The 68,735-nt window shown below is 60.0% G+C and overlaps 1 protein-coding gene across 1 annotated transcript; it reads right to left on the bottom strand.

The window, feature by feature from the left end:
• Window positions 1-14,704: 14,704 nt before the first annotated feature.
• Window positions 14,705-50,645, bottom strand: Ntsr1 (neurotensin receptor 1). The gene is made up of 4 exons (XM_046433539.2): window positions 49,410-50,645; window positions 19,276-19,477; window positions 18,043-18,133; window positions 14,705-17,056 (listed from the first exon to the last, which is right to left on the bottom strand). The coding sequence occupies exons 1-4, from the start codon at window positions 50,121-50,123 to the stop codon at window positions 16,807-16,809; spliced, it is 1,257 nt and encodes a 418-aa protein (XP_046289495.1). The 5' UTR covers window positions 50,124-50,645; the 3' UTR covers window positions 14,705-16,806.
• Between the last annotated feature and the right edge of the window lie 18,090 nt (window positions 50,646-68,735).

The raw sequence follows: 68,735 nt of genomic DNA, 5'->3' as shown, positions 1-68,735 counted from the left end.
CCCCTCGCTGAGACCCCGCACCACACTCTTCTAGGAGGTGGACTGGAGGGAGCTGACCTGGCCTGAAAGCTCTCTGCCTGCTCCAGGGGAAGGAAGCCCCTGGGCCTTTGCCCTCCTCCTCTGGAAGACTCCGGGGGTGGCCCCCATGGGCTCCTGGGGCTTGAGCTGGCTCTGACTCATCTGTGAACCGAGTGGCTTCTCACAGGGCCTCTGGGATCAAGGAGAGCAGGGACCAGGCTCAGCCTTGAGTCTGTCCCCAGGTCTTTCTCCAGGGTTCATCCCCACCCTTGGTTGTGGGTGGGAGCGCTGGGTATCTTGCCCTGGGGTCCTTGGTCCACAGAGGCCCATCTTGGCTTCCAGGGTCCCTGCTGACCCTCGGCCTCTGCCTGGAAGGCATTTTCAGGGTCCACCCCTCTGGCCCCAGCCTGGAGGAAAGTCACATGGGCCTGGAGGCTCGCTGTTTCCTTGCTGGGCTGGACTTCGGGAGCCATGGCCGGAACCGGAGGAGACCAGGACGCTGTGCCCCTACAGCCCTTTTAAGAGGCAGGCACCCATTCACACCCGTTCCCTCTGCCCCCCGAGATGCTGCCAGGACCCAGAAGAGGGACCCAGGCCTAGGAAGGCAACGACACAGCCCGGGGACCGTGTGGGGCAGCCTGACTGCAAGGCCTCCCTTTCCAGGCCCCCACCCCTAGGGTGGGTCACAGAGCCTGGGCCTCTGACGGATGCCCTGTGGCACTCTGCAGACCCACCGGGCCCTTGGTGGCTCTGTCCCCCAGGCACTTTGGCCACTGTCTGATGGGTGAGAGCAAGAGAGCCCGGCCCCTCGGGGAAACTGGAGCAAGGCGTCTCTCATTCTCCCTGCGGCAGGGGCTGAGGCCGGGCCTTACCTGGAGTTGCACCTGGGCTGCATCCCCTCTCCTCGTCCAGTGCTCTCTCCCGAAAGCCTGTCCTTAATGAGCCTCTAGACCACAATGCCTGCTTCCGGAGACCCACTGTGCCACCCACAGGTGCCAGGCCACAGGTCCTCCATGTGGGGAAAGCCCCTGCACAGCCTCTGCAGAGGCCCGGCTCAGGGTTGGGAGGCGGCAGAGGCCTCAGCCTGTCAGGGAGGGTCATCCTTTGCGTAGGGGCTCCTGTTGGGGTCAGAGCCCCCTCCCACCCTGGGGCAGCAGTGGTGGTCATTTCTGAGTGAAGAGGGCTGCTCTTGGACCTGGGTCTCCTGCTCTCCTGATGCCCTGACTGCGTTACTCAGTCCTCTGGGCTCAGCTGCAGCTGGCAGCATGTCACATCAGTGTGCCCTCCAAGGCCACCGCCTCCCTGTCCAATGAGCTGTGGGCTTCCAGCCGGAGTCTGCCCTGGGGCCTCAGTCCCCCGGTGCAGCCAGGCCTGGTGGCACCTGGTCCTGAACACTGTGGCACTAGCTGTGCTTGGATACGTTGGGCAGGCAGGAGTGCCCTGGTCCCACAGAGGCACCTGCAGGGGCACATCGGGATCAGGAAGCCGTGGAGAGGACAGCAGGGGTGGGTGGCCCCTGTGCTTGGGACTGGGCCAGCTCCGCGACCTTTCAGATCATGTGTGATTTGCCTCCACCAAGTCCCAGCCACAGTGGCCAATGCTCCACCCCAGTCATTGAAAACCTTCAGGAAACTACTGTTGTTCGGAGCAACATATGTGAATTTATTTTTTGAATTGTGTGATTTACAAAATCCAAATACAGATCAAGTATTTCCAATGCAAATTTAGTGTCCAAATGGAGGGGTGCTGGAGCGTAAAATCCATGCTGGTGTCAAAGACGCAGCGGGGAAGCAGCACTTTCTCAACGTGATTCTAAGCTGAGGAGACAATATTTGGAGGGTAGTAGGATGATTAAGTGTTTATTAAAACGAGTCCCACCTGTTTGTTGGGCCCTTTGGAGGTGTTACTGGAGATGTCTGTCCCATGTGGTTGGACTGCACTCCTAGGACAGCCCCAGGAGGAGCGTCAGAGACACGAGGTGGGTGTGGCTGGGGGCAGTGGGCAACTCCACAGGGCCTGTGGGCCAGGTCGCTGGGCGGGTCCAGGTAAGTCTGGCTGGCTCCACAGGCTCCGTGGTGGGTCCTGGAGCTGCCGCATCCCCCTCCTGCACACGTACGAGGTCTCGCAGGAGGAAGTGCCACACAGAGGAGGACAGGTGGCCGTCCTTGGGTGTTTGTTGAGCTGGGGGGCCCTGCAGCGGGGCAGGCCGTGCTGCGGTTCAGCTCCTGCAGGGCCAGCGCTGGAAGAGAGGTGGAAGTCAGGGGCCCTAAGGTTTGTGTGTCCACTGAATCCTCCGAGTGGGCTGGGCAGGGCTGCAGATGTCTCCCCAGAGGCGCTTCTCAGTCACCGTGGAGGTGGCTGTGGGGGCCGAGGATCTCTGATGACGGTCACTGTCGGGTGGTGTGCGTAAGACCTGCTTCTCAACCTCCTGGCCCTGCGGCGTTGCTTCCCTGGTCCGCGCTGCGACTCCATCTTCCTTCTCCTTCCCCGACACTTCCTGCAGGGCTGGGAGGTGCCTGTTGGTTCCTCTGTGCTCCACAGTCCTGGCAGGTGCTGCCCTCGATGGGCACCCACTAGCGTGGGCGTGGAGATCCCTGAGCACATGCCGGTCAGGTGCCTGCATCATGAAGCCTCTTTGGAGCATGAACATGGGGACGTGAAGGGCTGAGGGTCACGTGCCCATTGCCCCCCCAATATCCCCCAGCTCCAAACTCTCCCAACCTGCTGCATAAACCCATGGCCCAGGCCAAGTTGTCCATGGGGTCAGCCGAGAGCCCGGGTCAGCTCCTGGGTTGTCCTCAAGATGCTGGCTCTCGGGTGTGGCCGATGCAGCCTGTGACTAGGAGCAGATGGGGCTGACTCCAGGCAAGGCCCAGAGCTGCGGAGGACAGTGTGGGCCGCCGTGGTCAGGGACATGGCTCATGGATGATGGCTCAAGCCAGGACAGCCACCAAGGACAGGCTTTCTTGCCTCACTGCGAATGCCGCCTGGGGCCTGGCCTGAGTGGTCAGCAGTGTCCCTTCCTGGGCGGGATGAGCTTCAGGTGCCTAATGCAGCAGCCCACTTCCTGCAGGGTGGTCATGCCTGTACCCTGGCAACGTCGTCCATTCACAGGCCTTTGACCCCTGTGCAGGGTCCCCAGGGCTGCCATGTAAAGTGCCACCAACTGGGGGTCTTAAATGACAGAACCATTCCTCACAGCTGGGGAGGCCAGAGGTTCCTAGCAAGGCAGGGTTGTTCCCTGGGGCTCTGGCCAAGCAGCCCCGGACCTCTCTCCCAGCGGGGGTCCTTGGTGCTCTGAGTGCCTCTGTCCTGCATAGCTTTCCCGTGTCATCTCCTCCTCCTGCTCCTCGTGCCCCTCCTCCTCCTGCTCCTCCTCCTCCTGCTCCTGGGGTCAGTGCCAGCGACTGAACCCAGGTGTGCTCTACCACTGAGACACATTACCAGGCCTTTTTAGATTTATTTTGAATCAGGGTCTCATTAAGTTGTTGAGGCTGGCGTCAAACTTTAGATCTTCCTGCCTCAGCCTCCCAAGTTGCTGGGATTGCAGGTGTGCGCCAGGGTGGCTGGCCCTCTTTTCTTCTAATAAGGAGACTTGTCGCTGGATGTAGGGTCCATCCTAATTAACAATGGTCTCATCTTGAGAATAAGTTTACCTCTGCAAAGGCTCTTCGCATACAAGGTCCCATTTCCAGGTTCAGTGGGGAAAGACTTGGTTATGTCTTTAGGGGCTACCATCGGCCCCGCTGCACTACGCATCATGAGGGCAGGGACCATGTTGCTTCATTCCTGATCCCCAGGACCTGGCGCCTAGCAGGTGCTCATCAATAGTTATTGAATGAATTACTTTAAAGGAAATAGGAGAGGAGGTGGTGGGGGATGTCTAAGCTCATCGACATGGAAGTGAGTGGAGTGCGTTTGAATATTCCCATAAAAAAGTCAAAATAAAACTGGGCGAGACAGGAGCAGTGGCACACGCCTGTCATTCCCGTGACTCAGGAGGCCAGCCCAGGTGACTTGATGAGACCCTGTCTCAAAATAAACCTAAAAGAGCTGGGATGTGGCTCAGTGGTAGAGTAACCCTGGGTTCAATCCCTGGTACTAAAGGACAGGAAGGGCAGGGCAGGGCAGGGATGGACGGTTAGAGTGGGCTCTCCCTGACCCCGAATCCCCCTCGCAGGGGGGTGCAGGGTGGAGGGGCCTGGCTCCGCCTGCTGAGGGGACAGACAGTCATGCTGCTGTTTCTCGAGACGCAGGCTGCAGGGTGTGGGGGACCTCAGGGCCTCTCAGTCCACCTGCTGCCTAATGTTGTCCCTGGCAGTGTCCTAACAACGAGGCTGCTTCCCTGCTTGACACCATTGGGACCGGGATCTCTGTACTGCACAAGACAGGCCATTTTGCTTTTAGAGCATCTAAATATTAGCAAATCATTTTAGCTCTGAATCTCAAGGACAGAGGCCTCTGCCGCTGTGCACCCCGAGGCCGGGGGCGCCCTGAGCTCCGTGCGAGGAGCTGTTGGCGAGAAGCGCGGCACGTGCCTGAGATCTGCTCGCAGGCTATATATACATTCGGCAGCTGCTCGGATGCCAGAGCGCTCTCGGCTGTTCTCCCATCTGTTAATGTAATTATCTCTGGGCAGGATGCGCGCAGACTTCGCCTCTACTATGTACTCTTTCATATTCAGATTTTTCCACGAGAATGACTGCTTCTACAATAAAAAAATGGGATTTTTCCATCTCCTGAATGTGTACACAGTGAATTGGACGGCGAGGTGAGGGGCTGGGGGATTGGAACCAGGGGAAGGGGCTGGGCGGCCCCACCTCCCTGATGGCCCCAGCCCCGGGGCCTGACGTGGCGAGGTGCAGAGGGTAGAACAATGCCACCCGAGTCCCTGTCCTGTGCCCAGTGCTGGCAGCCCGCAGGCCAAGCTGGTGGGGCAGCCGAGGGACCCTCAGACTCAGGCCACCTCCGGCAGTTGCTGCCCCTCTCTGGACAAGTGCCCTTGGTGTCCCCGCATCCTCCAGCTCTGGCGCCAGGATTTCAGGCAGCACAGTGCGGACGAGGGCAGGGATACCTGCATCGCACAAGTGCCCAGGGCTTCTCCAGAGCTGGGCGAGCTCCGGTCAGCACTGCCACCCAGGAGGCCCCGGGGCAGGGATCCTTACCGGCTCTGTCCAGTCCTCGGGCTCACTCTGGAGGTGGAGGGCACCTTCCGTCAGAAGAGTGCAGTCCTGAGAGTTATTCAAGGGAGCTGGCCAAGCTGCCTGGAGCCGCTGTCCTCGTGCCCATGGGATGTGACCCTCGCAATCCAGTCCATCTGGTTCCTGAAGCAGCTGGGCAGGCTGAGGCTAATGCAGGCCTGCTGCAGTGTCTGCGGCCACCACTCTAGGAGTGCTGGTGTCCCATGCCAGGGGCACCTCCCAGTGGCAGGAAGGGCTCACCTGAAGATTGGGGCTTCCTCTGAGCTCCTGGTGACCAACATAGCAAGAAGCATGTGGAATCTCCCACCGGCAATTTCAAAGGGGAGCTGTGGAGCCTCCTGCAGATGCTAACGGCTGTGGGCACAATTCTGCAGCGTGTGTGACACACCCACCTGTGGCCCAGAGACGCCAATCCCACAGTGGGCGCTGGTGTCAAGGGCACGCCGGTGCAGGGTGGGGGATGGCTCACTGCGTGCTGGAGAATCGAGGACTAGGAATCAGCCTGCATGTCCACCTTTGTGCACTGGCCTGTCCCCTGAGCTTCATCTGTGTCAGGGAGACGGGAGGCCATGCTGGGGCGCAGGTCCTGAGCTATCTCTAAGATGCGGGGCAGATGCAGAGTACGGAGGTGGAAGGAACCCGGGCCAACTCTGTAGGGGTCACGGGGACTCTGGACAGACTGAGCAGCGTGACCAGCAGGTGGACTGCTGGGGCTGAACAGAGGGACAGCAGACAGGCTTGAGCCCCTGGTTGTTCCTTCTTTACTCCCTGACTTTGACCCCCATTTATGATTGGCAGCTGGGTCCTGGTGTCCAATCCTAAAGGTCCAGCCAAGGGGCTGCTTCCGAGGACCACCCTGAGGCAAGGGCTTGAGTACAGTTGTTCTTTTGGGAGGTGACACTGGGAGGCACAGACAGCTGGGAGACGTGCTACCAAGCGGGGCACCCTGTGGGCACTGGGGCACATCCTGCTGGGCGGGGCCTGGGTTGTCCCTGCTGCTGGGACCGGGAGGGAGCTGGGTGTTGATCTTTGGCCCCTGGAGTTGGTTGGAGCTGCAACGGGGAAGCAGGAGTTCAGGGGCGACTTCCCTCCACCAATTTAATTTGGGGAGGTGGGTGCGCAGGTGCCCCTGGCTCTGGCAGCCCTGCTTCTCTGGCACAGGCCCTTTCCTGGGATCTTTGCTGGCGTCACCAGCTCTGGAGTGGCATGTGGGGTAGTGGTGGCCTTCGGGGGCACATGAGGTGGGAGTGGTGGGATGGGCGTCTGGTAAAGGGACCCACGTGGCTTCATTCAGCCAGCACTCGAGGGGGCAGAGCGTCTGTCTGACCTAGAAGCCAGCTGGCCCAGGAGCCCGTCGGGGCTTCACCTGGACTTCTTGGCTCCCAGGTGGGACTGGGAGGGCACAGGACTGACCTGGAGGCCACAGGTGCACGTGCCCCGGAGGTGTGGCTGGTGCTTCGAGGGCCTGGCCAGGCTGGTGGACTGCGGCTGACTTGCTCCTCTCCTTGTGGGTCCTGCACCAGGAGCACCCAGACCCGCCGCTGCCCTGGGGAGCTGTCTGTCCTCCCCTGCAGGACTGCGCCCAGAGGTTCTCTGCATGTTCCATGGGCTCCAGGCGGGACAGCTGACAGTAGCCCTGCCGTGTGCTCTGCCTGGACCTGGCAGGTGCCACAGCCTTTGAGCCTCAGCTTCCCGTCTGTAGCGTGGGGGAGTAACACAGAGTCCAGGTGAGGCTTAGGTGGGTGATGGACGCAGGACACCCGCATCCAGCGCTGGCCCTGCTCTCAGAGCGAGAGGGATTTGAGCAGAATTCATTGTGAGAGCCACTGGCAGAACTTCCCAGTGGGATCTGTGGCCACTGCTCCAGGGACGGGGCTCTCGCCAGGACAGCCTGTCATGTGCACACAGGGACACGATGGGCTCTGTCCCCTTCACCAGCTCTCTGGGTGCCTCTGTAATGCATGGCTGGAAGCAAATTGGGGGACATAGCCACCCCCAAATCTACTGGGGGAAAGTGTCCCCAACAGCTATCAGGTACAGCAAGCGCCCCCTGCCCAGAGCCCACCAATTCAGCTTTATCAAGAGGATGCGCTGGTGGCATCTGCATGTCCCAGATGTGTAGGAGGGAGACTGATTTGTCCTTCTCCAAGGCCAGCACAAAGCCTGGAGCCCTGGGGAGAGGGAGGGGAGGGACACACCCCAAAAGAGCCCCTCCATTTCTTTGTAGCCCCAGGGCGTACCCCTCCCCTTTGGCCCCTGAGGGAGAGCAGTAGCCCTTGGTTCCCTTCCTGTGGGCTGATGGACTTCAGCCAGGGCCTCTGTCTCAGGGCAGGTGTGGGAAACAGGCTCCTGTTGACAGGCCAGACCCCAGCACTGTGGCTTGTGCCCCAGGAGTCTCTGCCCTGGTCCTGCGAGCTGCATGCACCCAGGTGCTCAGTTCCTGTCTGGGTGGAGAGAAGGATCCCCATCTCTGCATCCCCTACCTGCTCCTCCCCCTACCCCTCTCTCTCCTCCTCTCCCCACTCTCTCTCTCCTCCTCCTCCTCCCCCTCCCCCTCTCTCCTCCTCTCCCCACTCTCTCTCTCCTCCTCCTCCTCCCCCTCCCCCTCTCTCCTCCACTCCCCACTCTCTCTCTCCTCCCTCCTCCTCCCCTCCCCCTCTCTCCTCCTCTCCCCACTCTCTCTCTCCTCCTCCTCCTCCCTGGTCCCCCTTCGCCTCCTCTTCCCCACTCTCTCTCTCCTCCTCCTCCTCCCCCTCCCCCTCTCTCCTCCTCTCCCCACTCTCTCTCTCCTCCTCCTCCTCCCCCTCTCTCCTCCTCTCCCCACTCTCTCTCTCCTCCTCCTCCTCCCCCTCCCCCTCTCTCCTCCTCTCCCCACTCTCTCTCTCTCCTCCTCCTCCTCCCCCTCCCCCTCTCTCCTCCTCCTCCTCCCCCTCTCTCCTCCTCTCCCCACTCTCTCTCTCCTCCTCCTCCTCCTCCTCCTCCCCCTCTCTCCTCCTCTCCCCCTCTCTCTCCTCCTCCTCCCCCTCCCCCTCTCTCCTCCTCTCCCCACTCTCTCTCCTCCTCCTCCTCCTCCCCCTCTCTCCTCCTCTTCCCCCTCCCTCTCCCCCTCCTCCTCCTCCTCCTCCCTCTCTCTCCTTCTCTTCCCCACTCTCTCTCTCCTCCCTCCTCCTCCCCTCCCCCTCTCTCCTCCTCTCCCCCTCTTCTCTCCTCCTCCTCCTCCCCCTCCCCCTCTCTCCTCCTCTCCCCCTCTCCCTCTCCTCCTCCTCCTCCCCCTCCCCCTCTCTCCTCCTCTCCCCACTCTCTCTCCTCCTCCTCCTCCTCCCCCTCCCTCCCTCTCCTCCTCTTCCCCACTCTCTCTCTCCTCCTCCTCCTCCCCTCCCCCTCTCTCCTCCTCTCCCCACTCTCTCTCTCCTCCTCCTCCTCCCCTTCCCCTCTCTCCTCCTCTCCCACTCTATCTCTCCTCCTCCTCCTCCCCCTCCCCCTCTCTCCTCCTCTTCCCCTCTCTCTCTCCTCCCTCCTCCTCCCCCTCCCTCTCTCTCCTCCTCTTCCCCCTCTCTCTCCTCCTCCTCCTCCTCCCCCCTCCCCTCTCTCCTCCTCTCCCCCTCTCCTCTCTCCTCCTCCTCCTCCCCTCCCTCTCTCCCCTCCTCTCCCCCCTCTCTCTCTCCTCCTCCTCCTCCCCTCCCTCTCTCTCCTCCTCTTCCCCATCTCCTCTCCTCCTCCTCCTCCCCTCCCCCTCTCTCCTCCTCTCCCCCTCTTCTCTCCTCCTCCTCCTCCCCTCCCTCTCTCTCCCCCCTCTCCCCACGCTCCCTCTCCCCCCCCTCCTCCCCCTCCCTCTCTCTCCTCCTCCCCCCACTCTCTCTCCTCCCTCCTCTTCCCCTCCCCCTCTCCCTCCTCTCCCCCTCTCTCTCTCCTCCTCCTCCTCCCCCTCCCCCTCTCTCCTCCTCTCCCCCTCTCTCCTCCTCCTCCTCCCCCTCCCCCTATCTCCTCCTCTCCCCACTCCTCTCTCCTCCTCCTCCTCCCCTCCCTCTCCTCCTCTTCCCCCTCTCTCTCCCTCCTCCTCCTCCCCTCCCCCTCTCTCCCTCCTCTCCCCCTCTCTCTCTCCTCCCTCCTCCTCCCCCTCCCTCTCTCTCCTCCTCTTCCCACTCTCTCTCTCCTCCCTCCTCCTCCCCCTCCCTCTCTCTCCTCCTCCTCCCCATCCTCTCTCCTCCTCCTCCTCCTCCCCCTCCCCTCTCCCTCCTCTCCCCACTCTCTCTCTCCTCCTCCTCCTCCCCTCCCTCTCTCCCTCCTCTTCCCCCTCTCTCTCTCCCCTCCTCCTCCCCTCCCTCTCCTCCTCTTCCCCCTCTCCTCTCTCCTCCTCCTCCTCCCCTCCCCCTCTCTCCTCCTCTCCCCCTCTCTCTCCTCCTCCTCCTCCCCTCCCTCTCCTCCTCTCCCCCCCCCTCTCTCCTCCTCCTCCTCCCCTCCCCCTCTCTCCTCCTCTCCCCCTCTCTCTCTCCTCCCTCCTCCTCCCCCTCCCTCTCTCCTCCTCTTCCCCCTCCTCTCTCCTCCTCCTCCTCCCCTCCCCCTCTCTCCTCCTCTCCCCCTCTTCTCTCCTCCTCCTCCTCCCCCTCCCCCTCTCTCCTCCTCTCCCCCTCTCTCTCTCCTCCTCCTCCTCCTCCTCCCCCTCCCCCTCTCTCCTCCTCTCCCCCTCTCTCTCTCCTCCCTCCTCCTCCCCTCCCCTCTCTCCTCCCTCCCCCTCCTCTCTCCTCCTCCTCCTCCCCTCCCCCTCTCTCCTCCTCTTCCCCCTCTCTCCTCCTCCCCTCCTCCCCTCCCCCTCTCTCCTCCTCTCCCCCTCCTCTCCTCCTCCTCCTCCCCCTCCCCCTCTCTCCTCCTCTTCCCCCTCCTCTCTCCTCCTCCTCCTCCCCTCCCCCTCTCTCCTCCTCTCCCCCTCTTCCTCCTCCTCCTCCTCCCCCTCCCCCTCTCTCCTCCTCTCCCCCTCTCCTCTCCTCCCCCCTCCTCCTCCCCCCTCCCCCTCTCTCCTCCTCTCCCCCTCCTCTCTCTCCTCCTCCTCCTCCTCCTCCCCCTCCCCCTCTCTCCTCCTCTCCCCCCTCCTCCTCTCCCCCTCCTCCCCCTCCCCCTCTCTCCTCCTCTCCCCCTCTCTCTCCCTCCTCCTCCTCCCCTCCCCTCTCCTCCTCCTCTCCCCCCTCTCTCTCTCCTCCTCCTCCCCCTCCCCCTCTCTCCTCCTCTCTCCCTCTCCTCTCCTCCTCCTCCTCCCCCTCCCCCTCTCTCCTCCTCTCCCCCTCTCTCTCTCCTCCTCCTCCTCCCCCTCCCCCTCTCTCCTCCTCTCCCCCTCTCTCTCTCCCCTCCTCCTCCCCCTCCCCCTCTCTCCTCCTCTCCCCCTCTCCCTCCTCCCTCTCCTCCCTTCCCCTTCTCCTCCTCTCCCCCTTCCTCTCTCCTCCTCCTCCTCCCCCCTCCCCCTTCTCCTCCTCTCCCCCTCTCTCGCCTCCTCCCCCTCCCCCCCCCCCCGTCCCCTCCTCTCCCCCCCCCCTCTCTCCTCCCTCCTCCTCCCCTCCCCCTCTCTCCCCTCTCTCTCCTCCTCCTCCTCCCCCTCCCCCTCTCTCCTCCCTCTCCCCCCTCTTCTCTCCTCCTCCCCTCCCCCTCTCTCCTCCTCTCCCCCTCTCTCTCTCCTCCTCCTCCTCCCCCTCCCCCTCTCTCCTCCTCTCCCCCCTCTCTCTCTCCTCCCCCCCCCCCCCTCCCCTCTCTCCTCCTCTCCCCCTCCTCTCTCCTCCCTCTCCTCCCTTCCCCTTCTCCTCCTCTCCCCCCTCCCTCTCCTCCTCCTCCTCCCCCTCCCCCTTCCTCCTCCTCTCCCCCTCTTCTCTCCTCCTCCTCCTCCCCCTCCCTCTCTCTCCCCTCTCCCCCTCTCTCTCTCCTCCTCCCCCTCCCCTCTCTCCTCCTCTCCCCCTCTTCTCTCCTCCTCCTCCTCCCCTCCCCCCGTCTCCTCCTCTCCCCCCTCTCGCCCTCCTCCGCCCCCTCCCCCCCCCCCTCTCTCCTCCTCCTCCCCCTCCTCTCTCCTCCCTCCTCCTCCCCTCCCCCTCTCTCCTCCCTCCCCCTCCTCTCTCCTCCCTCCTCCTCCCCTCCCTCTCTCTCCTCCTCTCCCCCTCTCTCTCTCCTCCTCCTCCTCCCCCTCTCTCCTCCTCTCCCCACTCTCTCTCTCCTCCTCCTCCTCCCCTCCCCCTCTCTCCTCCTCTCCCCACTCTCTCTCTCCTCCCTCCTCCTCCCCTCCCTCTCTCTCCTCCTCTCCCCACTCTCTCTCTCCTCCTCCTCCTCCCCTCCCCCTCTCTCCTCCTCTCCCCACTCTCTCTCTCCTCCTCCTCCTCCCCCTCCCCCTCTCTCCTCCTCTCTCCACTCTCTCTCTCCTCCTCCTCCTCCCCTCCCCCTCTCTCCTCCTCTCCCCCTCTCTCTCCTCCTCCTCCTCCCCTCCCCCTCTCTCCTCCTCTCTCCACTCTCTCTCTCCTCCTCCTCCTCCCCCTCCCCCTCTCTCCTCCTCTCCCCACTCTCTCTCTCCTCCTCCTCCTCCCCCTCCCCCTCTCTCCTCCTCTCCCCACTCTATCTCTCCTCCTCCTCCTCCCCTCCCCCTCTCTCCTCCTCTCCCCACTCTCTCTCTCCTCCCTGCTCCTCCCTGGTCCCCCTTCTCCTCCTCTTCCTCACTCTCTGCGTGTCCTCCCCTGCTCTCTCCCATCCACCCTCCATCTCCACCCATGCCTGAGTCTAGGCTGAGATCTGGTGTGTGGGCTCCTGTCCCCACGTGGCCACCACCTGTGGCTGGTTGGGAGGCCCTGGTCTCTTTCTCTCTGGCAGAGAGACTGAAACATGGTTGAATGTCAGCTGCCTGAGATGACCCTAGGAAGAGGGTGGTAGGGGCATGGAAGGGAGGAGGGCCCGTGAAGGGCAAGGCTGGTGCCCCACTGAGTGATCACCCTCAGGGAGAGGTGGCTGGCCGGGGATCTATTCCACTCTTTTCTGTAGAGGGGCATGAGTTCCCCTGGGGTCCTGTGTGTGCTAGAGCTGGGGGCTTCTTGCCTTCCTCGCCAGGAGCCGGCTCCAACTGCTGACTGGTGCTCAGCAGCTGTCGGGGAGGGCAGGGTGGCTGAGCGAGGTCCTGCCCCAGGCCCGAGTAGCCAAGGGCTTCTGGGCCTGGCCAGGCTGTCCTGGGCTCCCGTGGTTCTGCCAGCCACCTCACTAGCCGGGCCAGGCAGCCCAGGCAGCAGGGCCCTGTGGGTGAGAGGGCCGGCGTGTGCGTGCAGGTCACGTGCTCTTGGTGTGTGTGCCCTGGCGTGTGCATGCAAACGTGTGTCGCTCACCTGCATCCCACGTTTCTGTGTGTGTCCACATGAGATTGTGCACTAGTGTCACACGGGTGTGTGTTCGAGCGTAGCGAGTGCACAATCATCCTCTGCATGCTGTGCCTGTGTGTGCTGGGAGGCCCTGGGAGGGCAGGTGCTGGATGGCCTCCTGCCCACCTGGTGCTGTCTGCTGTCCACCCCGCTGGCCCCTGCCTCGCCTCCTGCCCCGCCTTGGCGGGCTCTCTCTGATGGGTGGTGTTCCTTTCATCAGTCCAGCCTGGACGTGGTTTCCATGGTGTTCTGGTAAGAACTGGGTTCAGATCATAATTGCAGGGAGCCGTGAGGGAGGGGAGGGGCTGTGTTATTTTTCCTTCCAGTGCGTTCAAGACGTATGTATAGGATTCTCTCCCAAGCCCATCCTGTTGCCTAGCAATGGTGTGAGCCTGCCCACTCCTCTGTCCAGGTCCTGGAACAGGGCTGAGTTCAGAAGACCTGCAGGGTGGGAGGGCTCGGCCAGGGCTCTCACCCTGGTGGGCTGGCCTGGAGGGTGGTCGGGGTCAGGGCTGCCTGCCCTTTGTCCCTCAACCTCCCTCTCATGACTGGCTGGAATTTTGCCGTGAGTCTCATTCCTCTGACACTCTGGTCAACGTGCCTCTGAGGTCAGTGTGGAGGCCAGCTCCCCAGGCCTCTGAGGGAGTGGGACTGAGGGTCTCTTCACAGAGCTCTGGAGCCTCACAGCTGCGGCTCTGCCTCTCAGGAAAGGGCCGGGCCCCCTTTAAGGACACTTGCCCCAGGAGCACCTGGCCGGGGAGTGGGTGTTGGATGAATGTGGGGGTGCTGGGGAGCTGAGGTGGTGCTCCCCACTGGGCCGAGTCCCAGGGCCCTAGGGCTGCTGACTGCATAGGCCGGGCTGCACTGGGAGGCTGACCTTCAGCAGGCTCCTGTGGTTCTGGTGCTGACCGGTCCCCTGACCACCAGGGACACTGGGTGGAGGAGTCCCGGAGGCCTGCAGTCTGGACGACTTCCTTGTTGCCCCACAGAAGGCAGCACTTGGTTGTGGACAAGGCCCTGCCTCTGTCTGTTGGCCTGGGGGACGTGAGTGTGTGTGAGTATGTGTGAGTGTGTGTGTGAACATGTATGAGCATGTGTATGAGCGTGTGCCTGTGTGTGAGCGTGTACGAGTGTGAATGAGCATGTTTGAGTGTGGCTACCTGTACCACTGGGGACTCATGCAGGTGGACAGTACCCATGCCCCTCTGTCCCTGGTGCACGGCCCACACTCAGGAGAAGCCACTCCTTCCTTGCTCCCTGGAGACTGGGATGGAGCAGAGACCTGGCAGGTCAAAAGTCGTGGGGGCTCCTGCGCTGGGCAGAGAACCTGGTGAGGGAAAGCAGACAGTGGACCGGCAGGGAGGCCAGGCAGGCGGTCAGCGCCAGGTCCTGGAGGCAGGGGAGCTGGCAGGTTTCTGTGGGCCTCCTGTCAGGGGTCTTCTGCTGTCGCTCTGGTCTGAGCACAGCCATTGGGCTGAGCTGCACTGCTCGTGGGGTCCGGCAGCCCCTCATTGCGGCCAGACCTTGCCCTTGCTCCTGTCTGTGCCAGACGTCTTATTTTAAGGAGAATCCTACTTGCTAAAACCCAGGGGTTTGTTATATTTCACACATTTCTTTTTGTGGTGTTGGGGATCAAGCCCAGAGCCTGCCAGGCAAAGGCTCTGTCCCTCACCTACACCCCCCAGACCCAGTAATTCTATTTTAAAACACGTAACCAGAGTTCTAGAAGGGACTTTGACTGTGCACGGGGAATTTCTGCAGAGAACAGTGGGAGGCTGCTCGGCGGCTGGGGAGGGGGCGGGGGGCTCTGTGCTCACCCTGGCAGGTCCCCAGCCGAGTCCTCAGCCCATGCATCTTGGTAAGAATGCCAAGCAGGGGCTGGGGAGATAGCTCAGTGGTAAAGTGCCTGCCTTGCATGCATGAGGTCCTGAGTTCAATCCCCATCACCAAATAAAAAATAAACAACAACAATAAAAATGATATTAAAAAAATTACCACTTGGTTTTTTTAAAAAAAAAAAAGAATGCCAAGCAGGGCTCTGCCAGAGCCATCGCCATGGGACCGAGTGAGTGAGAGAGGGGATGTGGGCGGAGGCCCTCAACAGAAAAGTCCAACTTGGGGTCCACAGGGTCCTTTATTGAGATATGGGGGCTTCTTCAACTGCAGAGTGGTGGGGTGGGGACATTCCGAGGGACACTGGAGTTACACAGTGGGTTTTGCCATCAACACTGGGCTCATGGGACTCTGGTCTCTGTGGGAGACATGCCCACAGCACTCAGGGCTGGGATCCCATCAGTGTCACGGGCGCGTGTGGCACTGCATGGACACGTGCCCACCCACGTTCAGCACTCAGGACTGAGATGATGACCTGGCCAGACACTGGTCACAGCCCAGACCCTCCATGCAGACCCGCCTCCAGTGCTCTGGTGGACTGGGCCTTATCTCAGGGGTGTGTCCCTCCTGTCTCCAGGACAGTCCCAGCAGTCTGAGGTGGGATGGTCAGGTCTGCTCCTGGACGGGAGTCTGAGGCTCAGAGGAGTCATGCCAACATCTGCAGTCCGGGAGGGGTCTCTGGGTGGACTGTGTGAGTGTGCTCAGATGTCTGGTGCCAGCGCCCAGCCTCACCCACCACTGCCTAGGGTGGTGCTGCCCTGACCCCAGAACCCCAGAGCGGGCAGGGCAGACCTTGTGGTGGGCACTGGGGTGAAGGAGCAGATGGGCCTGACTTGCCTAGGCCTGCCCTTGGTGACCTGAAAGGTCACGGGGCTTACAGCGGGATTCCGTGGGGTCCAAAGAGCACTCCAGTTGATAGCAGAGTGGCCTGAGCCGGGTGGCCACAGCGGGATCCCTGTGTCCCAAGACAGTGCTGCTTTGCAGCCTGTCTGCCCATCCACCTGTTCCCCTCCTGGGCAAGGGGACCCAAGACGGCAGAAGCTACTTTTAAACGGGCTCCGTCTTGCTTCCTGGCACTTTGCACCTGCTGGTCCAGGCAGCTCATCCTGGGATCTGTCTCAGGGCTCAGGAACCTTCTCGGCAGGGGGCCTGGGCAGGTTCTGTCCTGTTTGGAGACAGCTCCTAGGGACCAGGGAGGCGCCCGCTGGCAGGCTCTTCCAGGCGCCGGAGCCTGGGGCCAGGGCTGCTGCCTGGCGGCTGGTGACAAATGAACCGTGTCTCAGCCTCGGGCTGCTGGCCAGCAGGGTGCCTGGAGCGGGCTCCTGACCTGCAGCCAGCCCTGGGCACCTGGCACCTTACACAGGACATGGTCCCAGCAGCCCTGGCCTATGCCCTCCCACTGCTTAGGCCACCCCCTGCCCCCAAAGCCATCCCAGGCTGCTGCCTGCCGGTCCTCAGCCTGCTCGGGTTTGTCCGAGACTCGAGGCTCCGAGTGCGCTGAATGACCAGGACACCTGGGGAGAGGCAGACACCCCGATCTGCAATTCCCTCTGCACCTGTGGGGTCTCGGCCCCTCCTGCAGGATGTCCCTGCAGGGCCCCCAGGGAAAGGTCAGGCCAGCAGGAGGGGGGGAGGCCCTGGGCTGGAGAGTCCAGGCTGGCTCTTTATGGACGTATCAGTTGGAGCCTGAGCTTCTTCTGTGGTCACCAGGGTGAGGGCAAGTAGGAGGGGTCCCCTCACACCCAGCATGGTCCCCAGGCCTGAAGAAGAGTATCAGGGGCTGGTCTGACCCCACGGAAGGGTCTGGGTGTGAGGCCCAGGATGTGGCACTTACTGGACCTTGAAATGGACTCACCCTGAACCAGAGGCAGAGGGAGGCCAGGATGGAGCCCATGCCGGGCTGGGTGACCTCTCCTGGCAGTTCACCCCTGGGGTGGGCGGTGGCTGGGGTCCTGTGGTGAGACCTAGTGCGTGCACTGAAGCACCCTGGGGAGACACAGCCCAGCTGCCCAGGCCGGGCCCGGGGGCTCCTTTCATGTCCTTTCTGGCCATCCATTAACCTGGAGACAAAGAAGCTGCCCCCCCACTGAGCACTGGCTGTCCTGTGAAAGGCTGATTTTGGATCTGGGAGGTGAACAAAGTCTCCATCTGGCTTTTAAAGGCAGGGGATGAAGAAGCGGGGATGGGGTTGGGGAAAGAAGCCTCTGTGGTGAGGGTGCTGGGCCCAGGCCCAGGCGAGCTGGCCGCTGCCCGGGCCCTGGAGGCCCTGGGTGGGGCTGCCGCCTGCTCCCAGCCTCCTTAGGCCTCGAAGCTCCCGCTGGACCCTAGTACAGTGTCTCCCGGGTGGCGCTGCTGGAGTAGGCGTGGTTGCTGGACACACTGTTGGGCTTCCTGGAGAAGGTTGGCCCCTTCCTCCTGCGCCGCCATGTGGGACAGAGGCAGGCCAGGGTGGACAGGAAGATCTCACGGAAGTTGGCGGAGACCAGGTTGTAGAGGATGGGGTTGACGGTGGAGCTGACATAGAAGAGTGCGTTGGTCAGCATGAAGAAGTAGTGGTAGAAGTCGTAGAGGAACCTGGGGGTGAGAAGTGCTCAGATCCTGCCGCCCGCAGGCAAGGCGCGGCCAGCGCAGGTGTACTGTTCTGCTTGGATGCCTGGTAATAGACCTGGGTCTGGCTCCTGCACTCCTGCCTGGACCTGGCCTCTTCAGGAGGGGCTCCGTTTATCCTGGTCCTCACCTCTCCTGCAGCCCACCTGGACTGTCCTGTAGCCCAGCACCCAAGGCCTGGCTGACCCCCAGCCTAACTTGCAGCCTGGCCAGGACGGCTCACCTCAGCTCGCCTGCCCCCCAGGGCGTCTCGCTCCCCGCTGGGTGGGAGTTTCAGCAGCCTTTCCTGGGCCTGCCCTCTCCTCCCTGCTCTGTCCCACCCCAGGCATGCTGACCCAGGGGTGCCCATTAGGCTGAAGGACCTGTCACCAGCGGACCTGGCAGCCCTGACGTGCATGGGACAGTGTACACTGCAGCCATGGCGGTGGCCTCAGAAAGGCCTGCTGGTGGGTGTGTGGCTCAGGACCTCACCACCGCTGGGTGGGAGGCTCTGCACCTTAACTCTCCGAACACGTAGGGAGTATGCCACACACCTTCTCCTCCATCTGGAGCCCAGAACGCTGCTGCCTGCCAGATAGCGGGCACCTCGTGTGCCTCCGTGACCAGTCCCCTGGAGAACCCAGGTGTCGGGATGCCTGCAGGTTTCCCAGGTGACTGGCTTCTGGGGAGCTAAGTATGTCTGCCTCCCCCTGATTCCTGCTCCTGTGTCCACAGTTATTAGCTGTGCCAAGTCACAGCCACGAGTGTGACTCCATTGAGTCCCTGGGTCCAGCCCAGGTTGTGGTGGCCCAACAGCTGCCCCTTCAAACCTAATGTAAATGTGGCAGGATTCTTAGGGTCTGCTGCCCCTCTGCCTGACCGCCCTCCACAGCCTCTCCTGCCCAGCCCAGCCCTGCCCTGTGCTGCCCACTCCACCTGCCCTGGGGGTGCCCACTCGGGGCCCAAGCACTCACGGGGTCCACTGCTCATCAGAGATGTAGCAGAACATGAGGCGCCGCACGTGGTAAGGCAGCCAGCAGACCACAAAGGCGATGACCACAGCGCCTGAGGGACAGAGCGGGGCCTCAAAGAGATGCAGGAAGATGTCCCAAGCGCCCAGAGGGGGACATGTTCCTAAGCTGCCCGGGCTACCAGAGCGAGCTGTCGGCTCACCACGATCCCATCAAGTCCAGTCCTGACATTCATGAGGAATCTCAAAGGACCTTGAGGAGCAAGAACAGCCTTGCAAAAGAAGGACGAGATGGAGACCCTCGTGTTGACCGCAGAGCCCACCGCGGGCTACCTGCAGGGCACTGATGGGATCGCCACCAGTGACATCCCCAGGGTGGCTCTGCCTGGGCCGGGGTGCCCCTGGCTGCTCCAGCCAGGGCTCCTCTGATGGCAGCCCTCAGACCCCTTCTCAGGACCAGGTCCCCGTCACTCTGCTTCAGTGACCGGGAGACTGAGGTGGGGGCAGTGCCTTCCAGGGGACGTAGCGTTTGGAAAAGTCCTCTCCACAGGTGCTGCTTCTGGGCATAGCCTGGGCCCCCACGTGAGCCCTGCCCCAGCTCCTGGGCGGGAGGCTCTGGGCTGCGGGGCTGCAGGGCTGGCCTTCAGGTTCCCTGCCAGCAAGGCAGTGGCTGCGCTTGGGACTCAACAGGGCAAGTCCCCGGAGACCTGGCCACACTCCGGAACAAATCTGAGGGGCCGGGACCAGGAAGGAGCTGAGGTTTGGTTTTGGCAAACGGAAATGCGGTCCAGGCACCTGGAATGAGGGTCCTCCCTGACTCCTTCGCTTCACACCTGCAGTCACCCCGAGGTGCAGGAGCAGGATGCAGCCCGCCCTCCGCGCAGAACCCCCGACCCAGGGCCTCGGCACAGCTGTCCTCAGCTGAGCTGGGGGGACTCCCCGAGCTCCCGCCCCGGGGCCACGTCACTGGCTTTGATTCCTTCTTCCGGCTCATCGCTGTCTGAAAGTGCCGGGGCCCAGCTTGCATCCCCAGAGCCCCTGTCCCCAGCGCGCAGGGCTGGCCTCCACCTCTGCTGCCCTCTTGACTGTGAGCAAGAGGCCCCGCCCCACGGGCTGGGGGGGCGAGAAGGAGAGAAGGCAGGGAGAGCACCCGGCCGGGCGTCCGCCCTGGCTTCTGTCCCATGTCCCCCAGCCCTGCTCCACTCTGGGTCCCACCCCAGGGCCCACGGTCACCTACGTAGGACCCGGACGCCGTGCCGCAGGGCCTGGATCCTGCCGGGCTCGACGGACAGGCTGAAGGTGCTGTGCTGGGCGCCCACCGTGCTCACCCGGCCCTGCTCGGCGGCCTGGCGCACCATGATGGTCAGCTTGTTGGCGATGACGGTGTTCAGGACCGAGATGACCACCATGGGGAACACGAAGGACATGAAGGTGTTGATCTGCAGGGAGCAAGGGTGGGCGTCAGCCTGGGCAGGAGGCCAGCCGGGCCTGCAGTGGGAGGCGCTCCACCCACACAGGGCCAGGCGGCCTGGCCCTCCAGTGCCCCGACCCCCAGCCCCGAGCCGACTCCCCGTCAGTGTCCCCAGCCCGCCCCACCTGACCTGGCTCCCAGGTCTGGGCAGGTCACGTCCACAGCTGCAGCCCCACCTATGTGGCTGCTCCACGGAGACAGGTCCCACCCTGTGTGCTGACCGCTCACGTCACCCTAGGTGGACCGTCACCCCACCCGCTGCCTCTCAGGCTGGAAGCATCAGCCCTTCTTCCCAGCACCTGGCCCCATCCACACCTCCAACCTCCAACCTCCCCTGGGGACACGGAGTCCCAGAGACCAAGGACCAGCCTAGGCCACCGGCTCAGAGGTGGCAGGACCTGGATTTGATGCAGGCTGAGACTGCCTTCATGGGCATCTGTTTAACTAATGGCCAGGCCTGTCCAGGGAGGAGAGTGGCCATGCCACCTCCTGAATTGGAGGCACCACTCCTCACGGGAATAGAGCACACCAGTGGGCGTGCCCCAGTGGGAATGAGAGGTAGGTGCTGGCCAGCAGTGGCCTCAGTGCCGGGCCTGGTGCCCTTTGTGGAGGACAGTAATGGCCATGACCTGTGAAGGAGGGGAGGGAACATGGAGACCCAGAACAGCTGCCCAGAAATGCTGGAATTTTCTAGAACATGGACAGGTTCACTCTCTGAGCCTCTTGTGCATTGGCCAAAGCAACCCTGAAGGCCCTGTCCCCGCACGGCAGCTCCAGACCCCACTCAGGAGGGCTTGGCGCCTTCAGGGAGAGGAGGCCTGAGCCCACCCTGGGCCCGTTGGCTCAAACTCTGCCTAACGGGGGACAAGCTGCTGGGGTGTGGGGGAGTGACCTTCTGACCTGGTGTGTGGACAGCCCTGCCCTCCGCCAGGGAGCTGCCCCTCCAGCCTCCCTTCTGGGGCTGGTTGAAGAGGAGCAGGAGGGCGTGGCTGGGAGGAAGGCCCCCTCCTGCACGCGTCCGGTCCCTACTCCTGGTCCCCAGGCAACAGGACACTAACATGGCGGTGGGCACTGGGCCACAGGGCCCTTGCTCTCTCTGTCTCCTTTCCTGGGGAGCTGCCCACTCCCCATAGGGAAATGGCCACCAGCACGTTTCCGAAGCCCTGGACTGGCCCTCATCAGACACGTGACCACTGCGCTGTCATCTCAGCACCGATCACATTAGTCTGATGCAGGACACAGGCTTTGCCCTGGGCTCATTGAACTGGAAACAGCACTTGTGGCTGCAGACTCCATCTTGCAGCCGCTGGGGAGAAGTGCCTAGGAATGAAGCCGGCACTGGGGAGAGAAAACCACTCGTGACACCTGGGAGCCCCTGGATCCCACTGTGCCTGCAGCTGTTACTCCTAGACTTGTATTGTTTCTTGAACAGAATGCGTATTCCTTTCCCTGCTGAAGACAGGTTGACTTATTTCCTGGAACTTGTGCCCCAGCTCAGAGGTCCAGCACCAAGAGAGTCCAGGTGGAAAGAAGACTGGAACGATCATAGCAGAGATCACAGAGGTCTCACATGCACCCGGATGTCTCCCCTGCCATTTCCCGCCCCTTTGCCAGGCTCCACTGACTGTTAGCGGGGACCAACAACCGCTGTCTGTATTCAGGGTACATTTTGACATTTGTGTCTGTGAATGGGTCACCACCGTCAAGCCAATCACCCGCCACGGCAGGCAGTCATCCCCTTTCTGTGATCAGGCCATCGGGACCGGCTCTCTTAGCCAATGTGCACAATCCCAGATGCATGCACCTCGCAACCCCGAGAGCTCAACTCCTCACCAACAGACCCGTTATGCAGCCCCAGCCCCCGGTAGCTGCCATCCTGCATGTTTCTGAGACGACTTTTCAAGTGCGGTCACGCAGTCTCCTTGCCATGTCGGCTTCTGTCACTTAGCGTCATCTCCTTCAGATTTACCCACATTACCCCAAGTGGCAGCATCTCCTTCTTTTTTAGGGCTGAGTAGTGTTCCACCTTTTCTCACCATCACCCCACGTCTTGGCTGTGGTGAGCACAGGGGCAAACGTCCCTGCCACAAGTGGATAGCTACTCGACAGTGAGACCACCTGGTCCTAGACTGCTCTAAGCTCCTAAGGAATCCCCGTGTTGCTTTCCCTGAAGGCGGTACAATATACCTTTGTACCAGCACCGTGGTGGCACTCCCCTCTGCACACTCCCAGGGGCGGCCACCTGTTCCATGCCCTCACTGTGAGTCACGTCTTGCTGTGCTTTTGGTTTGCATTTGCCTGATGTATGATGCCGGCCGCCTTTCCTCCTACCTTCTGGCCATCTGGTGTCCTCACGGAGCGTGGCCTCAGGAGTCCTCCCCACGCTGGCTCTTGGCTGAGGAGTGGTACGAGGTCCTTGCCTGTTTGGAGGTCACCTCGGCAGATCCACAGCCTGCCTGCGTCTCCTCCCAGGCTGCACACGCCTTCCGCTGCAGTCCTTCCTGTGCTGTGCAGAAACTTTTGAATTTTAGGTGTTCTTACTTATTTTTGCTTTTGTCTCTTATGTTTTTGGTGACACAGCCCAGAAACCAGGACCCGTGCTGGGGACATGCGCCTGAGTCTCCTCCGGCACCCGCCTGTCTCCGGGCCTCGCGCTCAGCTCTGTGACCCGCTGCAAGTTCTTTCCCATGTGGCGAGAGAGACGGTGGGACCCTGTTCTTCTGCACATGGACTGTCTTCCCAGCACCACTGACCGCAGGGACCTGGCCGTCGTGCCTTGCTGCCCGCCTCTCTGTCTGCCGACCACACGCGTGGGGCTGGGTCCCCGAGCTCTCTGTCTCTCCCGTGTGGGCCTGGTTCTGTGCCAGCGCCACGCTGTGCCACCCACTGGGCCGCTCTGTGGTGTGGTCTGCGATGAGGGCCGTGGGGCCTCAGCTCTGCTCCGTGGGCGGTTCGGGGCCTCCCAGGGTCGTTTCTTCATTTCTGTGAAAAACGTCAGTGGGAGTTTGGGAGGATTTGCCCTGATCTGAAGGTTGCCTGGGCGTTTAGCAGCAGGGATTCCTGCCATCCCGACCACGGACCCCTTCCCACTGTTCTCGGTTCCTCTGTGTTTGCAGCTGTGCAGACCTTTCTCTCCCTGGTCACACTGACCCCCGGGGACTTCGTTTTACCTGGTTTGGTAGCTACTACACATGAACTGCTCTCCTGATGACTTTCTAGCTGGCTCACTGTTAGCGAATGGGAACAACTGATTTTTGTAGTGCGACATCACAATCGTGCATTCTGCGTTTCTGCATCCTTTAACTCTGGCCTGATTTTTCTGGAGGAGTCGGTTCTCGGCAGTGCGGCCATCTTGGTGGAGAGCAGGCAATGCCGTCCTTCCTCCCCAGGCGGCTGGATTTTATGTGTCTTGCCTGATTGTGAAGCCTGCAGCGCAGAGTGGGGTGGGCGGTCAGTGGGCGAGTGGGCCTCCCTGCTGAGGGAGGAACTGTGGCTTTCACCCCTGTGGCTTGTCACACACGGCCTTTACCGTGCGGACTGCACCCAGCCCGCAGGAAGCCCCAGCCTGTCCTCTGGCTAGCTGGGCCCTGGACACGTCCTGGGTAGACTCCAGCCTCACGGTCTCCTTTCTAAAAGGGAGACTAACAACTACTCACTCAAGTGCCAAGAGCACCTCTGACCTCCGACACACCAGGGTTGTCCCAGGGTGCTGGCGCGGGGCAGGCGCGGCCTCAGGGTGGGGAGCTGGCATGGGCCGCTCTGAGCGATGCCTCTGTCCTCGCCTTCATGTGGACTTTTGGGGGCAGGAGAGAGGTGGAGTGAAAGGGTTAAATGGTAAAGAGGAGTTCAGGGTCAGCTGGAGCGGGGTGTGGGTCTGAGCTTGTGGGGGCCTCCTTCACGGGTGGGTTCGTGAGGTTGCCCTCAGCATGTCTGCCCACAGGAGAGGCGCACAGGCAGGTGGGAGACCTGACACAGCCACAGACACGGGGTGGGCGGTCCACTGCCATCGGCCATCCTCTGCAGACGAGGAACTCCGGCTTGTTTTGCAGCGGGGCCTTTTGCTCTTGCGTATAGATGGAGAGACAGTCCCACCCGCTGTCTGCCTCGAGGCTCAGCAACCTCCTACGTGAGGGTGAAGCTCCAAACAGGGCTCAGGAGGTTTTCAGGGCCCTGCAGAGGCAGCGGGGGACAAGAGGCCTCCCACATGGGGACAGTCAGACTGGGACACACCATGGCCCCAAGAGTAGATGGCCAGCCCCTGCCAGGCTGGCTCGGTGCCCCTCTAAATGCTGACCCAGGGCAAGTCCAGGGTCTTGCGACTGCCCGTTCTCCTCCTCCACCACACTGAGGCCAGGGGTGTCAAGGTGCAGGCTTGGTTGAAGTGGAAAGCTGTGCGGAGCTCACAGGCCACCGTTGAGGCTGGCCAGCCAGTTGTGTCTGTCACACCGTGGGACAGGTGGCTGCGACTGTGGCTTAGGAAAGAGTGAGCCTGGGCAGCGTGCAGTGTGGAGGCTCACGTGTGGCCCTCGGGCACACAGCCTGGCTCTGCAGAGAGCCCACCAGGCCGAGCGGGTGGGTGGGTGACAGCGGGAGGCTCTCGGTTCCTGTGCAGTTGGAGCCGGAGGGAGCTCGGTCAGTCCAAGTGGCCTCCACAACATCAGACAGAGGCACAGAGGTGGCTGGGTTGCCTCTCTCAGGCAGTTCCTGTGACAGGTGCCCCAGGGTGAGCAATAGCCCCGTGGTCACACCAGAGCCTCCCAGGCCACCACTCCTTCCTGGACAGGGAGGACATTGGGCAGAAGGAGTCCACGTGCTGCTGGTCTATTCTCACTTGAGAGGTGGGATGCTAGTGTCTGGAGAGCAAGAAGGGGTCGCTCAAGGTGTCACAGGCCAGGATCTCCCAGGAGTGAGATGGTCCTCCGAGAAGGACTGGGGTGGGGAGGGAAAGAAAGGCAGCCCAGAGAGCCACAGATGCCTGAGGGCAGGATCCTGTGTGAGTGGGTGTCCAGCGGGAGGACTGAAGGTGTAAGAATGACCTTGTTCTAGGTGGCTCAGGAGGGGCCAGCCTGGGACGCTGTGCTGCCCCAGTTTCTGTGCGGACATTTGAGGGGCCGCGGCTCACACTCCATGCTGCCAGACCAGGAAGCCAAAGTCGTGGGATTCTCAGCCCAGCAGGGGTGCACGACCTCAGTGGACACTAGCCTCGCAATCAGGACAGGTCAAATCAAGCCTGCCTTGCTGTTCAGTCAGCAGTGACCACAGACCTGGGTCCAGGAGGAGCCTGGTGGATGCCTCCAGGAAGGGGTCCTGGGTCTGACCCTCCACTCACAGAAGCCACTGGCATCTCCGAGCCAGCGTCAGGCGGAGTAGGAGAGGATGCGGCCTCTTACCCCAGGGGCCCTGCGGTCCACGGGCAGCTTCCAGCTCTGCGGCCTGTTTCAACCTGTCCACCCCACCGCCGGAGCTCTGGTGCACAGATCCGGGCTCAATATGGAAATAACGTTTGGATTCCCTAGCTTCCACCTCCGTCCATGCTGATACCACACACTGTGGTCACCACTGGGGTGGCTTGCTGGACCCCCTTAGTGGACATGTGTCAACCCTGTGAGGTAGAAGCTGCCGCCACCTCAGCCGCCTTCCTGGGGACCCAGGAGATGCTCTGCCCGCGGGAGCTGTTACTGCCCTGCTGTGGCCTGCAGGGGCACACCCACCCCTCTTCCCGGGGTGTCCTTCCTGGGCACCTGCCCAGAAGCCTCTACCTACTTCTCTCCTGTCCTCCCCCCCCTCCGCCCCACCTGCTGTCCTCCTCCTCCAGTTTGGAATCTCTGGACCAGGGTAGCACAGTGCCTGGGCTCCCAGTCTAGAGACGCCACAGCCCCAGGAGCCTTGGGAGGTCAGCACCATGGACAGTCCCTTCGCAAAGGGCAGACTGGCTGGAGGGGGCAGGGAGCTGGCAGGCCCTTCTCCAGGCTGGAGCGGTGAGCAGCCTGGGCCCTCTGCAGGACGGCCCTCCCCACCTCCGCACAGCTGGCGGCCCTGGACGTGGGCTCCTGAGAGCTGGAGCCACAGCGGCCACCATCTGAGCGAGAATTGGCAGAACAGAAAACCCTCAGAAGCCACATCCTGTCTGCTCCTGTCTGTGCTGCTGGCCTGGCACCAGCCTGGCTGCTGGGAGACCACTAGCTCGGCACAGAGGCCTCAATCGGATTAGGGAAATGGCCTTTCCCACAGCCCTGGCCTCCTCCACCTGTGCCGAACCCTAAGCCCTCGGGAAGGGCCTCCCTGGCGGGGAGGGGTGGGTGTGGGGCCTGGACAAGGCTATCCAGAGACCTTGACACTGTGCGGAGCAGCAGCCAGGGCGGAAAGTGGCTGTGGGTCTTCCCAGCACCTTCAAGGTGGACAGACGCTGCCCGCACATGGGCGCTTGGCGTCAGCAGGGCAGGATGCTCCCAGCCCAGGAGAGTGCTCTAGCTGGGGGGGGGGGCGCCTCCGCCCAGGCCCTGGCCCCACCTCTGACCCACAGCCTGGAGCCGCAGCGGGAAGGAAGCTGCCACCGGCTGTGTCTCTCCGACCAGGGCTCCGCGTCCCTCTAGGGTGCTCCACTCTCAGCTGGTCAGGGCTGGGGTGGGCTGACCACCCTCAGGCTGGCCCCGCCCTTTTCCCCATGGAGGAGTCCGCCTGGCCTCCCAGCCCCTAGGAACTGGCTGCTGCGCCCAGCCAGGAGGAGGAGCTGGAGGAGCCTTGTCTGCATTCCCTCCCTCCCTCTTCCTTTAAACCTCTTTGCAGTTGTAGATGGGGAGCACGTCTTTATTTTTGTGTGGTGCCAAGGGTGGAGCCCAGGCCTCACACGTGCTAGGGGAGCGCTCGGCCGCTGGGCTGCAGCCCCAGCCCTGTCCATATTTTTTAACTGTAGGGCATCAATTTGAGTCTGAAGGATTAAAAGTGGGGTGACTCACTCAGCGTGGGGGTGCAGAGCCACGCCCCGAGCCCAGGCAGAAGCTGAACTACCCAAGCCCTGCTGAGGCTCCCTGCTCCAGGCCAGGAGGGCCAGGACCCGGCGTGGGGCCGAGGGCTTCCCGGAGTTGCGCCAAGTCCTCAGCTGGGATGGGGAGGCAGGACTTCACTGTGCATGTCACATACACATTTGGAAAAGGACAGGGATATGGCTGCCCACTCCTGCCACCCACGGCTGGTTGCTGGGGTTCTCTGGCTCCCGTGGCCACTGGCAGCTGAACCACCAGCCCCACAGTTTTGAGTGTTTTCTTGCCACGTAGTTGTGTGGGCAGCAAGTATCCTGTTCCTCCCAACATCTAATTGCCTTCCACCGGCAAGGCTGGTCCTGTGCTCCCCGTGGACATCCGGCTCCCCAGCCTCTCCGTGCCTGTCAGTAGAATTAGCCCTCCGTCCTGCTTAGGTGAATCTGATTAAGGTGGACACAGAGCCACGTGTCCTCTCTTGCCGGAAGAGGCTTTGGGGTGGCTGGTGTGAGTAGGGAGGGCTGGGAGTGGGCACCCACGTCCCGCAGAGCCCTCAGTGCAGGGGTACTGGATCCAACTCAGACAAAACTGGGCCCCGTCTCTTCCCAAGATGACCAGGCATGGGGTCTCCCCTGGGATACGTGACATGGTGCCTCTGTCCCCCGTCCCCTGGGCTGTAGGAAGGTGCCCTGAGAGCAACCAGGAGCCAGGGCACTGCCCCCACACAGGCCCCGCTGGCTGCGGGAAGCCCCCGGGGCACGTGGCCCAGAGGGGCTGCAGGGTGCTCTCCCAGTTCACGGCAGCCTCCCTCTCCACGCAGACCACTGGAGGCCATGCCCACTTGTCTGTCACGGCCACACGGGCTCTTCTTTACCTTCGCAGACAAGGAGGGTTCTATCTCGTATTTAACGATTTTCTATGCTCATGGTTCTCCTCGGTGCATTTGGGTGTGAGGTGGGGACTCTGGATGGGACATGCCCAGGCTTTGTTTCTAGACACTGGGAAGAGGGCAGGCCGGGGGTCCCCCCTCAGGGCAGGCTGTGCCCAGCACTCAGCCTCGCTTCCCTGAGGGGGCTCAGAAGGCCCAGGCCATGTTCCTGCCACTACTGCAAGGCTGAGAAGCTGGGGAGTCGTGGTGAGGGGTCACCCCAATGTTGTCCATCATTTGCCCATCCCAACCCTGTCCTTCCACTGGACATGTGTCCTGGGGCAGGGGTCCACAGATGTTTCCTGTAAAGGCCAGAAGTCACTGATTTTGGCTTTGTGGGCCAGGTGGTCTCTGCCCAAACTATTCAACTGGTCACTGTAGCCCAAACATGGCCTGAGATCACGTGTGAAGGGGCAGGTGGGCCACAGCAGTAGGCCGGGTGGACTTCACTCCTGGGCCCAGGCCACCGTCCCCTGTCCTGCAGGCTTGACTTCTGGACCATGGGACAGACACTGGGTACTCACCCCAGCACTGTCTGTCCTGGAAAACTCAGGGCCAAAATAGCCAGGGACCGAGAAGGGCCCACAGCCTGTGCCTCGTGTGGGTGAGACAGGGAGGAGCAGAAATGGAGGAGCCTCACTGTGGCGCGTGTGCAGAGGGAGGCCAGCTGCAGATGGCAAGGAACACGGTCCCCACCCGCCTCTCTCCTCACCACCAGGGGCCTTTGGCAGTGACCAACCATCCCCGGGTGGCCATGGGCCCTGCAGGCAGCGTGTGGCCAACAGGGCCCCAGGCCATCGTGGGGACCCTGGGGGGAGAGCTGTCAGGCTAAGAAAGCCCCCCCCCCCCGCCATCCTGTGGCTTAAGACGGCCCCAGGATGGGTCTGCCCAAAGGAGCCGCCCCCTGGCTTCGTCCATCTCCTCCTGCCTAGGGGGCCTGGTCACACTGGAGGTCAGGGCCCTGCTGGCCTGGTCGCTCTGCATCAGATGAGACTTGCCCGAGCACCTCATGCTGACCGTCCCACCTGGTAGCTGGCATCTCCTCCCCTGGAAATGCCCCATAGAGACCCTTCCCCTGGTGGGCAAATCCCTTCCCGCAGGCACGTGGCTCCTGATTTCCACTGGGTGTCACCGGCTGCCAGGCACCCCTGCCAGACGACCTCGTCAGCCATGTCCAAGGAGTGCGCACAATGAGACCTGTTCCCCTCAGTGGGACTCAGTCAGCCGCCGCGCTGTGGCCTCCCAGCCACGCTCACAGGGATCTACCTGCAGAGCCGCAGGAGAGAGGACCACGGCACCTCCCCCTGCAGCCAAGGTGGGTGCTACCCCCGCTGATGGGTGAGAGCCTCAGGCGCAAAGGGTTCCGCAGCCCTCGACCTTGTTGACCCTCAGCCTGGACCCGCCTGCCTCCTAGGGAGCTTTGCTCCAGGTGAGAGGTGGCCTGGCTCACCTACCAGGGTCCTTCAGGGACCAGGCCCTGGCCTGCCACCACGGCCGCACACACAGGGAGATGATTCTGCTTTGGTGCCTTTGAAATGGCCACTCGTAGGCTCTTGAGGGCCTTGGTCTACAATTTCTCCCAGGCCACAGCGGCCATAGAGCACAATCCACAGCAGCACGCTGAGCACTTGGGCTGCGTCTTCAGGACGTCCATGGGGTAGGGGGGTGGTCAGTGCAGCCATTCTCCTGGAGAACTTATGTTGGCACACGTGTGTCCCTGTGTGTGACTGTGTACATGCAGGTCTCTGTGGTCCCAGGCGCCCAGGACTATGTGTGCCCAGGTGTGTCTGTCTCTGCACACATGTGTGCCTGCGTGTGACTGTGTACATGTGGGTCTCTGTGGTCCCCGGGTACCCAGGGCTGTGTGTTCCCAGGTGTGCCTGTCTCTGCACACATGTGTGCCTGCGTGTGACTGTGTACATGTGGGTCTCTGTGGTCTCCGGGTGCCCAGGGCTATGTGTTCCCAGGTGTGCCTGTCTCTGCACACATGTGTGCCTGCGTGTGACTGTGTACATGTGGGTCTCTGTGGTCCCCGGGTACCCAGGGCTATGTGTTCCCAGGTGTGCCTGTCTCTGCACACATGTGTGCCTGCGTGTGACTGTGTACATGCATGTCTCTGTGGTCCCCGGGTGCCCAGGTGTGTCTGTCTGTGCACACGTGTGTGCCTGCGTGTGACTGTGTACATGCAGGTCTCTGAGGTCCCCGGGTGCCCAGGGCTATGTGTGCCCGGGTGTGTCTGTCTGTACACATATGTCCCTGGTGTGACTGTGTACATTCAGGTCTCTGTGGTCCCGGGTGCCCAGGGCTGTGTGTGCCCAGGTGTCTCTGTCTGTGTACACGTGTGTGCCTGTGTGTGTGAGTGTATGTGTGTGAGCCCCCATTTTCACCCGTTTTGCTGTTGACGCACCCAGGCCGTGCAGGCCACTCTGATATGTAAACACCCGGTGGCTGCCTGATCCCAGTGGCCCTGAGAGCAGGGTCCCGCCAGGTAGCTCTGGAGGACGTTTGGTTCAGCACCTGCTGCCTAGTGTGGTTCTGGCCAGAGCCCACACACCCTCTGATGGGGTCTTGGGTGGTCCCCTGGGATCTGCCTGCCAGGCCCCTGCAGATGTTGCCATGGGAAGGGGCCTTGGGCTGAGTCTGACCTCCAATAGCCAGGGCCCCGTATTCCTGCTCCTCCAACCTTGGCCACCTGGCAGGGCGAGCTGTCCCGGAGATTCTGAGTGCAAACTGGGGTCTGAGCCAGGAGAGGGCTTTACCCTCAGCTTTCCGAAGACAGGTAGTCAGACGCCTTCCAGCCAATTGTGTCCCAGGGTTCAGCAAGGCTCTGACTCCTCGCTCCCAGGGCCTCCCCGCGCCAAGTGCAGTGTCCCAGACTCGGGCTCTCATCTGGCTCCACCTGGGCTGGGCACGGGCAGAGCAGCCCCGTGGCCCCCAGCTACCCGCCCAGCACCTGCAACCCCAGGTTCTAGCCCAGGCTCCACACTGATGGAAAAGTCCCAGAATGACCTTCCCACTGAGCTGGCAGCCCAGTGGGTAACCAACTCACACTGGCTCCTCTATGAGGGAAGAAATGAACAGATTTAGCTGGTGGTCACCTCCTGTGGACAAGACTGCAGTGTCAGGAACGCCTGAAGACTGAATTCAGGCCTGGGGTTCCGACCAGACCCTCTGCAGCAGACTTGAAGCCGTGACTTATCTCTTCCACGGTCACCATGGGCCTTCAGGCTGGGGCCTCCCCCCGCAGCGTCCTTCCGCCCTGAAGGCTGATTAATCCGTCCTCTACCCTCCATTCCTGTAGCCACTGGCGGTGGCTTACCTCCGGTGCACATGGGCTTGGTCCCCATGTCAGCCACCTGCAGCGCCTCACAGTGGGTGGGGGCTGCCCCTGCCCTCTGCCCTCCAGGGGTCTTGGCGCACCCTGCAGAGCAGCTGGAGGAGGCTGTTCCCTGCGCGGAGACCACTTCCCTCTGCATCCTCCCCACCCACAAGAGGAACCTCTCCCCCTCCTAATAATGTGTTTGTCACAAAGACATAATTGGCTCATTTGTAAGACCGAGAGCCCGGAGGCTGTGCATTGGGGTTTTTTTGTGGCAGAGACGCAATCTCAAAAATCTCAGTTAAATGCCACCAGGCTTTGAGGGAAGCAAATGAGGCATTCATCTTCTTCCCCGCCAGCCTTCCACGTGCTCGCGGCCCGTCTGCCTCCTCTGCGGCCAGGCAGGCTGAATGGCTGCGAGTGGGGCCGGCCAGGCCACCGGGCTGTTTGTCACAATCAGACAGGGACAGACTGACCTGTGGTACCACCTCCTCTGGAGGTCTGCTTCAGAGGAACCAGCAGGCCAGGTGGTGACCCATGCACCCGGATAAAAGGCTGCCCCAGTCTGGCAGGAGCCGGTGGAGCAGGAGGGCTGGCTCCTTCCCCTGTGCATCTGCACGGTCCTTCTCAGTTGCTGCCCCAGTGCCGTCTGGGGACAGGCTGTGTTCATATCACTCAACACAGGTGCTTGGACCTAGTGAGGAGTGCCCATTAGGAGGGCGTCCTGCCTTGAGATGGGCCTGGGCTGGAGGAATGGAGGGTAGAGGGTGTATTACCAGCCTTCAGGGCAGAAGGACGCTGCCGGGGGAGGCCGCAGCCTGAAGGCCAAGGTGACCAGTGGAAACTTCGCAGGCACAAGAGCAGGAGGCAGGCTGCACGGAGGGCAAGCAAGCAGCTGTCCACAAGAGCAGGAAGAACTGGTGGAAATGGTCTTGATAATGTATCTTATTTTACTCAGTAGACAGGTCTTCTTGTTCCAACCTGCAGAAGTATTACGAGGTATCTACATCATTCCTTTCGTGTTGACTCTTGGAAATCATGTGTGCTTTATTTTTAAGTTCATCTCCACTCAGACTAGTGGCCATTGTGGACAGGGCAGCTCTGGGGGCTCTTGGAAGCCTTGCAGAATGATTTCAAGGTGGTGTCCACCCTGCAGCTCCGTGGCAGCACTTGGCCTTGGTGTGTGGTGATTTGGCCTCTACCCTAGAGACCGGTCAGCGAAGACTCGGGGCCTCAGGGTCACCCTTGATTTTTTTTTTTTAATTTTTCAGTTTTATGTGAACACTTTTAATTTTTCAGCTTTATGTGAATTTTTCAGTTTTATGTGAAATTTTTCAGTTTTATGTTTTATATTAATGTGGTGCTGAGGATCGAACCCAGTGCCTCATGCATGCCAGGCGAGCGTGCTACCACTTGAGCCACATCCCAAGCCCCCACCCTTGATTCTTATATACCTGTACAGAGTGTGTAAGAATCTGCACAAGGTCAAGGTGAGCTACTCGTTCTAAACACTGACTGAAGAACTGCCCCTTAGCAGCAGGGCTCAGCTTCCTTCCATCTGCCTGAAGGTGAGGTGGGCTGGCCGCACCCAGGACTTCATGGATCTTCTTTGCAGAGAAAGGGACACCAGAGTCTTCTGTCCTCGATCTTGCCACCTCCGCCAGCCCTCTCACACCCTCCTCTTTTCTGCCTTCCTCCACCAGCCTCAAAAATGGACCCCAGGGCTGGGGATGTGGCTCAAACGGTAGTGCGCTCGCCTGGCATGCGTGCGGCCCGGGTTCGATCCTCAGCACCACAGACAGACAAAGATGTTGTGTCCGCCGAAAACTAAAACATAAATATTAAAAATTCTCTCTTTCTCTCTTTAAAAAAAAAACAAAACAAAAACTCTTGATTCCCATATCCTCCCTCTAACCACTGTCCTATCATTCCTTTCTTTCAAAAAAAAAAATTTAAAAAAAAAATGGACCCCTGTTAGGCCGAGATCTGATGCAGGGCAGGTGGCCAGGTGCCTGCGATTGGTGGCATAGACTTAGGTCTGTTGTGGGCCTGGAAAGGGCTTCCCTGACCACTGCAGCCTCCTCAACATAGGGCAGGGACTGTGAAGAGCCCCAGCCTCTGGCTAGACCGACAACTCCAAACCTTCCCACCAGGTGATGAGGTGACAAAATGGCATACGCATTCCCAACAGACCTTTTAGCAAGCTAGGAAGAGAACAACTTTCTGAACCTGGTGAAGGACATCCGCAGAACCCCACAGCTGTGGTCTCACCAACAGTGAGCAACTCAAAACTTCCCACTAGAGTCAGAAACAAGGTACGGATATCCCCTAGCACTGCCCTGCTCAACCTTGTACCGGAAGTCCTGCCCAGCAAGATAGGAAGAGAGAGGGAAGTGAAAGGTATGTGCATGTCTTAGGAAAGAAGAAAAACTGTTTGCAGATGACCAGAGGATGTATGCAGAAAGTACCAGAGAATGAACAAACTCTTGGAGCCAATAAACAACATTACCCAACTTGCAGGATATAAGGTCAACATACAAGTCGATTGCTTTCCTATATACCATCAATAAACAATTAGAATTTGAAACTTAAAACAGAATGCCATTTATAACAGCACCAAAAAGATGAAATACTTTAGGTGGAAATCTAACAAAATATGTACAGAATCTAGAAGGAAAACTACAAAATTCTGATGCTTAGATCAAGAATCTAAATAAATGGACAGATAATCCATGTTCATGGATAGGATGACTCAACATTATGTGTGAATTCTTCCAAAGTCACTGCACAGATTCAACTCAATCCTGATAAAAATCCAGGAAGTCATTTTGTGGATGGTTGGGATGTGAGGTGTCCCCCAAAAGCTCATAATGAGAAAATGCAAGAAGGTTTAGAGGTGAAATGATCGGGTTACAAGAGCCTTAACCTAATCAGCAAATTAGTCCCGATAGGAATTAACTGAGTGCTAACTAAGTGTGGGCAGAGGGTGGCTGGAGGAGGTGGCGTGGGGGTGTGCCTTTGGGGTATGTATTTTGTATCTGGCAAGTGAAGTCCCTCTGTTTCCTGATCATCATGTGAGCTGCTTCCCTCCACCACACTCTTCCACCACCATGTTCAGCCTCACCTCGAACCCTGAGGAATGGAGCTGGCTGTCTATGGACTGAGACCTCTGAAACCTGAGTCCCCAAATAAACTCTTCCTCTAGTAAAATCAACCTTGTCAGGTCTTTTGCTCACAGCAGTGAAAAGTCTGACTAAAACAGATACCAACAACAGATTGTGAAGCTTATGTTGAAGGAGGAAAAAACCCTGAATAGTCAACACGCTACTGAAGGGGAACAAAGTTGAAGACGGAGGCCACCCGATTCCAAGAGCCGCTCTGGCTGGGTGTGGTGGTGCACACCTGGAAGCCTAGCAGCTCCGGCAGGAGGACTGCAAGTTCGAGGTGAGCCTCAGCAACTTCGTGGGACGCTGTCGCAGAATAAAAACCTAAGAAGGCTGAGGATGGGCCATGGTTAAGGGACCTGGGTTGAATCCCTTGTACTGAATAAATAAATAGACCGACGAGCCCCTCTCAGCCCCAGCGGTCACGACGGCGTGGTGCTGGCTGATGGAGGTAGGTGTCAGGGGGACAGGACTGAGAGCCTGCCACGGACCCAAGTGTGGCCGAGGGTCACTGACAGAGGGGAGAAGGCAGCAGGTGGAGAAAAGGCCTCTATTCCACACGTGGCGCTGAGACAATCGGCCACCAGACGTGAAAAACGGGTCAACCATCAGAAAGCCAGCTTCCAGATGGTCCCAGACCTGCATATGAAAGGCAAGTGACGAGACTTCTCGGTAACAACCGGGAGGAAAGGTGAGGTGGGCTGCCAGTGGGCTTCCGACAATAGAGAGCCTGGTCCACGAATGAAAAATGTCCCGATAAACTGGACTTTTGTAAAATAAAAAAACGCTGGCTCTGCAAACGTCATGTTCAAGAGAACAGGAAGAGGGCACAGGAGGGAGGGGCGCACAGGAGAGAGCCTATCCTACCTGCCCCACCCCCCTGGGCAGCTACCTTCTAGGCCACAAGTCTAATTCAGCAAGCCCTGATAAGACAGGGAGTAGCCTGAAGTGGCAGTGCTCATCAAGAGGCCCACCCAAAAGGCCTCCAACTGGACCACACTCTGCAAAAAGAAAAGCTACAGGCAATGACAAGGTCAGAGGTGGCCAGGAGTTGGAGGGGGGTTGACAGGTGGAGCACAGGGCACTGGGGCAGTGGAACTATGGTGTGTGACTCTGTGGAGGCAGACAGGTCATCATGCATGCGCCCAAGCCCACCCAACACACAATGCCAGGCCCTGAAGGTGGGATCTGCCGTCCCAGCCTGAGGCTTTGCCATGCTGGCTCTGTAAACAGTGAGGCCCTTTGCAGGACCCAGCCTCTCCTCTTGGAAGCCCATGCCCAGCTGCAGCCCTGTGCTGGGGCTGGGGTTCAGAACCACTGCCCAGTAGCCAGCCTGTGGTGGACACTTGACAAGGCCACTTCACTGAACTCCAGCAGCCTTAATCAGGTAGAAGCTGGTGCCAGACCTGCCTGCTGGGTGGGTCCTGTTTCTAGGGAAGGACACCAACTCCAGGTGGTGACAGCCCTGCTGAGTCTCAGTGTCCACTCCTGGTAAGCTCTGGTGCTTGGACCACCGGTTCCCCACGGAGCCCATTTCTGAACAGGGCTCAGAGGAACAGCATTCCAGTGCTGAGGGGTGACACTCCAATGCTGCGCAAGGGCTGCTGGGTCTGCAAGCCTCTCAGAGCACCGAGGCCCAGCAACGGGCAGCAGGCAGCCAGGCTTTGCCTTGGGCACCAGCTGCTTGGGCAGAAGGCACGGTGTGATCCCAGTGGGAGAGCAACCAAGGTCCTAGGGGTCTCCAGGGGTCTCCATGTAAGTGCCTGCAGGTGCCAGGTGTGTGCAGGAGGGACAGCCGGTCAGGCTAGGGCAGCACTCAGGGGCTGCAACTGGGGGGACCCCTTGCCACAGCAGGCCCTAGGGGGCAGGAGGCTCAGGCAGAGACAAACCCAGCAGCAGCTGTGGGCAGAGGGTGCCAACATGTCCTAGGGAGGAGGCTTGTGGCCAGCTCCAGGCTCCTTCTGCCTCCTCCTGAGTCGCCCAAGGGCCTTGCCGGCACTCAGGACTGGGAGTGAGACTGAGAAGGTGGGCAGGACTGATGTGAGGGCACTGCCCAGCATGGTGTCCAGGCCAGGAGGCAGCAGCCACATCCTGCAGCTCAGCGGTATGATGGGCAGCTCCATAGCCACCATGGGGCTGAATGAGACCCTGGGCCAGGAGATCACCTCCTGCCCCAACTCCCCCCTACTTCCCCACCTCCCCCGCTACTTCACCTGGGTGGGGAGGCCAGAAGGATGCCCAGATCCAGGTCCCATCTCGGCTGGTCCCGGGGACAGCTCTGGGCATGGTGTCAGGCCTGGATGGGAGCTTTGTGATCTACATCCGGGCCCTCGCAATCGTTGAGCGGGTCAGCGCCAGCTCTGCACGGGAGCCGTAAGCCTTGGCATGTGCCCTGGGGAACAGCGGGTTTCCTGTGCCTGGCAAGGCCAGACAGACAAGCACGGCAGTGAGTTCTTGTGGCCCGGCAGGGGCTGCCTGGCCCCACTCTGTGTGTCCCTTTGAAGGGTGATTAGGGACCCCCACCATATATCTGCCATGGAACCCCTGAGTGTGACCTTATGTGGGAAAAGGGTCTTTGCAGATGTAAGACATCTTTGCAGGGTCTGAGGTGACCCTCCCAAGTCCATGACCGTGTCCTCAGAAGACAGACACTCAGAGGAGGAGATGATGTGTAGCCGGGGCAGAGGCTGGAGAGATGTGGCCAGGGGCCCACGATGCCCGGAGCCACCAGAGCTGGAGGGAGCATGGCCTGTGACGCCCTGCACCTGGGCTGTCAGTGTCAAAGGGACACACAGAGCTGAGGGAGGACGAGTGTCCTTGGCTGGAGCTGGTCTCGCTGTTACTGCAGCCGAGGAGGCTGGGCTGAGTGCTCTGAGAGCCCCGGTTTCCACGGCCTGTGACTGGCACAAAAGGTGGGGGCTGAGCTTTCCCATCTTGAATGTCTGTCCCTGGCGGGTTTGTCTGGGAGCTTTCTGAACATCTCCAGCTGATCTGACAAATGCAGGTATTTTTAATACATTAGGCTCCTTTTAAACAAGCTGTCAGGAAAATTAATCACAGGAAGTTTAACCGGCATTAACCTGCCTGAGAGCCCGGCAATTACCGGCTTCCCGTCTGCAGGCAGGTCTGACAGCATGGGGCCCTGGAGGCGCCTTGCTCACGGTTCCAGAAACGCCGTCCTCAGCTTGAGGCACCTGTGCTGACCCCACATCACCACGTCAGTGTCTGAGCAGCTGCCTGGGCCTGACAGTGCAGGGGGCTGGAGCGTCCTCTGAGCCCAGGCCCTGGTACCAGGTCCCTGGTCTGCCCATCTCCTCAGAAGCAGTCCAGCCCTGTGCAGTGGCTCTAGTCCCCTGAGGTGCAGTTCATCTCTGCATGATGGGCCTGTGGGGACTGAGGGACCATGGGGACAGCCATCCCGCCCTGCCTCTTATGAGCATGGCTGCCAGCACAGGGACACAGCATTGCTCAGCCCTTACTCCAGGGTGCTCTTGTCCATCCTACAGGGACATGGGGCCTCCCTCCTGACCTGCTCTCAGGGGAAGATGCCCTGGAGACCACTTGGTGAGTGGTGAGGCCCCCAGAGCTGGCATCAGAGAAATCTGAGTGCTTTTCCCTGGGGAAGCCCGCTCCCCAGGCCCGTCAGTGGTGGGGGGGGGCACCAGGTGAGGTCCTGGGGTCCCTTTACTGATGACAGTCTGGGTGAGGCAGACTCCATTTGGAACTAAGAGCAGCTTCCTGATAACTGCCTTTCTGAACGCGGCTCCCCTCCAGGCTGGGGACAGGCCCTAGGAAGTGCCTGACATTCTGGCTTTCCCTGGCTGAGCACATGGCCGACCTGCCTAGGGGCCACCTGACTTTCATTTCTGTGAACTGGAAGGGCTTCTGAGGGGCCCACAGAGAGGCATCCAGCTGCTTCTCCCCCATTTGATCAAATAGCACGAAACGAACTTTTCCTTCTTCCATTGTCTGCCTGTCTCTTACGCAGGAAGGTGGCTGATCCTGGCCAAGCGGGATCCAGGCAGGGTCCCCGCTGCGCTTCCGATCAGAGAAGAGGTCCAGGCTGCCCCGTGCAGGAAGGGCTCTGGGCTGGACAGGATCTGCCCATGCTGGCTACTCTGTCCTTGGAGGGTGCCAGGAGAGGCCAGTGGCCAGTGCCTGGGGCGCAGGGATCCTGTCAGATCCAGGTCTATCAGACAGATGCGAAGGCTCCCTCTTCCCCTCCAGGCAATAAATAGTGACCTCGACAGCTGCTTCCTACTGTGCACATCCTGCTGGGCGCAGGGCCCGAGGAGACAGGCGTACAAATGAGCCAGCCCTTGCCTGGCTCCAGACCAGCACAGCCCCAGACGGTGGATGGGCTCCCAATGACAGGACCCAGACGTGCTTTGTGTCGCTCCTGGACCCTTGGAGCAGGGAAATCATGCTCCCGACACAGCATCGGTAGGCCTGCCGTGAGCAGTCGGTCATCCCAAACAGGTCATTTCTGAAAAGTGCCAGTGCTCTTCCAACCTCGAGGGGCAGAACCGAGTGGTGTCTTTTTAAATAGAGGAGCTGTTTTAAGTTCCAAGAACACAAAGCTCGCCGAAGGACGCTCTTAACCTTTAAATACGTCAAAGGAAAGTTATTGAAATTTACAATAAATTCACCTTTTCACAGACAAGGGGCTAAAAATGTTTTAAAGTCCAAACAATGCTGCTCTTTTTTATAAGCCTGGGTGTAAGATTTACTCAACGCGGCGCTGTCCCTGACTTTGTTTCTAAGGTAATTATGTTTCTTTGCTATGTATTCTCTTGCAACACTGTTTTAATAATTCCTTTGACCTGAAGTCTTTCATCTTAAGCTGCCTCAGATATTTTTGAGTGCTTAAAGCAGTGTTGAAAGTGTACAGAGGCCTGCGTTTGGGGTCCTGGACTAGCTCTTCTGCCATAAACAACCATAAAACCCACACGGTGTGCCAGGTGTCCTATGCAGACTCTGGACAGGCCTTAGACTGTGCTCCCCACAGTAGGGGCACCAAGGAGACCTCCATGACCCTCGCATCCTGGGTTCTCCTGATGGAGTCTGGGCCAGATGCGGCTCCACAAGCTGAGGAGGCATAGCTCGGGACGGGACCCCCAGAGAGGGGACCTTGCAGAGTAAGGTGGGAGAGGGACCTGCAGGGGCCAGCTCAGAGGCCTAGGCAGGGCTTTCCTGTGGGTGCCGGGCCGCTGGGCTGTGTGCAGACCAACCCCATGAGAGGCTGGCCAGAAAGCAGTGGGCATTCATAGAGGCTGGAGCTGGAGAAGAGGCCTGTGGGCACACCACGCCTGCAGCAGAGGGGCCAGGAAGTGAGCTCAGAGGGAGGACCACGCCCAGAGTGAGGCCCAGCAGGCCTGAAGCAAATCCCTGATCCAGAGAGACCTCAGAGGAGCCCTCCTGGGCCTTCACTTGTGATCTGCACTAACATCTGCACTTGGGAAGCAGAAATCAAGCCTGCACAGCACAGGATGGGTGGTCTGCACTGGACCGCCGGCCCAGGGGAGAACCAGCACTCTTCAGAGGAAGATAACAGAACCCAGAGGCTTCGTGATGTGGCCTCTACAACGTCCCTGTGAGTAAAAAACTGCCAGATACGGAAAGAAATAGGAAGATGTGACCCGCTGGGAAGGAAAGAGCAGCTTCCGGAAACAGCCTTCAGAGCAGGCCAGGTGGAAGGAGCACCAGGCTCAGCCGGGCACCAGCAGCCCTCCTCAGGCTGAGCACCCGGTGGGGGGGGGGGCAGATGGACGGTCCCGCAGCGACACTACAGGAAAAGCACCCACAGCTGGGCCTGAGAAGTCAACGGGAAACAGCCCGTGCGCCTTGGCTTCCTAGCCAGCCGACCGAGAAAAGGAGCCAGACATGGAGAGTGTGGAGGAGTCTGAGAGGAGAGGGTCAGAACGAGGGTCCCCTGACCTGAACCCACACACAGCCTGGGATTGCCCTGAGGGACCCGCGTGGAAGACACCTAAAGGACCCAGAACTGCCACCAGGACCAGGACTCACCCTGGACAGCGCTCTCCTGGGGAAGAGCCGAGCAGCCTGGCAGAGGACGCAAAGCCAGGACTCACTTTGCAACTGCCACCGACAGATGGTGAGCCCGCCCGGGGCGGATGCCTGCTGCAGGAAAACCCCGCAGCCGCCATGGGCCTCAGCGCCAGGCGCCACAGCGGCACTCAGAATGCTCGGGAAGCAGCACAAGTGCGCCCCAGGCCAGCCAGGAAATGCACCTCTCCTGGAGGGCCAGAGGAAGGAGCCACAGTGACCGTGCTCCTGAGGAGGGGACCCTCGTGGGATGGGCGGAAGACAAACAAGGGAAAAAGAAGATGTGCTAAAGAACCAACCACAACTAGGACTCCAGAGTGCCACCCCTCCAGCCAGGGGGCCTAGCACAACTGCCCAGCAACAGCAGAGCCCATGAGCTGCCCACAGGCACGACCTCCGCCCCACAGGCTGAGCCAGACCTGACACGAACCCAAGAGTTCTCTGAGTGTCGCAGGATGAAGTTAGAGATGGATAACCAAACGGTATCTGGAAAATACCCAGACGTTTGGAAACTTATAAACACATTTCTAAATACCACAAAGGTCAAAGAGGGAGTTGCAACTGAAATCAGAAATCTCTTTAACTAAATAAGCATAAGAATTTCAAAAGATCTGAGACGCCACCGATGTAACGCTTAGGAGGAATTTTATAGCATTAATTGTTTACATTAGAAAAGAACAAAGGTCTTAAATCAACAATATAAGCTTACACCTTAAGAAATGTAGGAAAAGGGGGCAAATTAATCTCCTAGCGAGCAGGGAAGGAAGAAGGAAGGTTAGAAATAAAACAGGTCACAACGTCAACAGAAGCGCCGTGAAACCGAAGCTGACGTTCCAGGAACAGCAACGTCACACACTCCCAGCTGTGCTGACCCAGGAAGGGGAAGGCCTGTTGTCAGCCTCAGGAATGGAAAAGGGTCATGAGGAGCCCCGTCAGCAGTCTAGGCCCCAAGCTTGACCACACAAGGCAGACTGCCAAAGTTACTCAAGAAGAACTGAGGCACCTCGCCAGAGCCTCACGAACCCCGCGCCCGAGGGCTTCACAGGAGGGTCCCATCAGGCCTTCAAAGGAGGACTGCTGTCCCCACGGCCCCTTCTAAGAACTCTGGTAGGCAGTCCTCCCCACGCGCTTCACGGGGACAGTATTAACCGATAGCAAGACCAGACGGAAAACTCCCGATGACATATTAGCGGGTCATACACAGTAAATGCACAGCCCGCGAGGTTTATCCCAGGGACGCGTGGCCGGCTCCGCATCAGACAGGAACCAACGCTCTTCACCACGGGCGCGAGAGGAGTCACATTCATGGGGACAGAGGGCAGAACGTGGTTTCCAGGGGGCACGGGACAGGTGAGTGGGAAGTCATGCTTAAGGCACAGAGTTCTGTTTGGGAAGGTGGAAGGTTCCGGAGTTGGATGATAGAGGTGGTCACGCAGCAGTGTGAATGTGCTTAATGGAGCTTACCCTTAAAATGGTTAAAGTCACGTACAGTTTGGCACTGTGAACAACGAGTGGTCAAGACGATTCCCTGTGATGACTGACCAAGAGGAGCCACATGAGAAGCAAAAAATCAGTGCCCAAACCCCGACACCCGTTCACGATCAAAACCTCCCAGCCAACCAGGAAAGGAAGGGACTCACTTGGTGAAGAGCATCTCATCAAAACTTAAATAAACCAAAATCTTCATATTTAGAAAGACTCAAGAGCAAAGCAAGGAGGTTGCTCCTACCACTCCTAGTGACCACTCCCCGGAAGCCCGCAGTCCCACCAATGGGGCATGTGAAGCAGAAAACTCCCCCTCCAGATAGCCCTCTCCATGGGGCACTCCAAGGAACCCGAAACCCGTCTAGATCAGGAAGTGTGCTTATCACGGCTGTGAGACACAAGGTCCGTATACAAAGGCCATTATGTATACAGGCCATGAAAAATAAAAAATATGAACACTTTTTAAAAGTCATGTATGGTAACACCCAAAACAAGAATACTTAGAAATCTAACAAAATGTGTTTAGGACTTATATGCTGAAGATTCCTGCTGTGTGAAAGAAATCAAAGAAGACCCAAATAAATAGAGAGATCACCATCTTCACAGATTGGGAGGTCGATGTTAAGATGCCAAGGCTGGCTCCCCTGTGTATTAACATAATCCCAACCAAAGTCCCTGCAGGATTTTCACACATACTAACAAACTAATTCTAAAAGCAGGTAGAAGGTAAAGAAATTAAAATAGAAAAAAAAATTGGAAAAAAAAGAACAAAATTGAAGGCCCAGGCGAACCAAAAGACAACTGTCAAACTACAGGAATCATCGACCGACTAGGGGCAGGTGGGGGTCTGGGCACAGAGCACTCGGCTGTGCTCATCTGATGCAGACTGACCAAGCTGCAGAGAGACTTCAGGGGGGCAAATGTCACTTCTTCACAAGGGGCGCTGGGGCATTTGGAAACCGATAGGCAGGGTCTTGAAGTGTCTATACCTCGCATGCCATAGAAAACTCACAAACGTGAAACTGTAGCACTTCCTTGGCTCAGGCACTGAGGTCTGAGACACGGATGCCAAAAGTTCAATCCATGAGGTTCCTATGAGTGGGAGTTTGTCAATGTGACAAGCTTTCACTGTGTAGACACCGTGTTAGGAGAGGGCAAGGACAAGCCCCTCTTTGGAATGGAATCATGAGCCTGATAAGGGACATATATGCAGAGGACGTAGGAACCCTGGAGATGTAACCCTGAGAAACCACCACCCAGCCTGGGGCAGAGCCCGACCTAGACCCGTGGCTGCCGACCACCCGGGAGATGGGCAGTGACCCTGTCGGCAAGTGCCAAGTGGACCGTGGCAGGACTCCCATGGGAACCAACCAGAGACCACAGTGCCAGGTGACCCGGCGGCAGACAGCGCTCCCAGAACACTGGCGGCGTCCCAGAAAGCCAAGCCCTGCTCCCTGTAGGGCCCGCGTGGGACTCCTGCGTGTTTACTTAAGGAAATGGAAGCTCATGCTTGTGCGGAGTCCGACTGGTAGACACTGGTACACACACCCAAATGGTCAGGATCACCCCAAACTGGAAACGGCCTGAGCGTCCTCAGCAGACAAACGGAAGAGCAGAATGTGCAGCCTCCACCCCATGGAGCCCGACTCCACAGCTCCAAGAACACCCCACCCAAGGCCGCATGTGCCTGCGTGGCAGGGCCTCTGTGTGCGTCGGACGCCAGACCCCAGAGGCCACAGCCCCCCAGCTCCATTTGCTCCCATCCTGGAAAAGGCCTGGCCGCAGGGAGCAGGGTAGGTTGGCTGTTACCAGGGGCCAGGAACGGAGGTCAGCTACAGAGCACAGAGCAAGGTTGCGCAGGGGACACTCCAGCATCTGCCACGGGGGCTCACGTTCTGTGTATCTGTCAAAGCACGGAAACAAGCAAGTAAAGTTTACGGTATGTAAACCGAAAAACGAACTCGAAAAAGAGGAACACAGGTCTAGTATTGGCCGGTCTGCCCTGCCCGTCTACGTTGCCTTGACCATGCGCGTGGGGCGCTGCAGCAGCTCCCTGGCCAATCTCTCTGACCCAGGAGTGCTTCCCTACAAGGCAGCCACGCTGCAGGAGCTCGGGAGCTACTCAATTTCCTAGCATAAGAACCACACTGGTGTTAGGCCTGGCCTGACCTGCCCAGTCGCTCTGGCCACCTGGGCTCCCTTGCTATTCCTTGGACACACCAGCACAGAGCTGCCCCGGGTGTGTTTTGCCCCTCTGCGGGGAGTCCTCCTTTCCCACACCACTGATGCTGTGTGCGTCCCTGAGACCACGTGAGACCGTCACCTGTGAGCCATCGACCCTCCCTTCCTGCCTCCTGCTCTCTGCTGCCGTACAGCCTGCGATTCCTGGACTGCACCCACTCCCTGGGCTCACCTGAGCTCCCTTGGGGCAGAGACTTCACCGGTTTAGTTGGTGGCCATATGTGACCTGCAGGCAGTGGGAGCTCCATGGACAATGGAAGGAAGGAGGGAGGGAGGGAGGGAGGGAAGGACAGGGGCGTCTCAGACCTGCAGGAGAACCCCAGCTGTGGTTCTGGAGAGGCCTGGCCCGGGCCTCGCCTCAGGCAGCAGATGCTTCTCAGTGGAGGTGGCCAGACACGGGCCTGATGGCATGGGAGCTATGGCAGGACACTGGGGGTGGGTGGTGGCACAACGCCACCTGCAGCCTGGGGAACCTCTGGGAGGAAAACTGCTTGGGCGCCCCCTGTATCAGTGGTGGCACCTGCATGGCCTGCTGTCAGCTTGAGCGACCAGAGCCCTGTGGGCAGGACACTGAGCCTTCTCAGCCCAGGTGCCATCACAAGCCCTTCATCGTCAGCCACAGAGTAACTGCGACCTCCAGGTAGGCCTGCTCCATCTGCAGCCCCCAGCCGGGTGACAGCAGCTGAGAGTGGCACGAAAGGGCCACCTGGGGGCTTCTTGTCCCCTGGTTTCCTCTGGTTCTTTTGGGCACTGGGCTCTTGGTGGCCGTCCAGGGTAGAAGACCCTGCAGAAAGCTGTTAGGGGGTGGGGCCTCAGACTTGCCCCCATCGCAGCTCCATGGCCTCCCCTGTCCTCCGCTCAGGGAGCTTCCATGAACACCCAGGCAGGGCGCAGCCCCCACAGCCAGGACACAGGATGCCCCTCGCGGCTCACGGCCCTCGGCCATCCCTCTGTGCCTGTCCCTCTAGCTGTGCCTTTTCAGGTGTCACATGGTTGGAATCCACAGTGGCCTCTGGGCCTGGCCTCCCACACTCAGCCTGAGGTGTCCCTAGCTACAGGACGCCTGACACTGTGGGGATTCTGTCCCAACAAATAAGAAGCTCAGGACCTTCCTTCTCTTAAACACAAGCACAGGTGACCACATGGGACTGTTTTTGTGGTCTGAAGTGCCCCTCTGCCCTTGCCCTGCTTGGCTGAGGGGCCTGCCTGTCCTGCTTGTGACCCCGGGAGCTCTGCCATCACATCGAGGGCTCTCAGCCAGCCTCTCAGTGTCCCAGGCCTCGCTGACACGGTGCATGCTCGTGCTCCGACGGTCCTGGCTGCCGTCCTGGGCACTTGGGGGGCTTGTGCCGCAGAGCCGAGGGTGAGCTTCCAGACCCTTTGTTCCTGGAGATGAATGTCCTTGGAATGCCACCACCTTGTCTGACTGCGACTGCAGGAGTGCCCCATGCTTGGGTCCTGAGGCCCTGGGCTGCTCTGAGGCACTCACGTCTGAGATCCCCTGGGCCAGAGCCAGCCCCACCAACTCTGGGCCTGCGTGCCCCCACTCCACCCGGCACACCTGAGAGGATCAGACTGGACCTGCCTGCCTGAGCACTCTGGGCTGTGTCCCCCTCCAGCCTCGTGGTGGGCACAGGTGGCTCTGGCCTCTGCTCCACCTTCTGGACACCAGATGCAAGTGTGGACCCTGCCTGGCTGCCTTGCACACCCTGTGTCTACCACCTGGCCCCAACAGGCAGGCCAGGGCCAGCGCCATGACACAAGCCCACCTCTTCCCCACGTGGCCCCTCCTCCCCAGGGCCTTGCAGTGACACTTGCTGTCCGAACACCAGATTCTCCACCTACAGCATCTTAGGCTTTTTAAAACCCTTTTTAGATCAAGACTGGTCTTGAATTCTGGCCCACTTGGTCCTCCTGCCTCAGCCTCCCAATTGCTAGGACTAGATGTGGCCATTGTGCCCAGCTCTACAAACTTTAAGCTTGAAACATTTCAAACATATACAAAAAATCAATCCCCACTTTCCACCACGGCAGACTCGCGGCCAGTCTGCTTCATCACAGCCCCCCGTGTCCCTGTGCCCAGACAGTAAACGGCATTCTGTCTGTAAATCTCTCTGTATGTGCCTCTAAGAGATAAGGGCTGTTTTTAAAACTCTACCCAGGTAGTTGCAGGACAAACAGCCAGGGGCACCCAGGAGGTGCCGTCACCCGCCCAGAGCCTTCACTGCAGGCTGCCAGTTCGGTTTCTCCGCAGGGGAAGCTGGCAGGTTGCCCCAGGCACTGCTCGCCCCTGGGTTTTGCTGAGGGCATCCTAATGCTGGGTCTCCCCTGTTCCTTGTCCCCTGCCTGTCCTCTGACTCTGAACCGGTAGCTGCATCCAAGGGCTCTGCCAGGCTTGAATTCCATGTTTCCCTCGAAGGCTTTGAGAGGGCTGTGAACAAGCACCTGGACTCAACCCACCTGCTCTGTCCTCTGCGACGTCAGCTGCAGAGAACCAGCACCTGCGCTGGTGGCTCCAGGATTGCATGTGGTGGTTTCTGCGCTCTGCTTCCTTCTTCCTTTATTAACCCGGATGTGCGGTACTCAGATGCTACCCCTCACTGGAGGGCTATTCCAGAGCACCCTTTATACAACAAAGGCAGCAACGTGCTTGTGCCCTGCCTGCAGAGGGACACTGAATCCAGACTGGACGCAGTGCATGGTGCCCAGTGCATGTGTGTGCTCTGTGTGTGTGTACACACGATGTGCGCGCATATGCCCCAGGCCTCAGGACATAGGTGATCAGGGCCTCCTAGGCCCTCACACTGTCCTTAGGTAAATGAGAGCCCATGTAGGGGCAGCATGTGTCAAGTTTTGTGGCCTGGAACTTAGAGCTGGTGGCTGCGCTGGGACTGCCCTGTGGCTGGGGGTTGGATGGGGTACAGTGAGGCCTTGGGCAGATTGAACTAGACACCCAATTCCCTCAGACCGCTGCTATCTGTCCCCAGCTGGCCCGTCTTCCCCATGCAGGTGTGCACACTTAGTACACACTCCCTGGTTGTGTGAGCCCAAGACCTGCTTGAGCTGCCGCCTGTCCACCAGCCCCAAGGCCAGCAACACAGAGCTGTGACATCTAAGGTCAGAGCAGGAGGCTGGCCTGGACTATGTCAGGACCACCTTGGACTCAAGGTGGAGCCATGTGGTCAGGACCACATGACCGTCCTAGAGGAATCCTTGGGCACCCTGTAGGTCTCCCATTCCCCAGCTCCTCTTCCCAGCCACCTTGCTGGCCCCAGCACGGGTCTCTGGCCTTTGGGAGAAGCCTGGCATCATGTCCTGGCCACCCTGCCCTGTGTCTGCCCCCCCCACCCCCCCACACTCAGGCTGCACTCAGAAAGCACCTGGCCGGCTCTCTTCAGCAGTGACGCTTCCAAGTTGCTCAGAAACTCCACCACCATCACCCAGCTTGCTTCCAAACATGCCTTCTGCTTGCAAATGCCCAGGACAGAGCCTCATGGATGTGGAGGATGGCAGACCTTGTGGGGGACACTCAAGCTGGGAGAGGCCTCCTGTTTTGGAAGGTGGGGCCATTTTATTGGCCAACACATTAACTCTTCCAAACGTGATCAGTGAGAGGGAGATGCATGGGTAAGGATGCCCCAGCTTGGGCCAGGTGCTGTAGAGAGTGGTGTTCACATGGGCACTGGGCACAGTGATCCCCCCGCAACCACTCCTAAGGCGGTGGACGGTGGTGCGGTTGGGAGGGGTGGTCAGAGCCTCTTCTCAGGAGCTTGCTTTTTAAGCACACTGTGCTGTGCTCTGGACTCTGGGAGCCTGGTCAGAGCCTCAGATGAAAGAGCGTCCATGTAATCAGCCGCTACAAGAACACAGCCAGGCCTTCAGAGAGAAAGGGAGGTGCCGGGGAGGCCAGTGAGCGCTAAGTGGACCTTACAGAGCTGCCTCTGCTGAAGTCGGAGCCCCTCCCAGGGTGGATGCTCAACAGGCATCCTTAAGGGGACCAGTGACCAGGACCAGGCTGAATAGGCCTCCCAACTTGCCCAGCAACAAAACCAGATGAATGGCACTTGGAGAGGCCAAGGGATAGTGTGGAAGGTCCCCAGGCATCAGGAGAGAGAGGATGCTTCTGAGGGCTGATAGCTGATGGGGGCTGAGGCAGTCCCCCCATCCCTCCTCTGCTGTTGGTGATTGGATTAGTCCAGGCTGCTCCAGACGGAGCCCAGGAGCTGGGAGGCCTGGGCTATGCCCAGGTAGCTCCTGGGGCAGGTACCACTGACACGTCAAGTCAAACCTGCAGGGGACGGTACTGAATATGCGGAGGGCACCCCCGGGCAGAGCCCACAATGGACAGGGCCTGGGGAAGGAAAACAGAGGGGGAAGGTAATTCTCACCGTCCACCGCATGGGGCATCCTGTTTGCTTCTGCCTCTGGTGTGGGGAGGGCCCTGCTGGAGAAGACGCGTCCCCTGCATCCCAGTGAGGGCCCCTTGAGTGGGGACACTGGGAGCCACAAGTTCTATGTGCAGCCATTGGGGACCAAGAGTTTATTCTGCCCCTATGACGCATGTTGGAAGTGGCCGGCAGAGGGTCAAACCCAGGGATTGACAGCCAGATGACAGCTGTCCCTGCCCTGACACTTCTGTCCCCTAAGCTGCACCTCACCATACTGGGGCTTCCAAGGCAACTGTGGAATTCTGTTGGAGGCTGCCTCCGCTAGTAAGGGCCAGCCAGATGGGGACAGTCAGCCGGCCCCTTGTCAGTGTGGCACAGCACACAGACCCTGCCCAGGCCCCCCACCCCTGCCTTCTTCACCCACCCAGGGGTGGAGGAAAGCCTGTACCTTGTGGCCACCTACATCCTAGACTCAAGACACCATACAAAATGTCGTTTCTGCCCAACTTCCTCTGTGGACGCCCACCTCACACCTCGGGCCTTCACACCTGGGGCCCAGCAGAACTCCCCAGCCTGCCGCCGCCTCATCCACACCCACTCCAAGGAGGGCTCCAGCCAGAGATCCGGGGTGCTCTGCTCAGACCTTCAGGCCCCCCTTTAGCCATCTGGCCCTGCCCGCTCCCCACAGTCCTCTCCAGCTCCCAGCACCAACCGTCACAGCAGCATGAGGGCAGTGGGGAGGGCTTCTGCCCCTGGCCCTGCAGACCTCCAGCTTCTCTCAGACAGCCAGCTTTGTAATCACCCCACTTCACAGAATGCAAGACTGTGGCTAAACGGGGAGCAGCCCACTGTGGCATCAACCTCAGCCCCACCTCCTGGGTTTGGCCAGGGCAGGGTCGAAGCCCAGGGGGAGCCCAGCTGGGGCTCCTGCTGCAGAGTCCTGGGGTGGAGCCCTTGAGGGCACAAAGCCTTTAGAAAAGCTGATGAAGGGACCGCTCCCTGAGAGCACACTCAGGTTTCCGTCAGATCTCAGAACCCCCTGGAGGTCACCGACTGGGGCTCCAGGCCCTTTCAGTGGAAGGAGGGATTGAGGGGGCGTGGGGCTGGCCACGCTGGCCTGAGAAGTGGGAAGGAGTTGGGCTGCTCTGAGGCACCCTTGCTCCCTCCCAGCCTCCCTGGAGTGGCCTTTCTCAGTGACCGCTCTCTGGGCCTTGGCACCCAGAGGGCACACCATGGGAAACTACTTTGGCGAAAGAAAGGGAAGTGCTCAGGCTCCCGGAGAGGGGCTAATGAGGCCCATTTCCTCCTGCCCTTCTCTCCTGAGGCACTCACCTGGATGACGACCTTGACGGTGGCAGTGTCCACGATGGGTGTGCACACCAGGCCTCTGGGGTGCTGGCCGTCAGCACTGCGGTTCTGCTGGCCCATGGTGAAGAGCATGGGCACGGCCAGGAGCCCTGAGGCCAGCCAGATAGCGCTGATGAACTTCTTGGTGCGGCTGCGGGACATGAGGGTCTTGGCCTTGAAGGGGTGGCAGATGGCCAGGTATCGCTCCACGCTCAGGCTGGCCACGTTGAGAGCGGTGGCATAGGTGCAGGCATCCCTCAGGAAGTAGTAGCCCCGGCAGACAGCATCGCCAAAGGCCCAGGGGTGGTGCACCCAGATGAAGTTGTACAGCTCCACCGGCATGGCCAGCAGCAGGATGAGCAGGTCCGACAGCGCCAGGCTGCCCAGGTGGTAGTGCACCGTGCTCTGCAGGTTCTGCAGGGACTTCTTGCGGGCAAGTGTGAACGCTGTCACTGAGTTGCCCACGGTGCCCACCACGAAGAGTGCCAGGTACACTGCGGTCACCAGCACCTTGGAGTAGATGTCGGTGTTTACGTCCAGGTCGCTGCTGGGCGCAGGAAGGCTGCGCTGGGACACGTTGCCGGAGCCGTTGACCAAGCTCGGGGTCAGGAGCGCTGCCTCCACCTCTGACTGCGGCTGCTGGAAGAAGTCGGCCACCAGCGCACCAGCGCTGCCTGGCACGGAGCTGTTGAGGCGCATGGTGGGCGCGGGGTCCGCGGCTTTGTCCTGCTCCTCTGGGGCTGGAAGTCCAGGCAAGGGTGGGCGCGCCTCAGGCAGGGCAGATGAAGAGGAGCCGGGGGAGGGTGCAGAGGCGAGGAGGCGCGCCGTCCAGTCAGGAAGCGCTGGACGCCGACCGTGCTGCCCTGGGAGAGCTCGGCTCGCGCTCGCCCGGGGCTCCCCGGGCTCGGGGCTCAGCTCTCCGGATTCCCAGCTCTGTGTTCCTGGGTCCGCACTCTGCGGTTCCTCAGGCTCCTTCCAGGCTCTGCGTCTGCCGGGCTGGGGGCTGCCTGCGATCTCTAGTCTCTGCGGTCACCGGGGCTCCGGGGAGGCAGCGCGGTCCCCGAGCACAGCACCAGGCCCGGTTCGGGCTTCGCGGGAGAGCCCGTGGCGCCAGCGGAACGCACGCACCGCTGCCGGCGCGCTCGCTTCCCTCGCTCGCGCTCTCCTGCCTCGCTCTCCGCGCACCCAGGCTCCGCACACCTCCTGCCGCGCCCGCGCCCTCCCGGCTCCTCTCGTCTCCACTGAGTTGGCGGCTGCGCGGCGCGCCCTGCGGTGAGGGGCGGTGGAGGAGGAGGGAGGCAGCCCCAGCCGCTGTCCCCTCCCCGCAGACTGACGGCCGCCCCTGCGTGCCGTCAGGGGCAGTCTGGACTCGGTGAGCCCAAGGAACCGGGATTCCGGTGCGAAGGGGTATTGAGGAATGGGTCTTTCCAGTCACACCGCCCCAGGCAGCACAGCCTCTTTCCAGTCTCTCCAAACTTTTCAGCCCCCCAGCAAGCCTCCCGGAAAGCCCCCCGTGGCTTCCAGCTGGCTGAGCAGGAAGAGGTCTTAGTGGGGAGAGCTGGGTGAGGAGGCTTCCCGCTGGCAGGGCTGGGCCTCTGCACTGGCTGGCTGAGCCCTCCTCCCTCCCCAGTGCCCATGGGTGCCAGAGGCTGAGCACCAGACAGGCTCCACCACTCTTCAGTCGGGAAGGGGTTGAACAGGGTCCCAGGGTGGGAGGACGGAAAGCAGGCTGACAGAGCCACAGTCCTCGCCATGCTGGCTCAGTCCTGTTCCCCTGGCAGAGGGGTCCTCTGGGCCGTCTGGTGCTGGAGGGGTGTGAATGGGCACCCTCTGGGCCACTGCCACCACCTGGATCTGATCAGAGCCCTGCCCTGCAGGGTTTAGGGGGCAATGTGTGATGGGGAGGGGCATTTGCCCTGGGGAGCGGTGCAACCCTGGGTACCCTCCACCCCCGCCCCCAGCCTTCCACAGGTTGCCTCTCCCCCTAGCTTGGCCACTGGAGGGCAAGCTCTTTGAGCTTCCCCAAGTCCTCCCCTGCAGGGGTTCTGGCAAGAGCAACCAGGCATGAGCTTGCCCAGGGCCACACCAATGTCTTCCCCTGGGCCCTCCCTGACCCTTCCCCTGCTCCCCTCCTCCTAAGAACCTATCCTGGATCCTGGGGTGTCCAAGGTCAGGAGGACAGCCCAGGGGCCTGTCCCTGTCCCTCATGGGCCAGCTGGTTGTATCTGCTGTGTTGGAAATAGGAAATCAGCAGGCTGGGGGAGTCACAGGGTACTGAGAGAAGGGGAGGTGGACAGCAAACCCTGCCCAGACTATGGGCCCAGATTCGGCCACCAGGGAGACACTCTGGCTGCTGGCAATGGCTCTGCTGGCCCATGTGCACACTTCTGTGTTCTGCCTGCACTGGGCCTGCCTGCTCTACCAAAGTGTGATGTCCTCGTCAAGGTGTCTTAGCACATAAAAACAAACACGTAAACAATTGATCTTCAATTCAAAGGAAACACAAATGGTCCCTTTGTTCACAGTTCATATCATAGGCTTGGAGATGGACAGTAAGGATCAAGTTGTGGCCCTTAATGTTTAACTTCTCTGCTGAGCACTGTGGTACATGCCTGTAATCCCAGCAGCCCAGGAGGCTGAGGCAGGAGGATGGTAAGTTCAAAGCCAACCTTAGCAACTTAGCAAGGCCCTAAGGAATACAGTGAGACCCTGTCTCTAAATAAAGTGTGTGTGTGTGTGTGTGTGTATATCTATATCTATATCTATATCTATATCTATCTATCTATATATATATATATATATATATATATATAGAGAGAGAGAGAGAGAGAGAGAGAGAGAGAGGTGCCTAGGGATGTGGCTCAGTGGTTAAATGTCCCTGGGATCAATCCCTCATCTAAAAAAATAAATAAGTAAATAAATTCTCTGGGCCTCAACTCACCTGCAGAACTGGGGAGTGACAAATTAGCACTCCCTGGGACAAGGCTGATGCTCACGGGTCTCATCTGGAGTGAAGGGTGTTGAGTGGATTGTGCATCAATTTTGCAGGATATGAGGCACATGCCCAGTTTAGCAAAATCGGCCTGAAAGCTCCACTGGATCAAACTGGGCGTGTCTTTGTAAAGCACTTCCCACTGGCCACAGAAGCAAGCATGGGCTGGGACCTGAGTGTCCACCAACACTAGAGGTGGTGGTGCTGGCCACTCACTGCCTCTCAGGGCTGCAGTCACAGCTGGGTCTGCCCGAGGACCGTGCCATCTGGCCACATCTGTCAGGAGCCCCTAGAGGAACCCCCAGCCCTTTCTAGCCCGGGGCTGCAGCTGCACAGGCAAACGGTTTGTTTCCAGCTTGACCTTTGGCTGAGCTTCTCTTGAAGCTTTTGTTCGGTGCTAACACAGGAGTTTAAAAATCATGAAGGCAACTTAGTACAAATATTATGACGAGGCAGTTGCTTAAAGCCACCTAGAAAAATGTCCCTGGAGAAGGATGTTTGCTCTACACAAAGTAGGCAGCAGGCTGTCCTGGGACCTGGTGACCATACTCTGGGCTGTTCTTCCCTGGTAGAGCCAGAAAGGCTCAGCACCACAATCAGCTGATTCTCCCAGTGCTCTGGATGGAACACAGGGCCTTGCATGTGGTAGGCAGGTGCTCTAGCCCTGAGCTACATGCCAGCCCCCAAGCAACTGATTCTTTAAGGAAAGTGGTGGCGAGGAGCTTGCAGGACCCCAACCCAGCACACTGTAGCCTGGCTCAGCCTTGGAGAGCATGGCTCTGGGGTGTAAGCACTGAGCTGTGAGCTGCTCCAGACCTCTGGAGAGCCATAGGTCTCCGCCTCCTGCCCTGGCTCAGGCCCTTCAGGTGCTGGAGCTGGCCTGTCCCCTGTGCAGCAAGGGCCAAGATCCCCTCAGAGTTCTCTGTTTGTTGGATGCAGCCGTGCAGGGGTGATTTCCACTCTATGTGCTTGTGTGACATAGCAAGGTCACATCCCAGTCCCAAGGGCCACCAACGCTGCCCTGGGGAGCTCCTCCCATGGTGCTGCAGACGCCCTAGAATGGCAGACGGGGAAGGTCAGGGTAGGTCCTCACCTCCTCACCGTGGGTTTCCAGGACTCTCCTTGTTTTAAAGCAGGAAGTCCAAGGTCTGGGAACTGGGCCCACTCAGCTCCCAGCAGAGCTGGCTACTCCATCAGGACGGAGGCTGAGGGACACCTGTTTGTTTTCTTTTCTATCTTTTCCCATGTCCCCAACACTGCCCAGGACACACTTGGTGCCTTGTGGATTTCTTCTGAACCGATAGGACGAGTAGTCACCAGCTGAGTTCCTCCTGGGCACAGGTCCAGAGGGCTCCCGCATGCAGGCATGCCGCTTTCTGTAGGCACCGCCCCTCCCTCAACTGACTGCCAGCCTATTACTGGACAAGAAACTTTCTTCTGGAAATTAAAACATTAACCAAGTTCATAATAATAGCTGCTTCAGTTACCTGTGCTGCGTAACAAAGCACCCAGAACTCAGTGGCTTCAACCTGCGTCCTTTATCTTCACTGTTATTATACATGGGGAGGTGGGTGGGGTTGACTGTGATTGAGATGCAGGGATGCAATGTGCATATTTCACAGAGTTGAGCTCCCACAACATGGAAATCGCACATGTTCCAGGACTGCTGCCTTCCAAGAAGGAATCTTAAAAATAGAGCAACACATGTGCCTGTGTGAGAGGAGGAGGGGCCCTCTGCCTGGCACCTGCCTGTGCTCACAGCATCTCCCGGCTGTCGGATCCAGAGGTCGAGCTCCAGGCCTGCTGAGCCTTGATATCAGCATCCCTGCCCCTCGTACTCCCAGTCTCCGCTCTGCCATTGGCCAGCTCTCTGGAAACGTGAGCTGTGTTCTGGTGGAAGAGTCAGGAGGGGAGCGGGGTGGCCATGTGAGTTCATGGTGCCTGCAAGGGACAGGTGGCCCCAAGGCCAGGGGTTTAAAAATCATCAAGGCAACTTAGCACAAATATTATGACAGGGGTATGAGGGTCCTGGAGCCATGACTGGGGTAGGAGGGTCTTTGAGTCCTGGCTCTACCACGCCCTGACCCTGGGTTCTGGGCAAGGGAAACAAGTCAACTGAGCCTCAGTTTCCCTGTCTGTGTGGGGCAGATGGTGCGGTTCCTACGTGGCTGGCAGCTGGGTGCCTCTCCTTCCCACCCAGTCTCCAGGGCCCCCTTCCCTCTTGTGCCCAAATGCCCAGAACCTTCTAGTCCCTGCCCTGAGGCGGCTCAGCGTCACTGACTGTTCTGAAGCAGGCCGTCTAAATCTCTATTTCTGCCAAGCCCCCTCTGCCTGATGGTCTGCCTCACAGTTGTCCAACACTTATCACAAGTGTCTGCCATCTGCAGGAAGCCAAGCCCTCCCCACCCCACGGAGCACTTTTCCTGGGGCACCCCGGCCATCGAGTTCCCCAGTTTCCTGGTCCCCGGGCCCTGCCTGGAGGCTCATCAGGACTGGCGCCTGGCGGGCAGGTGGGCGTGTGTGGAGCGCACAGAGCACTTTTGGGGCAGCTGGTGCTTCTCCTGCCCAGTGCCCGATGCCGTCCATGTGGTCTGCGTGTGCACTCGTGCGTGTGCGGGTAAGTGCGTGCTACAGCAGTGACGTGCTGGGCCCCCACCGGGGCTGCAGAGGTGACAGTTGGTGGGCGCAGGCCCTCCAAGCCCTCTGCCCCTGCTTGGGGACCCCCTGGGGATGCCCTGCTCTCTGTCTCTCTCAGGACTGGGCACCCACCTTGCCATGAAAGCTGTGCCCAGAGTGGGGAGGGAGGAGTGTCCCTGCAGCCCTGCCCGCTGACCCTTGTGTTCTTTCCGCTTGGGAGCCCCGGCCCTGGCTGGAGCTCTGGGAATTTGCCTCCAGCCTCTACGTGGTCCATCGTGAGGAGTCTGTTCCACACGCCTGCCCACGGTGTTCAGCTCCAGAGGTCAAGCAATCTGCCTCGTGCCTCACAGACACAGCAGGGCCTCGGAGGGGCAGGCCCCTGTGGCGTCCATTTTCTTCCTCACCACTCATGGGTCAGCAGAGAAAGTGCTCAGGGAGGGGACCAGGGGGGACGGTGGGCAGTGACTGTGGGCAGTGAAGGTCCAGGCTGCCCTCCAGGGGCCTGCCCCATAAACTAGGCTCTTCCCAGAAGTCCCTCCGTCTCTGTGAGTGTGCGGCAGGTGGAAGCCACAGGGGAGCCCCGAGGAGTGCAGAGCACCCCCAGTTCTGCTCTTGGCTGTGTTTAGAGAGCCTGGTTCAGTGACAGGATGAACAAGGGCATGGGAAGGGCTGGCCAGGTGGGAGGAGTGCGCGGTGGGCAGCTGGCCTCAGACCTCTTGCTCCCAGCTGCCAGGCTCAGGGTCCCAGCCCTGGTCACTGCCCCTCCTGGCCAGCAGGTCTCCTGCTCCTCTCGCCAGGACAGGTGCCCAGGCTCTGGTGCAGGGAGGACAGAGGGAGGGACTCCCAGGGGCAGGCCCGCCAAGGACAGGGACTGAGGAGCCAGAGGTCCAGGTGGCCGCAGCTGCTGTACACCTGGAGGCTGGTTTGGCGGTCACTTGGCTGGGAGCAGCCCCTCCTCACAAGGCAGGGTTCCAGGTCCTTCCTGCTGCTGCAGACTCCACTGAGAACTCGCTTCTGGGCACTTCAGCGCCCTGCTGAGGCCTGGCTCCCCACTGCCCACCCCCCCTCTGTCTAGCACTACCAAGTGTGGTCAGTGTTGGTGACCCAAGGGGCCTGGAGGCAGCAGAGAAGCCCCTACATTGGAGCTTCAAGTGGACCTGCATCCTGGGGGGCAGAGATTGGGGCTGGGGAGTTGGGTGGACCTGACTAGGAGTGTTCGTGGGGAAGCCTGGAGGGGGCACAGCCCCAGGTGGGAGGGCTGGGCCAGTGCAGAGGACAGAGCCTCCTGACCCCCAGCTCCACACAGGGAGTGCAGGATCTTATTCCCAGGGGGTGTGCTTGAAGAAGGCTGACTCCAGCCCGCCCTGCACTGCCCACCAGGCGGTCAGGATGGACCCCCCACCTTAGCAGCAGATGGGGAGATGTCAGGATTGGGGCCAGACAGTGAGGTCCCCATTGCTTCAGCCACCACTCGGCCCTCCCAGCGACATGGTCCCCCATGCACTTTCCCAGATGCCTTCAGCAGAGCAGCTTGCCAGAGCCAGCAAGGCTGAGCACTCTCCAAGCAGGGGCAGCCCGGCCCCTGTCACGCTGCAAGAGGTCCCTGGTCCCTGAGCCCCAGGGAAAAAGCACTTTCTTTCTTTCTCTTTTAGGGGATCAAGCACAGGGCCTGGTGTTAACCAGTCTCATGCTCCAACTCCTGAGCTCCACCCCTGCCCAGCATTTGATTTGCTCTTAGAAGTCAACCTAATGGTGTGTCCTGCACAGAGGGACACCTTCCTTGGGTTCAGTCTGCAAAGAAGCAGTGCTCCTGAGCTCAGTCCCAGGAGGAGGCGTGGGCTGATGCTTCTCACAATGGAGCCTGGCTTCCGTGAGCGTCCTAGGTGTGCTGGTGGCCACGCTGGACAGTTGGTCAGTCTGCTGATGCTGTCTTCTGCTTGGTCTCAGTGGCAATGGGCAGCTCCTGGATTCTGGAGACTACACACTCTTGCAGATCGCTGGTCTGAGTCCAGATTCCCCACATGCTGGCTGGGAGGGACTGAGGGACCCCCATCGCTCCCCCACTGCCACCCCACCTGAGCTGTCTTGCAGCCCTGGGCCTTCCCGCCCGTGGTGTCCTACGGGCAGGAGAGGTGGCTTCGGCACCTTCTCTCTCCCTGACCTTTCACTTTTTTCGGGGGAAGGTTGGAGCTGACAAACATGTCTCCAGGAGTTGCCACCACTCCTGAGTCTGCACCCAGGAATTCAGCTGCTTACATATGTAAGTAGGAAGGTCTCCCGCTTTCTAGTGGCTTTGTGAGAATTCCCAGAGTGAAACCTGGAAACTTTCCTCCTTTGTCCTTACCTGAGCTCTGGTGCCCACGTCTTGGGGCCAGTTTACCCATGGCAGACAGACCCCAGGGGCAAGAGGGCCGAGGGCCGATGACTCTGTGCCTGCTGTCCATCCCACCACCCATGGGAGCCTCGGAGAGACCAGAGGGTCTGCAGCAGCCAGGCAGGCGAGTGGACTCCAAGCAGGCCACACCCGTCTGGGCTCTGGAGAGCTGGACTGCAGCAGGGCCCAGGTGCTCCCCATGTCCCCCAACCCTTCACCCCGAGTCCCTGTTGAAGACTCCATCTCTCAGCCTCCCCTCAGCTCCCACTGCAATGTCTGGAGACTCCTGGTGTCCCACCCCCCAGACATCCTCTCTGGCTTCCTACTGGTGGCACCTGTTAGTGGTGGCAGGAGCCTGAGGTCTGCAGGGTGAAGGGGGGTCCTCTCAGTCCACTCAGGCTGCTGCCACATGAAGCCAAAGCCGTGGTGCTGTGACAGTCACCCCTCACTGTCCTGGATGTCTGAAGGCCAAGGCCGTGGCAGCGGTGGCCCTGGGTTTGGTGTCTGGAGAGGGCCACTCTGACTCAGGGATGGTGCCACCCGTGTCCTCACCCTGTGGGAGGGACAAGGGAATTCCCTGGAGCCTCTTTTGAAAGGTCACTAGCCCCTTTCACAAGGGCCGTCCGTCAGGTACTACCTTCTCAGGACCTGAACACCTCCCCAAGGGCCACCTCCTGACCCCTGACCCTGGGGGCCGCAGCCTGTGGATCTGAAGGGACACACAGTAGGTTCACTGCAGAGACCCTGTGATTCTGGACCACAGGTCTTCCTGGACGCTGTGCTCTCCTGAGACCCCTCTTTCTTCCTGTGACTCTACCCCCAGGATAATTCCTAGAGTGACATAGGGCTGAGGCTTCCTGAGGACTGGCTGGGGCCTGTCTAGTCCCAGCTGTGCCCTGGACCCTGGTGGCAGGACCTTCTCTTCTCTCAAGCAGGTTTGGCCCCACAGAGTCCCCAGGTGAAGGGGGTGAGTAGACCTGGAGCCTCCCTGGGGTGCACCTCCTACAGGTGAGCGAGTGTAACTGCGGCTGACTGCCCTCCTCCCTGTTTCAGGTGCAGCTGGGGCTGGGGTGTGGCTGGGGGCGCGCAGCCTTAGCCCAGCAGGCCCCAGGCCCTGGTTCGATTCCCAGAACTACAAGATTCATTCATTAGCTAAGGTAGCAGGATGGCGAGCCCCTCTGGGGGGCTGTGGTTTGTCCTTGCAGCCTTGCTCAGGGCACACACTCCCTCTCCCACCTGGCCACCGTCAGCATCCAGGAAAACATTCCATTTGATATTTGGTCTTTGAACCCAGTTCCCCACACAGGGCCCCAAGAACTCTGTGATTTCCTGGGTGGCAGGAGCTCCTGGGTTCTGTGAGGTGACTCTGGGTGGGCCCTGGCCACCAGGGACAATTATATGACCAGAGGGCTGAAGTTCAAGCTGACCACCAGTGCCTGGTGGCCTGATCCATCTCGAGAGCCCAGGAGCACTGGGCTTGCACGGCAGCTGGTGGTGGCATCCTGTGCCAGGGGCGGCGCGCCCTGCTCTCTGCCCCTCAGGGAGACGCTGAGCTCTGCCCGCCCACCCGCACATGGCTCCACCTGGCTGGTCACCTGTGTCTTCCCCAGCTTCTTTATGACAGACCAGTAAGTGTAGGTGTCTCTGAGTTCTGTGAGCCGCTCCAGCAGATTAATTGATCCCGGTTTGTGGCCAGTCGTCAGAGTGGAGGGGCCGGTTTACTGCTGTCCATGAGCCCCGAGGGGACAGACACAGGGACGCCCCATCCCAAGGCCTGCGCCCACTCCAGGCAGGTTGTGCCAGGATTGGACTAGACTGGAGGCCACCAGCTGGCCCACTTTGGGTTGGGTGGCAGTGGGGTCTGTCCTCTCCATGGCAGAGGACAGACTTGAGGTGGTGCCCTGATCATACTGGATGTCACAGGATGGGGAGTGGGCCCATCTGAGGCCCTGCCCAGCACAGGCTCGGGGCACAGCCCAGACCAGCACAGGGCTGCCCTGGAGCTCCCCGCCCAGGGTGCCCACTGGACCTGCCTGGGATCTGCAGCCCTGGGCTAACCGTGTGGACAGCTCAGAGGCCCACGCTGTCCCCTCGAGACAGACAGGCTCCAAGCATTTGCTCCCCAGGCCTCTCTAGAGTGAGGCTGAGGCAGGCTTCATGGTTGTCCGTGTCCTTGCTGCCCTCCTCCCGTCCCCTCTGAGGACCTTGGTGGCCCACTGGCACACAGCCTGTCCAGAGCTAGAGCTAAGGGCCCAGGAAGGCCACCAGGGTCTGTATGAGGAGCACCCAGCTGCTGCACTGGAGGGAATCTGAACCCTCAAGAACCTCAAGGTTTCAGGGAGGCTCGGCCAAGGTGGCCGCCAAGTAGAGACCCCAGGTGTTCAGACCAGTGGAGGGGTTGGTGGCAGAGCAGGCCAGCGTCCACCAGGGGTTAGGGGCTACCGGTGGTCGACTGCCAAGTTCTCCATGTGAACCACGACAAATGACCCTGAACTGGGTGGCTCAGGACAACAGGCATCTGCCCTCCACCTGGGAACACAGTGTGTGCACAAAGCCCCCTGCAAGGCTGGGGGGGCGACGTGGCCCCTCCTGGCCCTGCCCTGGGAGGCGTGCTCGTCCCACAAGCTGGGGCTGCAGGACCTGCCCCTGGCGGTGTCACTCTGGGAGGTGCCAGCTGGCTGCCTCCCGGGGGGTCTGGGCACACCAGACAGCTCTTCAGCCTGGCCCTTAGAATATCACCCTGAGGGAGAAAGGGGACGGTGCTTCCACCTAAGTGACCACTTGGCTGGCCAGGCTGCACCCAGAGATCACACCCTCACACCCTCACGCACACCCGCTCTGCTGTGGGTGCAGAGCCCAGCCCACTGCCCCGCCACCCTGCCCAGGGGTGCACACATGCCACATCATCTCCCCCATGCATTGAATAGACACCATCTGCATGGCACCTTGGCTAGGAGAGACACGTGTCTTCTGTTTTCCTTCTGAGGAGGCCGAGCTCCCGTCTTGAGTGAATAATCCTGTTGTTGACATTCCTAACGGCCTCCGATCCAGCCTGGCTCTGTAATCTTTTTCCAAATGCCACTTTTGTTTAACAACCTGCCACGGAGGGGAAGTGGCTGTTCCTCCGTTGACCTTCACGACAGGCCAACAGCGCTGCCTGGACAGTGGCGCTCAGACCAGGAGCCACGTCTGGGGGTTTCGCCTGCCAGATCCCGGCTGCCCGCCCCGCCTGCCCCTCCTGTTGCGTCAAGAGGATTTCTGCTCCCGAGGGAGGGCCTGTCTGCAGGACTTGGGGTGCACTGGCTCCGTCCTCCGGGCCTCTGGCAGCCAGAGGCCCCGTTCCCATGGCCCTGGACAGCGCCCAGGTGGCCAGGCAGAGCCCCTCTGCTGCACTTGCTGGGAGGAGAAGGCCCCTGCTGCTGTTGGTCAGTTCCCATGGTCTGGGGTGGAGCTGGGGTGGAGAGAGGCTCCTGAGCCCTGCTTCTCCTCCAACTGGCTCCTGTCCCTGGGGCCAAACACGGTGACCATGCACCTGAGCAAGAGCGGGTGTCTGACAGCACTCGGCCCTTGTCCTGAGATGTACGGGCCCCGGGATGGCAGTCAGGTAGCGGGTCAGGGCTCCATCCTCTGTGACCAGCTGGACACTCTCGCAGCGTCCCGGCCTGTTCTCGTCTTCTCTGGAAATCCCGAGGCCTGATAATAGAGGCATTCATTCTGTTCCTGAGCTGCTACGGGCTGGGGGAGCCGAGTGGAGATAATTTGCTCCTTCCTGCGACAGCTAATGATTAGCTTCCTGATAGCAAGTTGCTGGCTCGCATGGATCTGCCTACACAGCCAGGCACTGGAGAAATGGCTTCAAGAAACATAATCCCAAGGCCTGAGCGCTGTGCCTTCCAGAGCAGTCCAGATCTGTGGGGCACTCCAGCTCTGAGTGGCTCTGAACAGCCCTCCCTGCCTGGGGCCGCAGGCTGTGGCTGCCCCTGAGGCCTCACTGTCCATGCTGGAGGCCAGGAGCCAGGGGCATGGGGCTCTTCCAGCTCAACACCCGAGGAAATTGACCCGAGGCCGACTTTGAACTGCCTCTGAAACTGCCGCGGGGTTGACGGGTTCCTGACTGTCAGGCTGTGATTTGGAATCACTACCACTGAGCAGAGAAGGCAGGAGGTGCGGAGTGTCCAAGTGGACTCAGCCCTGGGCTCACCCCTCGCACTCTGCCTGCCCCTTCCTCCAGTGAAGGGGGCAGAGCAAAATCTTCTCCTGCCTCAGCCCCTGAGCTGGAGGCCCTGTCATTCCTGAAGGATCCTCCAGAATCCTGGCCGGGGTGGCTCCTGCAGGGTGCAGGACTAATCTCCGCTCACAGCTTCTCTCCCTGCGACTCTGCAGCAGGACAGTGAGGACCCTGCAGCAGGACAGTGAGGACGTGAAGTGTTCAGGGACAGCAGGCTCCTTTTGTTCCTTGGTGGCGGGATTTCAGCTCCCTGCAGGGAGTGGGCAAGGTCCCCAGGCCCTGCCTCCTCCCCTGGTTCCTCCCTGAGGGTGGGGTGCCGACCCACGCCCTAGCCCCCAGAATCAGAGAGAGATGGATGTGGGGGGGGGGGCATGTGTGGGAGGAGCCCAGCACCCGGGGACTACCCAGACAGCTAAAGGCCTGACGGGGCCTTCAGGGTCCTGCTCCTTGCTGTTAGACCAGGACGCAAGAAAAGACCACTGACTCCAATTAAAATCAAATTAAAGCAAGCTTATTATTTCGACCGGCCGGGCTGCCTCTCCCTCCCAAAACGCGGGAACAAGACAGCACCCCAGCTTTCCTGCAGCCCAGCTTTATAGCCCAGAAAGTTACACAAAGGGGGGGTTACAGATAACAGAACTCTGACAAGCATCACACTAATGGTAGTTTACATTTTTTGCTGGCCCCAACATCAGAATTTATGAGGACCATTAGAGCCTCAGAGAGGGTCGTTGTCTGGCCAGGGAAGGCCAAGATTTATGAGGTGTTACTAAGTTTCAGAGAGGGCTGCTACCTGGTCAGAGAGCCAGGCATGGGTGAGTTCAAGGCACGGGCAGGCATTCCAAGCAGGTTCAGAATTTGCAGTAATTTATAGTAAAGCCGAAATTATCTTTTCATGGTTTTGTGGGGGAGATGCCCAATTTTAAGAAAAGATCAGGTTGGGTCTATCACTTGCATGCAGGGAAAGTCGGGTAAAGGCCAGGGACTTGGGGTGAAATGAGTCTTTTGGAGACGCTGGTTTTCAAACTGCTGTCAGTGTGTTCAAGCACCCGCTGACTTGCGCCTTAGGGCGTCATTAGAGTCTCTCAGGACAGGGCAGCTCCCTACTCCCCGCCCGCCAGCACCCCAGTCGTCTTCCCTGTCCTTCTGCTAAGAGCAGGAGGCTGCTGTGCGTGCCCTCCACAGGGTAGCCCCTCCCTCAGGCCCAGCCCTGCTGGTTCCAAGGCAGCCTCAGCAGGGCAGGGTTGACTGGGTCCTCCCTGATCCTCTGGGCACTGCCAGGACCCCAGGCCACAGACCTGCTGACACCAAACCCACGGGGCTGGCGCTTTCCACTTCCAGAGCCTGAAGCTGACAGACAGACCGGCCGGGGAGCCCCCTGTGACCCCAGAGCAGAAGCAGAGCTGGGCCTGCTATGTGTACAGGCTCCCGGGGACCCAGGGCCTGAGGTGCGGGTCAGGAGTGCAGAATGGGGTGTGCCGGGCACACAGATACACCCCACGCCAAGTGTGTGGGAAGCACACTGGTGGTGGCTGCTGGGAGTCACTGCTGCCCTGCCCCATGTCATCCCCTGCCTCTGGGACGCAGGGTCCCTGCTGCCCCGGAGCCTCCAGCATCCCGCTGGTGTGAGGTGAGGAGTCAGCCCCTTCTAGGAGGGCCTGGGCTGTAGCCGCCTAGGTGAGGGGGACAGAGGGGAGTGGGCAGCTGAGAGCTGTCACAGCCCTGGTGAGTTACCCAGTGCCTCAGCCCTGCCACCTGTTCAGGGTTCCCAAGAACCAGGAGGACCCTGGGTGCCAGTGCCGGGCTGGCCTCCTGGCCTGGCAGCACTGCGGAGGCCAGGGGAAGCAGGTGTGCTCCTTCTGTGTCCAGGAGTGTCCTCCCTGGCGAGGGCCTGTGATGCGACTTAGACCCTGCCTGCCCTTGAGGACAGGGTCAGTGGAGAGATGACACCAGAGCAGGGGTGGCAGTGTCACCCCAAGACACTGCCCCGTAGCTCTCCTCTGCCATCTCATGGCCCTGACTGGCTCATGGCCAGGGTCAGTGCTCAGCTCCTCCAGCGGTCAGTGTCCTGCTGGGTGGCCCCGGTGATGCCCACACTCCCTCCCCAATCAGTTGTGTCTCCGCAGGCCTCCCTCCCCTGCCTCCCCAGAGCCCCTAGACCCCGTGCAGTCAGTCGAGGAGCCCATGGGTGCTTGGCTGTCCAGGCTTGGCCATCCTGGGCCTTTGGGGCCCTGTGAGGGTGAGCTGGCATGAGCCCTCAGAGTCCAGCTTCTGTGTGGGGACCCTGTCCAGCTGCCTGTGCTCCGTGGTGCCCTGAGTCTGAAGCCCTCTTTCCTCTCCCTGCACATCCCCATGGGCTCCGGTGAGATAGCTGCACAGTAACTCAGACTAAAGGGTGAGGGACGGCCAAGAAAGGCAGCTTCTTCGTTCTTTTTACCTTATAAGAAAATGTTTTAAAAAGAAAGAAGAAGAACAAAACGAAACAAAGATTTGGATGTGGAGCACGCAGGCGGACAGGCGTGCAGAGCCAGGCCAGGGCCAGGGCCCTCGGGCAGGACTGCTGCGGCACCTTGTGCTGTGGTTCTCTCTCAGATGCTGGAGAAGAGGACCTTCAGCCACCACTGGGACAGCAGCAGAGCCAGGAGCTCTGTGGCCCCTGCAGTGTCTGCTCTGCTCCCCAGATGAAGGTGGCTCTGCCCAGGCTGTGGCTGAGATCCCTGGTTTACAACCGGAGCCTCTGAGCCCAAAGCCCTCCTGCCCCCAAGGCACCTTCCACACGTTCAGTAGCTCAGATTCAAGAACCTTCCTTCCCAGCCACAGAAGTGGAGAGAGGCTGTGGGGGCAGCATGGGCCAGGAACTGGAGCTCAGAGGGAGAGGGGAGGAGGGGAAGGAGGGAAGGAGGGGAGATGGGGGGGGAGGGGGAGGGGAGGGGGAGGGGAGGAGGAGGTGGGGGGGAGGGGAGGGAGAGGGAAGGAGGAAGGGAGGGAGAGGGAGAGGGAGAGAGGAGGGAAGGGGAGGGGGAGGAGAGGGAGGGGGAGGGGGAGGGAGGCAGTTTTCTGGAGGAGGGCTTCCTGAATGGGAAGGGGAAGGGGTAGGAGGAGGGGAGAGAGGGAGGGGGAGAGGAGGGGAAAGCAGGGGAGGAGAGAGGACACTGAGGAGGGGAGGTGATGGGCTGGGGCTGGCCTCCTGGGGAGGAGCCCTCCCCGTCTGCCCACTCCCACAGTCTGTTGGGGTCTCCCAGGTGGGGAATCCCTGCTGCGGCCTCCACTGCCCTCCTCGCTGCCCTTTCTCTCAGCCAGCGGCCAGCGTTGGAACGTGGGCAACAAGCGCCGTTTCCCCAGAGGACAGGCAGCTCGCCCTCCGGGGCCAGCGTTCTGGAATGGGAGCTGCGGACATCCATCACGGCCCTGGCATAAACCCAATTAGAGGAGAACAATCTGTAAGTCACGGACTGTGTTTACAGCTTCCTAAATTCACTCTTCTTCCTTAAGAGCAAAACAAGACAGAACGAGAGAGGACCTACTGATGGGCCACAGCAGGCAGAGCAGACTGCCAGCACCCCAGGCCACCTCCCAACCCTCCGGGCCACCCACCTCCACCACCTCCAGCCGCCTCCCTCCCCTCAGTCTGTCCCCGGGGCAGCGCCCCCTGCTCCGAGCATCCTGGTTTAGGTGGTCTGGATGGCTGTGGAGTCAGAAGAGCCCTCTGGTGCACTCCTGGGCCTTGGAGGTGTAAGTACCAATCGTCATTATTGTGTCGAGCTTTCTGGACACAGTCATTAGCTGCAAACCAGCCCTCGGTGAGAAGTGGAGGACCTGAGGCCAATTAGGCTCCTAATTAGTGACTTCCAGGTGTGGCGATGGCCCAGCTACCGACTGCTGCAATTAATCCTGGAAAGTCCTAAATTGCTCTTGAGGGAATCAATGACTGGGTGGGGCTGCTGCCTGCTCTGGAGACTTGAGCTCGGTGGAAGGTTGGCAGGGCAAGTATCAGAGGCCCTCAGCGAGAGCCTTGTGCCGGGGTCACCAGAGACCCCTCCAAGGTTCAAGCCAGGGCAGGTGTCCCTGCCTCAGTCCCCTTCCTGTCCAACAGTGAAGCCAGATTTAAAATTAGGTGGTCAGTATAGTTAGGTAAATCGGGTCTAATATCGAGTAAGATCTAAAATGGAGGCCATGCTGAGAATGAATTCCGGAAACAGGACTACTCATGGAATGTTAATGAAGTCCCAAGAAAAGCCCTAGGCCCAAAGTCCATCCCAAAGAAAGTTAATGAACAGCCCCAGCAGATTTGAAGATAGCCCATCCCAAAGGAATGTTAATGAAGTCCTTCCTGCCCAGATTACTTCTTTGGCCCACCTGTGTCCCACCCCTGGGCCTTCCCACCTACATTCCATCACTGAAAGAACTATACAAAGGGGAAACAACCGAACTTCCACGGATTCCACCTTTTGGGTCCCCTTCGTCCTCCGGGGAGAAGTCTTTTCTGCTGTCCTTTAATAAACTTCTAATTTCTACTCTGACCCTGCCTCGGCGTGCTTCTCTGGTGTTATTCTTCAACACTGGGGAAGCAAGGACTCGTCACCGGTCAGCAGCGGTGACAACAGGACAATGGGGACCTTAGTTGTGCAATGCACACTTGCTCTATGCTGGCTGTAAACCAGCTGCTCCAGGCTTCAGCAACCAGGATGAAGCTGAGGCTGTTGCATCAGTGGGGAAACTGAGGCAGGAGTAGGTTAGTGACCCCCCAGGCCCTCCAGGTCTGCCCAGGGCCATGCTGCTGGAGAAGCACCCTGTGCAGGAGGACGGCCTGGTGTTCTGACCTTCCTGCCACCCTCCCCCTGAGAGGCCCCCTGGTGTGCCTGAGTCCCATGGAGGGCCTTGTCCTAATTCCAGGGTGGCACCACTGGATGTGCAGTTTGGCTTTGAGGCAGCTGGGGGAGCCAAGGGACTCCTCCTCTCCTGTAAAACAGTGGGGGAGCACAAGTGGTCTGTCCTCTAGCGCAACTACTCAGCCATGGAAAGGGAGGAAGCCATCTGCCACCCACTGGTACCGCAGGGACTCCTCCGAAGCCCTGTGATCAGGGAGGAGCCACTAAGCTGACAGAAAGCCCTCATCTATTGATGTGAAGTCCTCATAGGTTCTAGGAAGTCTGCATCCACTGACAGGAAGTCCTTATCCACTGACAGGAAGTCCTCATCCACTGACAGGAAGTCCTCATCCACTGACAGGAAGTCCTCATCTGTTCTAGAAAGTTCTAATTTGTTCTAGAAAGTTCTCATCCACTGATAGGAAGTCCTCATCCATTGACAGGAAGTCCTTACCTGATCTAGGAAGTCCTCATCCACTCACAGGAAGTCCTCATCTGTTCTAGGAAGTTCTCATTCTTTCTAGGAAGCTTTTGTTCTCTGGCAGGAAGTCTTCATAGCAGTGGAGAGCCCAGCTGAGTGGTTGGGAGCTAGCAGGACCAGGGCACGGGGTTCCAGTGTCTTTGTGGAGCACTGAGAATGTTCCAGCAGATGTGCAGTGGTCCTGCAACCACAGACACCCAGAACCTGACGGATTGTGCTCCTGGGGTGGCAGACTTGTGTGCCATGTGATATGCATGTTAATAAATCTGTTTTTCGTTTTTTTTTAAGCCACCACTCTGGTTGGAGGGGCCCAGACCCTGTCAAGGGCAGAGATGGGAGGAAAGGAATGGAAGAGGGAGCTGGAGGCAGGGCAGCTTCTGCAGGTGGTCCACCCTGTGGGGCCAGGTCAGGGGCTTCTCCCCCAGGGAGAGGAGGCCAGGGAGCTGAGTGTCTAGTTTCTGCTTGGGGATTTCCCTGGACAGGGCTTGCTTCCCCAGGCTCCTTCCAGGGAGTCCAGCCAAGCCGCCTTCTGACCTGGTGGCCTTCCTGGTCACCACATGGGCTCTGAATAGGACCAGCCCTGATTCTCAGCTGTGGTTTCTGTGGCCAGGGGCCCGTTGGTTTCTTGCTCACAGCTGGTCACAGGCCCTGCCCACTTCCCAGCAAGGAGGGGCTGGCCCAGAGCTTGGGGAAGGCCCGCATCCAGCTTAGTGCAGAAACACCTCTAGGGGGGCAGGGGGAGGGAACCAGGCTGCCAGCTCCCACTGGGATGGGAGGAGCCCTGGCTGTGGAGGGGACTCTGTCCCTGCTGGCAGGCTCAGGCCAGGCCTGTCCTGCCCCCTGGTGCCCACTGGTAGTGACTGTGGACCTGCCCAATGCTCCTGCACTGGGTGCCCACTAAGAGCCAGGACCTGGCCCCTCCCTGCTCAGAGCTCACAGCCAGAGCTCTGGGCACCTGGCCACTCATTTGTTTTGGCCAGAGTGGTTCCATGTGCCCTTTTGGGGCAGGAGCATGAGGTCACCTTTGCCAGGGATCCTCCGATTGGGGATACAACAGCCTTAAGCTGGGAAGGCAGGGCACAGCTCAATAGAACATCCTGGCATCCCCAAGGCCTCTGCCTCTGGCCTTCACAGGGGTGAGAGCTGGAGGTGTCCCTGGAGGAGCAGGTGACATGGCCAGGCTGTGGACCATGGTCAGCCTAGATGTTGGATGAGGGGGCAGCAGGGGTTGCAGACGGAGCGGGGTTCCTGGACAGAGGCTGAGGTGGGCTCTGTGGGAATCCCATAGGACCTGGGGCAGTGTGGCCTGGACTGTGTGGGGTACATAAGATGAGGCTAGGGAGACTCCAGGACCCCAAAATTTAGGGGCAGCCAGACATCCTCAAGTGGACATGTAGCATGAGCCCCAGTGAGAGCAGGCGAGCCATTTGTGTTAAAATCTGTCTAAGTGGAAATGTAATCTGTGCTTGGGAGGGTGGCTGGACAGAACGGTGGTGTCACTGTGTCCTGGGCAAGTGAAGAGTGCCTGTGGGTCAGGAGCATGAGGCCTGGCCCCAGGGAACACACAGGAAATGGCCAGGTGGCTCTGGAGGAGGAGCCAGGGTGAAAAGCTGCTGCCTGCGCTTGGCCACTCAGGGCACAGGTGTACTGTGTCCCCAGAGCTGCAGCTTCTCAGGGCAGGACGAGCAGCTGCCCTGGAGCCTCCTGGTGAGGAGGCTGACCACAGATCTA

The sequence above is a fragment of the Marmota monax genome, unplaced genomic scaffold (assembly GCF_021218885.2).
Source record: "Marmota monax isolate L192 unplaced genomic scaffold, Marmota_monax_Labrador192_F-V1.1 WCK01_AAM20220418_F8-fsc00014, whole genome shotgun sequence".
NCBI lineage: Eukaryota > Metazoa > Chordata > Mammalia > Rodentia > Sciuridae > Marmota > Marmota monax.
This window is presented reverse-complemented; position numbering and strand designations above follow the sequence as displayed.

Bases quoted from the DNA above. Each gene is read 5' to 3' on its own strand.
- Ntsr1 (XM_046433539.2), bottom strand. From the start codon at position 50,123: ATGCGCCTCAACAGCTCCGTGCCAGGCAGCGCTGGTGCGCTGGTGGCC. The intron at 18,134-19,275 runs GTAGGTGACCGT...TCTGTCCCTCAG, and splicing joins GCACGGCGTCCGGGTCCTAC to GCGCTGTGGTCATCGCCTTT. The intron at 17,057-18,042 runs GTGAGTGCTTGG...TCTCACCCCCAG, and splicing joins TCTGATGAGCAGTGGACCCC to GTTCCTCTACGACTTCTACC.